This window comes from Drosophila willistoni, assembly GCF_018902025.1.
Source record: "Drosophila willistoni isolate 14030-0811.24 chromosome 2L unlocalized genomic scaffold, UCI_dwil_1.1 Seg168, whole genome shotgun sequence".
NCBI classification, from domain to species: Eukaryota; Metazoa; Arthropoda; class Insecta; order Diptera; family Drosophilidae; genus Drosophila; species Drosophila willistoni.
This window is the reverse complement of record NW_025814047.1, coordinates 18940528-19012616: the sequence shown is the minus strand read 5'-3', so window position 1 is coordinate 19012616 and position 72089 is coordinate 18940528. Positions and strand designations below refer to the sequence as shown.

The 72089-nt window shown below is 39.1% G+C and overlaps 1 protein-coding gene, 1 long non-coding RNA gene and 1 pseudogene across 2 annotated transcripts; 1 reads left to right on the top strand and 2 right to left on the bottom strand.

Annotated features, from left to right (window-relative positions):
- Nucleotides 1-5239: 5239 nt before the first annotated feature.
- LOC124459906 lies at nt 5240-5875 on the bottom strand. The gene has a single exon (XM_047009688.1). The coding sequence runs from the start codon at nt 5873-5875 to the stop codon at nt 5240-5242; it is 636 nt and encodes a 211-aa protein (XP_046865644.1).
- A 44758-nt stretch (nt 5876-50633) lies between these two features.
- On the top strand, nt 50634-51421 carry LOC124459924. Its single transcript, XR_006953877.1, has 3 exons — nt 50634-50908; nt 50969-51155; nt 51260-51421. It is a non-coding gene; the product is annotated as an uncharacterized LOC124459924 (long non-coding RNA).
- A 4722-nt stretch (nt 51422-56143) lies between these two features.
- LOC26529519 lies at nt 56144-56979 on the bottom strand (annotated as a pseudogene).
- Between the last annotated feature and the right edge of the window lie 15110 nt (nt 56980-72089).

The following is a 72089-nucleotide window of genomic DNA, read 5'->3' as shown; positions in this document are numbered from 1 at the left end:
AATGATTTATGAAACTTGCAGCCTCATCACAGAGAAAAGACTTGAGATACTCAAACTTCTGAGCTTTATCCAGATTCACCCTGTTGTGAATGGTACTCTCGTATAAATCCTTAAAGGCTGGCCACTCCAGGTAGTCGCCACCAAAAGGCTTGATGTGTAATTTGGGCAGCTGGACCTGTCCCCCTAACGCCGAACAGGCAGCTCCACTTACTGTCATGCTTTCATAAAACTCCCGTTGAAGTTCCATCTGCTTGTGTAGTATCTGCGACACTACTTCGATGACTCCCTCACTGGAGTCCACGACCTTAGTTGCTTTTACTGGGTTAACCAATTTTCCGCGTTCCTTTAAGTGCAGTTGTGCAGTTAAGTACTTCATCTCATAATCTCCGTAGTCACCCATGGGGTCAACGTACCCTTGCGATTCTTGAAATTCAAACATATCATCAGTGGACCGATCAAACTCCTTCCACACGTTGTCGAGTCTAGTCTTCATAGTATCCACCATATCCGCTGTGCAGTTCTCAAGCGGATTCTCCCTTACGGATTACCTTTGCTGGTTCGTTTTGTATAATAAAAATAGGTTTGCGTTTTATTCCATGTGTTGGTCTCTGTTGACAATAAGCAATTAACCAACTCAACATACATTTCTCGTTTTCACCACACGCTTGCTATTGCATCAGCCAAAACAGTGTGACCATGCAACTTAAAGTTAAAAATAATAAAATAAAAAGATCGTTTACATTCGAATAAAATTAAGGTTAAGAGTTCAGCATCCGTTCCTCAACATACCGCCGGGCCCTGAAACAATGTTTCTGAAACTGGCAGGGGAGCCACCTTGGTTATGGGACGGGTCATCTCTCCTGTAGCTGTCTTTAATTTAAGTGCTCGTACTAGACCGTCTGGGCCAGGAATCGTCTCGATAATGCGGGCCAGGATCCATGAAGCCGGAGGAGTATGAGAATCCTTTACTAGTACGAGATCATCAGGCTTCGGGTTTGCCGATTTCATTAACCATTTTGGCCTTTGCTGCAACGACGTAAGGTACTCAAGATGCCACCTTTTCCAAAAGCCTTGCAACATGGCCTGAGATTGCTGCCAGTAATCCAAACGGTTTGCCGGCACTTAGTCCAAATCTCCATCTGGCACTGTGGTGTAAGGACGACCGATCAGCATGTGAGCGGGCGAAAGATATCCAACGTCTGTATCGGAAGTGGCACAAAGAGGCATTGAGTTGATCACCGCTTCCACCTGTGTTAACAACGTATGCATTTGTTCGAATGTAAGAACGGCGTGGCCGATTACTCGGTGTTAATGAAGCTTCACAGAGCGCACAGTCGATTCCCATTTGCCTCCCCAGTGAGGCGCATGTGGCGGTATGAACTTCCAGTTGATGCCTTCGATCGATAACGCCTCTGCTATCTTGTTATTGTGCAGCTGGGATTGAACTAATTGTTCCATTTCGTTAAGACTTCTTTTGGCTCCCACGAAATTTCGTCCATTGTCGCTGAACATCGTCACACATTTGCCTCGCCGTGAAATGAAACGTCTAAGAGCAGCCAAAAATGTATCAGTGCTAAGGTCTGTTGCCAGCTCCAAGCGTAAAGCTGAGGTTGCCATGCATACGAAGAGACATATGTATCCCTTTTCCTTTCGAGCGGTCCTTCCTTTATGTGTCTTCATCATGATTGGGCAAGCATCACACAGCCTGTATTTTCGAACGGAAATGCTTGCCGAACTCTCACTGCCGGTAGTGCGGCCATCAGTTGGTTGCTGGTATATGCTCGCTGCACTTTATACAGTTGTGAGTAACTTTACGAATCAAATTTCTGGCTCCCATTATCCAGAAACGTTGACGAACTATGACAAAGAGGGCCGAAACTCCTGGGTGTAGATTATGTTGATGCTCGTGTTCCAAAATCAGGTGAGATATGCGATGCTTCCTCGGCAAGATGAGCGGATGCTTGGCTGAATATGATAACTCTGAATTATTGAGGCGACCTCCTACACGTAGAAGCCCACTGTCATCTAGAATCGGCGTCAGGGTACACAGCTTCGAGCCTTTTGGTACGCATCCTTCATTTTGTAGCGCTTTTCGTTCTTTATGCCATTCGTCTTGAGCTTGAACAAACATAGGTTCCTGGCTGCCTTGTACTCGTCACAGGTTACGGCGAAAGTGTCTGACTTTTCTTGGGGGTTTTTCATGTGTCGGATGAAATGTATGCCACAATGCGCACAAGTCTAGGCCAGGAAGAAACACGACCAATGAGTTTTTCGAGGGGAGATGACTCGTTCATGGTTTCCGCGAGAGTAACTAATACTGTAGCCTTCAACTCTTTTCGGTACTCGTCATCTGAAATTAAGTTAGAGATTTGCATATCATCTTCGTTACCTAAGTTAAGATGTGTCTCAGCCAGCCAGTCGGGACCCTTCCACCAGAGGGTAAACTGGAGTAAGTCCTCAGCAAGCATTACTCTAGAAGCGCAGTCTGCAGGGTTCTGCTTGGTATTAACATGGGCCACGAGTCCCTTGGTATTACTTCCAATATTTCGGCAGTACGATTGCCAATGCCAACACAATTGTCGAATCACACCAAGCATACACGGTGCTTTCTAGATCCTTTCAAGCTATAATTCCAAACGAGGGAGCGATTGCTGCTTAAGTGGAGCGACCCGTGTTTTCGCCGCGATCAGTGAAACCTCTATGCTGCCATCCTGGTTCACGATACGAGAGTATACGACTGCTGCGTATGCTTTTATTGAGGCGTCTGAGAAGGCGTGTAACTCTATTCGTTTGCCGACATACCCAATATGACGCCGTATCTTTAACTGCCTTATGTTGTTAATGTCTTCGCGATACTTACGCCATCGGTCTGCCAGCTTAGTTGGAAGCGGTGAATCCCAATCTAGATTAAGAAGCCAGAGCTCTTGGAAAAGGATCTTGAATTGAACAATGACCGGCGCCAGTAGACCAAGCGGGTCAAATATGCGTGATACGTCTGATAATACTTGTCTTTTTGTACCTTCTGTGCATTCGCTCAACCTTATACCATATGTGAAGATGTCAGACTTTGGTTCCCAATGTATTCCTAACACCTTGACGGTGGAGGCATCTCCAGTCACACTTGTCGCTGCTGCTTCTTCTAAAGGGCCGATTCCGTGGGTATTGGACACCCATTTCCCAAGCTCCAGCTGTGCGCGACCTAATAGTTGAATAAGTTCATCCTTGTTACGTATAAGTTGCTCTTCCGTGTTTGCTCCGGTCAGGACATCGTCCACGTAGAAATCTTCCAGTAGAATCTTGGCAGCTGTTGGATATTTATGCTTTAGATCGATAGCAAGTTGTTCTAACACAAGTACAGCTAAAAACGGTGCACAGGCTGTTCCATAAGTTACAGTACAAAGCTGGTAATGTTGCAGTTCTTCAGTTGGGTTTTCTCTCCATACAATTCGTTGATAATTTCGGTGATTTTCAGAAATCCATACTTGCCTAAACGTAAACACACATCCATTAGGTTACGCTGAATACTTGGGCCCACTAGTAACTCATCGTTTAGTGATCTGCCACTCTTATCTTTATAAGATCCATCAAATACAATTCTCAATTTCGTACCAATAACCGGATGGTGAGGCATATAGAACATGTGTTCTTTAGGTGCACTCGTCTTCTCTGACTCATCAAGGATGCGCATGTGTCCCAAAGCGATGTATTCGCGCATGAACTTGGTGTACTCTTCCTTTAACCATTTATCTTTCTGAAGTCGACGTTCTACTGAATAAAATCGTGATGTTGCTCCCTGAGGAGTATCTGCAAACTTAACATCCGAATTCTTAAATGGAAGCTCAACACTATACCTCCCATTTGAGTCACGAAAGTGTGTAGAGCGAAAATGATTCTCGACCTTTAAATCATCAGCAGTGGGCGGCAAACTGCCACTTAATTCTTCCAATTCCGAAAACCTTTGGAGCGATGTATTTATTTCGATCGTTGATAACGGAGATGCTGTAGTTGATCCTTGTTTAGCTGCAATTGAGGTGACCACCCACCCGAATATTGTGGATATTGCAATTATGTTTCCATGCTTATCTAATACCTTCTCTCCTGTGAATGCGGACCACACGTAGTCGCTACCCAATAAAATGTCCACATGCTTAGCGCTGGTTTCCGGTAGATCAGCCAGTTCTAACCCATCGAAAACTTTCAAAATGGCCGGGTCGACTTCATCCTTTGGCAATAGAGTGGTTATCTTACCTAAGACATGAGCTGTAATATCTAGTGTATGTTTCGAGAACCTTGATTTCAAATGTACTGCGCTGACCCCTCTTGTAGTATCGGCCTTGATTGACGAAATTCCTGAGACAAGTATTCGAGATGGTGAGCGTAAGAGGCCCAGTGATCGCATGCAATGCTCCGATATGTATGATAGTTCTGATCCACTATCAAAGAGAACACGACAAGTGGTGTATGATCCCTTTGAATTTAATGCCAACACTAGAGCTGTGGGAAATACACTCCTTGGTTTTCCTCGCGGCTGTTGATTTACCGCAGAACGTGCTAAATAACTCTGTGATTCTATAGATTGGACTTCCTTTACTTGCTTAGTTTCGGCAATCATGGCTGCTGTGGGATTAATGCTCTTTTCTTCGACTTGGCGATGTAACAGCGTGTGGTGTTTGTCCTGACAATGTTTGCATCTATACTTGGATTCACATCTTGAAATACCATGGTCAGGCCTTAGACAACTGAAACACAAACGTTTCTCCTTAGCAAATGAGTAACGCCTCTCCACGGAGATGGCCAAGAACTGGTCACAGTTGTATACGTTATGCTCCTTAGACTCACATTTAAAACACCCTCTTGAGTCTGTGGAAATCAGTATCCGAGTATATTTCTTAACGTTTGATTGTGCGACTTGTTCGCAGCGGCTTAATTCGAACTCATCGCAACGTTCTCCGAGAAATCTAAGAAAATCCTTAATGGTTGGAGATGTCCCCTCACGGCTGTAGGACACCCATTTGCATTTAGACTGTGCATCAATTTTATCCAGAAGAAAATAGATCACCCAGCAGTCGCGATTAGTTTGGCCAAGTGCATCTAGGTTACGTACAACTTCACTCGCCCCATCGGCAATCTTTCGTAGAACGGATACATCTGTCACCCTTGTTGATGGTAGACGTCTAAAATTATCCAAAAGCGAGTTAACGACATGACGAGGTCGATCATAACGTTCCATTAGGCCTGCTCAAGCCGTCTCGTACGCCGCTCCTGTTAACGGCAAATGATTTATGAAACTTGCAGCCTCATCACAGAGAAAAGACTTGAGATACTCAAACTTCTGAGCTTTATCCAGATTCACCCTGTTGTGAATGGTACTCTCGTATAAATCCTTAAAGGCTGGCCACTCCAGGTAGTCGCCACCAAAAGGCTTGATGTGTAATTTGGGCAGCTGGACCTGTCCCCCTAACGCCGAACAGGCAGCTCCACTTACTGTCATGCTTTCATAAAACTCCCGTTGAAGTTCCATCTGCTTGTGTAGTATCTGCGACACTACTTCGATGACTCCCTCACTGGAGTCCACGACCTTAGTTGCTTTTACTGGGTTAACCAATTTTCCGCGTTCCTTTAAGTGCAGTTGTGCAGTTAAGTACTTCATCTCATAATCTCCGTAGTCACCCATGGGGTCAACGTACCCTTGCGATTCTTGAAATTCAAACATATCATCAGTGGACCGATCAAACTCCTTCCACACGTTGTCGAGTCTAGTCTTCATAGTATCCACCATATCCGCTGTGCAGTTCTCAAGCGGATTTTCCGAAAGTGTAAGCAGCCGCGTGAGGCTGGACTTTAACTTGGTGCGTGTTGCCTTTAGTTTTTCCATCTTAAACTTGAGTAGAATTGCTTATCCCAACAGAATCCAAATCCGGTTCGAAGGACCAAATTTATGATGATTCATAAATTACCTTTGCTGGTTCGTTTTGTATAATAAAAATAGGTTTGCGTTTTATTCCATGTGTTGGTCTCTGTTGACAATAAGCAATTAACCAACTCAACATACATTTCTCGTTTTCACCACACGCTTGCTATTGCATTAGCCAATACAGTGTGACCATGCAACTTAAAGTTAAAAATAATAAAATAAAAAGATCGTTTACATTCAAATAAAATTAAGGTTAAGAGTTCAGCATCCGTTCCTCAACAGTCATATTTTTGTGTAAATAAAAGTCCATTGAAAATACATGGCAAGATTTTCTGTTTCATAATTAAGAATAAAGAAAAAATTAATTTTGATTTAATTGTGGTTGCTGAAGAGTGTATGAGTCAAGATGCAATATTGGGGCGAAATTTTTTGAAAGTTTGTGGCTTGCGTATAGATCTAAGTGCCTTGGACGGGATAGTGAAATTGAGCCTGGTAAACGAAGAAATGTCAAACGATAATTGTAAAGTAGATAGAAGTCGATCATTATGTCCTGTTGAAAATAGTGCTAAAAAGCAAAAGTTATTTAATTAAATTGTTATGAATCGATCGTTAAGTACTGATAAAGAGATTGTTATAGACCAGAAATTTTATGAAGAAAGAAATCAATTGTTATGTACTTATCCAGACGAAGAGTAAGAGTTAGTTGATGATCAAGTGTTGATAGCTGAGAGTCGTGACTTAGGTGAGGAGATTATTATGTTAGCTGATAGTAAAGAAAATGTAAAAAAGTCAATTATGTAAGAAATTCACGATGATAACTTTGAGAGTGCCATGATGAATATACACGTAGGAGGCGAAGAAGAATTAGAATGTACGTGTGGAAAGGAAATATTTAGAGAGAATTATGTTGATGCTAAGAGTCCACAAGTCCCAATGGTTAGGAGCGAATTGAAGATTTGTCTAGAGAAGTCCAAACCTTTCAGTTGTTCACCTCGGAGACTATACTCGGAATACCTTCAAAAAATGCTAGACGAGTACTTGAAAGAAGAAATAATTCGTGAAGGAATAAAGGGTACTTTCATGTCTTTATGAACGAGGATTCAGTGAAATATACGTCATTTGTTCCGCCTTTAGGTCAGTTCCAATTTTTACGAATGCCGATGGGGTTTTAAACTGCACCAGCTGTTTTCCAACGGCTTGTAAATAAAATTTTTGCTGATTTGATAAAAGAAAATAAGGTTATTGTCTATATGGACGATATTATGATAGCAAGTGTAGATATGGAGGAGCATCTAAAAGTTTTAGAAGAAGTTTTTGCATGATTGGTACAAAATAAGTTACAGTTATGGTTAGACAAGTGTGAATTTTTCCAACCGAAAGTCCAATATTTTGGATTCAACATTTCAAGTGAAGGTATTAAAGCTGACGATAGTGGAATAGAAGCAGTTAAGAATTTCCCAACGCCAGAAAAGGTGCAGACAGTGCAAAGTTTTCTAGGGTTATGTTCATACTTCCGAAGATTTATTAAGGATTTTTCGAGTATTGTACGACCTTCTTAGGAAGGATACTCCTTTTAAGTTTGGAAAGTCAGAGCTAAAGTGTTTTTTAACTCTTAAAGAGAAGTTAGTGCAAGCGCCAGTACTAGCACTTTTTGATTATAAGCATGAGACAGAGTTGCATTGTGATGCAAGTGCACTTGGTTTCGGGGCTGCTCTAAAGCAAAAGAAAGTTGACGGTAAATTGCACCCGGTGTTTTTTTCTAAGCGATCAACGGAACCAGAATCAAAATACCACAGTTTCGAATTAGCAATTATTTATGCACTTCGCAGGTTTAGAATTTATTTGCAAGGCAAACGGTTTAAGATATTAACAGACTATAATTCGCTGACTCTCACATTAAATAGAGTTGAGCTAAATCCTAGAATTGCAAGATGGGCGCTAGAGTTGCAAAATTACGACTATGAATTAAGTCATAGCGCAGGAAAGAAAATGCAGCATGTGGATGCATTAAGTAGGTGTATGGGAGTTATGGTTGTGGAATCTAATAGTTTCGAGGAAAACCTAATTATATGTCAAGCCAAAGATTCGGAAATTAAGAAAATTAGAAATCATTTAGAGAAAACAGAAGATAGAATGTTCGAAATGCGAAACGGAGTGGTGTGTAGAAAATGAAGAGATGGCAAGTTATTGATTTATGTTCCTGAAGATATGGAGAATCAGGTTTTGCACAAATATCATAATGAACTTGGGCATATCGGCAGGGATAAGATGATAGATATGATTTCAAAAAGTTATTGGTTCAAAAACATTAAGGATAAATGCAGTAGTCATATCGAAAATTGTTTAAAATGTGTAGCTTTTTCCCCCAAATCAGGAAAAATAGAAGTACTATTGCAAAGCATACCAAAAAGAGATAAGCCATTTGAGCTAGTACATATAGATCATTACGGAGCAGTAGCAGCAGGGAGACCAAACAAGCACATATTCGTTGTAGGGGATGGATTCACTAAGTTCGTTAGATTGTATACAACAAAGTCCACAAGCACGAAAGAAGTAGTGAAAGCGTTAAGAGATTATTTTAAGGCGTATAGCCGACTTAAGTGTATTGTATCAGATAGAGGGTGTTTTGTTACGTCTAGTGAGTTTGAACAATTTATGACTGAATGTAACATAAAACACTTGAAGATAGCTACAGGCTCTCCTCAAGGAAACGGTCAAGTTGAACGATTGAATAGAAGCATAGGTCCAATGATATCGAAACTTGTAGAACCAGAGAGAGGTTTGCAGGTGGGACTCTGTAATTGAAGCAACAGCCAAGTAAGATGCTGTTTGGAATAGAACAGAAAGGTGAGGTTATTGATTAGTTAAGAGAAAAATTAGAAGAAATCCAATGTCCTGAGAAACCGAAAAGTTTAAAAAAGATTCGTAAAGAAGCAATAGAAAACCAAAAAAAAAGCGCAGTCGTACAATGAAACGTACTATAATAAGTCTAAGAGACATAGTATAAGAACATAGTATAAGAAAGGATATTTCGTGATGGTAACGAATTTTGATAGTACAGCTGGAGTGGCGATGAAATCGTTACCTAAACATAGAGGACCTTACGTAGTTGAAAAGGTATTAAGAAATTATAGATTTTTGCTTAAAGACGTCGACGGTTTCCAGGTTTCACGCAATCCCTATCAAGGTGTTTGGAGTGCGCAGAACATAAGACACTGGGTGGGGAAAAAGAGGCCAAATAGTAGAAAATAAGAACTATTGTATTACACAAAATCTTCTTTAATGTATAAAATTCAAATGTATTATATCAATTGTATATATATTCTAAGTTTTACAAATATTATAATGTAAGTAGCAAAATAGGATCAGGAGATCCAACTGTCAGGATGGCCGAGTTGTAGTAGGTTAACTAGTTTAAACTATAACGAACACCGATAAGTATGCTGGAATTACCAACACTGTTGTGGCAGAGCACTATGCACGGTAATTAACACTGAACATTGAGAAGAGAGACAGACAGACTAACGGAGAGAGAGGTTCATTCGATAGGCTACGATCAAAGAGGACAGACGTTAAAGTAAAAGCTGTAAAACAAAAAAAAAAAAATAATAAGCCTGTGATATAAAATATAATAAATAAAGAATAAACCTTGCTGCTCCAGCTGTACGAACGCCAGAGGCAAAACAATTGAAGAAGCCCTATCGCTAGCTGATATGACACTATTAAATGACGGCTCTCCAACTCACCTTTCAACAAATAAATCATCCACTTATCTCCAGACGTAGAGGGGACCGAGCATTGATGATCCAATGTAGGCTACTCGCTTTCAGTTTAAGCTGTAATTTTTTTGTTTCGATGTGTTTGCGCCAAGTTAGTCTTCTGTCCAGGTGGATCCCAAGGTAAGTGACATCCACGGCTTGAGGAACTGGTACATTGTTTAGCATTAGAGCTGGACAGTTTCTTCTGATAAGCGTAAAAGTAACATGTTTGAATTTCTACTCGTTGACCCGGATACGCCAGGTTGCTAGCCATTCGTCTACCACCTTGAGGTGTGAATCTGATTTTGCGGAGGCTTGTATTGGGCATTTGGATCTGCTGAGGATTGCCGTGTCATCGGCAAAGGTGGACACTGTAAGTCCTAAACTCGTTGGTAAGTCTGCAGTGTAGAGCAGAAAGAGCAATGAGTACTGAATAGGGATTCCCGGAGAGGAGCAAAATAACCCAATCTTCATTCGTTGAATTCAAAATATGAACTGATTTTATTTACAAAAGTGTTGTGTATATAAATGAACTCTTAGACTCTAGGCGACAATTGTTCTTAAAAATACTTATTCTAATGACCCACGCTTTCGGGGTTTGAAAATTGTTTATATTTCATGCTCAGCGTTGGCTACTTGATACCGCGCCGCTGTTATAATCTTAAGTGTTTTCCACAGAGTGTGGATGCATGTTTTGTTTGGTTTTAGGCAATAATTGTCATACGAGTCTTTATGACTTATTTTTGTGTTATGATTTTATTTCGTTTTGTATATTTCTTGGTGCATCTGATTTGGTGAAGCCATTTCAGATAAACACGATGTTTAATCTTAAACATTCTGCAAAGGGCCGCCAAATGCGACGATTTGGATTCTTTTATTTTTATTAAGTTGTCTTAAACAAATTATTATTATTTATATTATCATTAGTAAGATGATTGTTGTTAGAAAAGCATAACCAGCTACATGTTGGACTGACTTTCCTATTCTGCCGTATGGTTTACTAAATAGGCTTCTACTGAATTTTATATTATATTTCGCAAATTACTAATATCGCCCAATGCTTTATAATTTCTGTTTCGGAATATCTACCCACTCCTGATGTGTATTACTGTGTTGACTTCTAGCCTTTTTATATGGTGAAAACTTTAAAGACCAACTACTTTTACCTTTCGGTTTAAGCCAATGTGGCTTTTGATCCACTGTTATAATATTTCGGTAATACCTGAAATTTGAGCCGTTATTCTGTTCAAATGTTGTCCCTTTAGTTTGCAATACCTGCCCTCTTTCTAATACAGACTCGGACAATTTTTTAACTGACTCTATTTTGACATTATTTTTTAAATTATCATTATTTAATTCAACCATTGCCATCTGAAAATTCTTATTTTGTACTGGCTCTGGGATGTATAATTTTTCTTCCCCAGTTTTTACTTTACCTCCAATGTGAGGTCCTACTGAGTTTGTTGTTGAGTTTGTTTGGCATTGTAATTTTTTAATTTTGATATTTACCTTTCTTGTTCTCCCAATTTTGCTTAAAACCTGTGACATCTATTGTTGTTGCCACTACAGATTTATTCTGATTTGATTCGGTGCATCCCGAGACGATCCAACCAAATTGAGTATTTTGACCTAGCAGGCCATCAATCTTTGTAATTACTCCTTTTTAGATTTGGGTAAATATTTTGACCTAGCAGGCCATCAATCTTTGTAATTACTCCTTTTTAGATTTGGGTAATATACGCTTACCGCCATTATTAAATCAACCTTACCCGGTTTATTAAAGGTAGGATCAGCTAGCACGTAAGTTTGCCATTTTGACATATCCACGTTTGCTATTTTTAATGGAAGAGCTTCCATTAACTTTGGCAACACAATTGCCTCTACCTTAAGATGTCTTTTCCAGGGATTTCGCGTCTTTACATCTATTTTTACCTTATATTTTGATTTTTTGGCTTTTATTGAGGACACGCCACTTATTTCTGTATTTTGTTTAATTTTAGGTAATTTTAATACTTGAGCGGCCTCTTCGGACAAAATGGTGCTCTGTGAACCACAATCAATAAGGGCTCTTAGAGTCTTATATCCCCCATTTACATTTTTTACTTGTATTACAGCTGTGGCCAACAGTGTTGGTTGTGCCGTTACACAAGTATTAATACTCTCCTGTTTTTCTTCAAAATAGAGTAAGGTATGGTGTCCCTTACTGCACAATGAACAGACCATTTCATTAGTGCACACTTTATTGCTTGAATGGTTCAAGCATCTTGTGCACAGGTATACTTTTTTGGCTGTTTCATACCTTTCCATAGGTGTCAATCCTTTAAAATTATAGCACTTATACGCTTCATGCCCGGCAATTTTGCAAATCGGACATTTATCTTCGAATTCCGCATAATTTAAAACAGTTTGTAGCGGTTTCTTCTCTTCTTTGCTCATGGCACTTAACGAGCAATATCTTTGCTCCAAGTATTCCATGACATCAGATAGCTTTTGAATTTCCCTTGTTTTTCTAATTTGGCTCTCATACAATTGCAGAGCCTCTCTGTCAAATTTCCTTAGCAGCAGTTGAGCGAATATTACGTTAACTTCATCGGACAAATTTGCTTTAATTTTAATTAAGTGTATTGACTCATTAATTATGTCAATCACTCCCTTTACACTTTTACACTTTTTGCGGATTCATTGTTGATCATCGGTAAATCAACGATCCGACTTAGTTGCTCGGAAAATACCCTCCGATTATTCTCGTACCGCTTGGTTAACAGTTCCCAAGCGGCACTATAATTGTCAGATGAACCTGACAATAGATGAGCTACCATGCTCCTTGCTTCGCCCTTTAACGCGGTTTTTAAATAATTGAACTTAAGAGCCAGACTTAAATCCTCTCTTTTTTCAATTAATTCCGTAAATAATTCCACAAAGAGATCCCATTCTCTAGGTTCACCAGAAAACGTGGGTACGTGTATTTTTGGCAACAGCGGTAGTTCCCCTCTCACGGTAACATTCTCAACTTTTACATTTTTCTGATCGTGCATTTTTATTTCTAACACTGATACTGAATTCTAGACATCGAATTCTAAATCATCCGTAGCATTTTTAAATTTTGCATCTTTTGTCAACCCCCGGTAGGCCTGTACTTTCTCCCATAAATAATTGATCTTATTAACATGTATTATGCATGTCTCTGTTGAATTATCTGAAGTGCGTAATTCTTTGGTTACTCTATCCAAATATTCCTGGAGCTGCCGGGCTCTATCCATAAATATCTCCTGGTTAACATCGGCGTTTTCAATACCGCGCGCCTCTACTTTGCTATCATCCAACTTTTCGAACATCGATACATCTGCCTCACTGTTTTCCGAATCACCAGTGCCCTGCCTGCTTGATTCTCCTTTGGCTATTAATCTGGCTGCCATATTTAAACCTTCCTCATACTTTCCATCTGTGAAATAGTAGTGTTGGGTTGCTCCACTCTCTAGCATTTGGCTATGGTTACTAATCCATAGCTTCTTTATCTCACTTAGTTCGTTAAGAATCTTGCTAGTAAACTTACTAGCATCTAACTCTTTTAGCTTCTTCAATTTTTTATGCAACTCGTGTTGCTTCGCTAACAATTTTTCAGTTTTTGTGGGGAACATTTTTGTCTTATTCAAATATTAGGATATTGGTATAACAGTATAAGTATATATAATAACATAATATAATATAAACTATTTTAATTTATATCTTATCTGATGATCCTGTTGTAGACACCGTTCGCCACTGTTGTCCGCTAAGTAGAGTTGTCTGCCGCTGCTTGTCTGCAGCTGCGTAGCGATAGTTTGCTCGCCTTTTTGTTTTATATTACGTCTCGATCAGCTGCTGTTGTCCAGGGCCTGTGGGCTCAGGCGGTACCGATGCCGGTCATCGCACCAGGCTTTCTTCTATTGGAAATTTAAGTTCTCCAGCGGCCTCTCCTTTGCAACTATCTTGTTGCTCTGCTGCTGTTGGTAGTTGTCAACTACATATAGTGTATATATACACTAGTTAACTTTTTTTTTGATATTAGGGCTTCAAATACGCCACACACCAACTTTATATTTTTATATTGCTTTTTTTTTTTCTTTCACTTTCGATCTCTGGGCTTTGAATTAGCCACATACCATCTTTATATCGTTCGTTTTTTTTACCGCCGCCGAAACTATTGCAGTTGCTCGACTAGCCAAACTGCCCTTATATACTCGGTCGCACGCACTTTTTATTTATTAAGCAATATTTTGCTTTTATATTATACTCTGTCTCTTACCACTGGTGGGTGAAAACAAGAGTTTTTTATTTTGCTACCTTTAGCTGATCTTATCATAAGAATTCAGACTTTAAGGAGCTGATTCATTCTCTGAGTCTCTTACCACTGGTGGGAGAAAACTACAGAGTTCTTTTTCTCGAAGGACCAAAATGAATGGGCATTCCCGGAGAGGAGGAAAATAACCCAATCTTCATTCGTTGAATTCAAAATATGAACTGATTTTATTTACAAAAGTGTTGTGTATATAAATGAACTCTTAGACTCTAGGCGACAATTGTTCTTAAAAATACTTCTCTCTTCGTCACTGCGGGCCCATCCACCGGTTGGACTCCTTATCGGTGAAATTGTCTCTGTAGGAGCGCTTAAAGTTGGGTGGGCTTTCCACAGAGCATGTTTAGTGCTGGTTGGACTGAGATTTTCTATGTATTTCCTTTGAGCCCATCTTTCCTCTTGTCTTAACGCCTTGGAGAGGTTGCGATTAGCATGCCTTAGACGAAGTTTTGCTGCTGGTGAGGGAGTAATTTGCCATTCTCTTCTTAGACGTGGTTTTTCCGTTACTAATTGTTCTATCCGCCGGTTAGTAGGCCTGTCAACAGGTTTAGGGTAAGAAGAGGCATGTGGAGTAGATACTCTTGCTGCAGCTCCCATCATCGACTCAAGTGCAGAGACGCACATATCAATGTCCTCTGCAGCATCCAGTTTCGGCGAGCAGTCAATGTGGGCACTCATGTACATTTTAAATTTAAGCCAATTTGTTTTGTTGTTTGTAAGCCTATATGGGCGATCAAGTACTTGAGGTCTTGTTAATAGTGTAAGTAGCACTGGAGAGTGATCGGAAGTTAAATCTAGCAGTGTATCCGCAGTGATCACATTACGTGGAATCCTCTTGGTTACTGCGAAATCAATCAAGTCAGGCACTTTCTGTGGGTCTGTGGGCTAATAAGTAGGCCTACCCGGTGAGACGCAATCCATCTTATTGAGAGGGTTGACTATTGTGTTGTACAACTGCTTGCCTTTAGGATTTACCAGGCGAGATCCCCAGTGCGCATGTTTGGCGTTATAGTCTCCTGCTGCAATGAAGCGATCTCCGAGTGTGTTAAAGAAATCGGTAAATTCCTTTTCAGAGATTGAGAAGCGTGGTGGGCAGTACAGGGCAACCAATGTAGTTTTGCCGCAGCTGGTTTGGACGGTTATAGCAGTTGCTTGTAGGTGCTGTGTTTCAAATCTGTTGAGCAACGAGTGTTTTATACGGTTTTTGATTAGGATACCAGTCCCGCCATGAGCTTTTCCATCTGGATGGTTTGTTGCATAGAACGTATAGTTTGGTATTTGAAAATTATTTTTTGATGTTAAATGTGTTTCCAAAATCAGCAAAACGTCGATTTTACTTGAGTCTAGGAATAGTTGCAGTTCATTTTTGTGCTTGGAGATGCCGTTAGCATTCCAAAGACATTGACGTAGGGAAGCCATTATTTATTCTCGATAAGCTTCTGGATAAGCAGGTTTTGATTCCGCATAACGTCATAAAAGTGGTCATGTTTTGATTGAGTGAGATCAATATGGCCTCTAAACCACATGGAGTTTGCTGGCCAAGCTCTGGTGCGCTAGGTTGCGGATTCTGTAGATGGTGGAGAGACGGGGTCTCTTTCGCGGGCTCCGTCTGTCCAGTTCGGAGCACACTAGCGAAGGATACACTAGGACTGGTTGTAGCAGTCATGTTGAATGATCTAACAGCCTTGGCGAAGAATATCTCCGGTGTAGTTTTGGAGGCGTTGAAGGTGATTTTAGGTCCAGCTGGGGGTTTTTCTTTTGCGGGCTTAGCTTCCGCTTAGTTATTTTAATATATCTATCCATTTCAGTTTGGACAGAAGTCGTTGGGTTTACTATTGTGGCTGACTCTGGGCGACTTGTCGTTGACGGCTTGAGGCAGGTCAATACTTCGGCAGACGTTGCAGTAGTTGCTGTCAACGAGCTGACGGTGCTGGTCGGTGCAATCGGTGACCCAGTTATGGATATTGATGGAGAAGCACACTGCTCTCTCTTAATAAGTTGCTGTTGATTGCTGAGTGGCTGGCACTTTCGGTGTTATTGCTTACATTAACATTCAGTGGGGTCGGCGACAGCACCGAAAAGTACGCGTTGTTGCGTTGGACCGAGAGTCGACGCTCACGTTGTTGTTGTACAATTAGTTCTTGTAGCTGTTGCTGGTGGGGTTCGAGAGAGCTTGGGCCCGAATTGGTGAACATGGCTTTTGTAAAAGTTACGCACTTTGTTATTGCAACTTAGTATTTATTGCTATTAGAGCAATCTAATAGCAATATGATTGTAAATAGGAGTCTCTGAGGCGACTGAGAGCCCTACACAAATTTTTGCAAACGCGGTCTTTTTTTTTTTACACTCAATTTTTGCGGAGTGCATTAAAAAACACGTCTGTACACGGTGGCATAATATCTAAAGACAATATTTTTTATTTATTTAGATGTATGTTTTGCCGGCTTGAGGTCATATTTTTTGTGTGAATAAAACAAAACAATAATAGTTTGTTATTTCTTTCCGATATATTTCGACCACTCATCGGTGGTCGTCTTCAGGGCAACTATAAAAACATTTAATTGTGATTAACATAACATAATTTTACAACAAGAAACACCTACTTATTTTTACACGTCCGAACACTGTGACGTGGAGCTACACACTGACTTGTCCCTAATAAATGCGCGCAGTTGTCTGTATCTACTTTATAATTAAGTCTTTTATTTGTCGGTGTATTAATTATGTGCAGCATCTCCAGAGTGTAACGTTTGTTGTAATGGTGTTCTTGGTCTATAATGTTTACTTCGTCAAAATTTGGGGAATGTCTACTGGCGGCACAGTGGGCCATAAGTGCCGTTTTTTGTATATTGGAGTGTTGACAAAGTTTATAGTCAGATCTATGTTGTGATATTCTAGTTTTTAGCCTCGACTTGGTTGTCCCTATATACATTTTATCACAGTTTTTTTCATTGGTCCCGTTGCACGGTATTTTATATACTACATTACTCTCTCATTACTCTTGTCCATTGTATCAATCTTGCTTTTTGTCCTGTTGAAAATACTCCGTAACGTGTTGTTGGGTTTATGTGCTATCTGTATTTGTTCTGTGTCATAGCAATCCGAGTTTGCCAATCTTTCCGACAGTTGTGGGACATATGTGACGGACATAAAGCGTTTTGTAGAAACCTCTTTATTGGTTTTCTTATTGTAAGTTAGTAAAGTCCTTATGGTGTGGTTTGGAAAGTTATTATCCTTTAAATTCGTCGTATTTCTTCCTTCGTTTCTTCGTGAAAAATTGGGTTCGATATGTTGAGCATCCGTTGTATACAACCTCTTGCTGTATTCATTATCATCGACTTCGAATGTTTGGAGTTGAAGTTGATGATTCGTCCTGATGCTGTTGGTTTTTTGTACCATTTTAATTTTAGCTCGTTTCCTCGTCTGTGTATTGATGCATCTAGATATGTCAATTTGTTGTCATTTTCTAACTCTATTGTAAACTTTATGTTTCTGTCAAATGATTTTCGGTGTGATTAGGTCATGGCCAGGGGCTTTTTTCGGCTTTATGTGGTTTTTAATAACTGCAGTGATCTCGTCCGATTGGAGTTCCGAGTACTCATTATCCGTTAATGTGTTCGAAGGGGGAAGTACAGATGAGTTTGATGTTGGATTTGGCTGGAAAACCATTTTAAGATGTGTGGCAAATACGGATGCCCTCTCTTCGTCACTGCGGGCCCATCCACTGGTTGGACTCCTTATCGGTGAAATTGTCTCTGTAGGAGCGCTTAAAGTTGGGTGGGCTTTCCACTGAGGATGTTTAGTGCTGGTTGGACTGAGATTATCTATGTATTTCCTTTGAGCCCATCTTTCCTCTTGTATTAACGCCTTGGAAAGGTTGCGATTAGCATGCCTTAGACGAAGTTTTGCTGCTGGTGAGCGAGTAATTTGCCATTCTCTTCTTAGACGTCGTTTTTCCGTTACTAATTGTTCTATCCGCCGGTTGGTAGGCCTGTCAACAGGTTTAGTGTAAGAAGAGGCATGTGGAGGAGATACTCTTGCTGCAGCTCCCATCATCGACTCAAGTGCAGAGACGCACATATCAATGTCCTCTGCAGCATCCAGTTTCGGCGAGCAGTCAATGTGGGCACTCATGTACATTTTAAATTTAAGCCAATTTGTTTTGTTGTTTGTAAGCCTATATGGGCGATCAAGTACTTGAGGTCTTGTTAATAGTGTAAGTAGCACTGGAGAGTGATCGGAAGTTAAATCTAGCAGTGTATCCGCAGTGATCACATTACGTGGAATCCTCTTGGTTACTGCGAAATCAATCAAGTCAGGCACTTTCTGTGGGTCTGTGGGCTAATAAGTAGGCCTACCCGGTGAGACGCAATCCATCTTATTGAGAGGGTTGACTATTGTGTTGTACAACTGCTTGCCTTTAGGATTTACCAGGCGAGATCCCCAGTGCGCATGTTTGGCGTTATAGTCTCCTGCTGCAATGAAGCGATCTCCGAGTGTGTTAAAGAAATCGGTAAATTCCTTTTCAGAGATTGAGAAGCGTGGTGGGCAGTACAGGGCAACCAATGTAGTTTTGCCGCAGCTGGTTTGGACGGTTATAGCAGTTGCTTGTAGGTGCTGTGTTTCAAATCTGTTGAGCAACGAGTGTTTTATACGGTTTTTGATTAGGATACCAGTCCCGCCATGAGCTTTTCCATCTGGATGGTTTGTTGCGTAGAAGGTATATTTTGGTATTTGAAAATTATTTTTTGATGTTAAATGTGTTTCCAAAATCAGCAAAACGTCGATTTCACTTGAGTCTAGGAATAGTTGCAGTTCATTTTTGTGCTTGGAGATGCCGTTAGCACTCCAAAGACATTGACGTAGGGAAGCCATTATTTATTCTCGATAAGCTTCTGGATAAGCAGGTTTTGATTCCGCATAACGTCATAAAAGTGGTCATGTTTTGATTGAGTGAGATCAATATGGCCTCTAAACCACATGGAGTTTGCTGGCCAAGCTCTGGTGCGCTAGGTTGCGGATTCTGTAGATGGTGGAGAGACGGGGTCTCTTTCGCGGGCTCCGTCTGTCCAGTTCGGAGCACACTAGCGAAGGATACACTAGGACTGGTTGTAGCAGTCATGTTGAATGATCTAACAGCCTTGGCGAAGAATATCTCCGGTGTAGTTTTGGAGGCGTTGAAGGTGATTTTAGGTCCAGCTGGGGGTTTTTCTTTTGCGGGCTTAGCTTCCGCTTAGTTATTTTAATATATCTATCCATTTCAGTTTGGACAGAAGTCGTTGGGTTTACTATTGTGGCTGACTCTGGGCGACTTGTCGTTGACGGCTTGAGGCAGGTCAATACTTCGGCAGACGTTGCAGTAGTTGCTGTCAACGAGCTGACGGTGCTGGTCGGTGCAATCGGTGACCCAGTTATGGATATTAATGGAGAAGCACACTGCTCTCTCTTAATAAGTTGCTGTTGATTGCTGAGTGGCTGGCACTTTCGGTGTTATTGCTTACATTAACATTCAGTGGGGTCGGCGACAGCACCGAAAAGTACGCGTTGTTGCGTTGGACCGAGAGTCGACGCTCACGTTGTTGTTGTACAATTAGTTCTTGTAGCTGTTGCTGGTGGGGTTCGAGAGAGCTTGGGCCCGAATTGGTGGACATGGCTTTTGTAAAAGTTACGCACTTTGTTATTGCAACTTAGTATTTATTGCTATTAGAGCAATCTAATAGCAATATGATTGTAAATAGGAGTCTCTGAGGCGACTGAGAGCCCTACACAAATTTTTGCAAACGCGGTCTTTTTTTTTTACACTCAATTTTTGCGGAGTGCATTAAAAAACACGTCTGTACACGGTGGCATAATATCTAAAGACAATATTTTTTATTTATTTAGATGTATGTTTTGCCGGCTTGAGGTCATATTATTTGTGTGAATAAAACAAAACAATAATAGTTTGTTATTTCTTTCCGATATATTTCGACCACTCATCGGTGGCCGTCTTCAGGGCAACTATAAAAACATTTAATTGTGATTAACATAACATAATTTTACAACAAGAAACACCTACTTATTTTTACACGTCCGAACACTGTGACGTGGAGCTACACACTGACTTGTCCCTAATAAATGCGCGCAGTTGTCTGTATCTACTTTATAATTAAGTCTTTTATTTGTCGGTGTATTTATTATGTGCAGCATCTCCAGAGTGTAACGTTTGTTGTAATGGTGTTCTTGGTCTATAATGTTTACTTCGTCAAAATTTGGGGAATGTCTACTGGCGGCACAGTGGGCCATAAGTGCCGTTTTTTGTATATTGGAGTGTTGACAAAGTTTATAGTCAGATCTATGTTGTGATATTCTAGTTTTTAGCCTCGACTTGGTTGTCCCTATATACATTTTATCACAGTTTTTTTCATTGGTCCCGTTGCACGGTATTTTATATACTACATTACTCTCTCATTACTCTTGTCCATTGTATCAATCTTGCTTTTTGTCCTGTTGAAAATACTCCGTAACGTGTTGTTGGGTTTATGTGCTATCTGTATTTGTTCTGTGTCATAGCAATCCGAGTTTGCCAATCTTTCCGACAGTTGTGGGACATATGTGACGGACATAAAGCGTTTTGTAGAAACCTCTTTATTGGTTTTCTTATTGTAAGTTAGTAAAGTCCTTATGGTGTGGTTTGGAAAGTTATTATCCTTTAAATTCGTCGTATTTCTTCCTTCGTTTCTTCGTGAAAAATTGGGTTCGATATGTTGAGCATCCGTTGTATACAACCTCTTGCTGTATTCATTATCATCGACTTCGAATGTTTGGAGTTGAAGTTGATGATTCGTCCTGATGCTGTTGGTTTTTTGTACCATTTTAATTTTAGCTCGTTTCCTCGTCTGTGTATTGATGCATCTAGATATGTCAATTTGTTGTCATTTTCTAACTCTATTGTAAACTTTATGTTTCTGTCAAATGATTTTCGGTGTGATTAGGTCATGGCCAGGGGCTTTTTTCGGCTTTATGTGGTTTTTAATAACTGCAGTGATCTCGTCCGATTGGAGTTCCGAGTACTCATTATCCGTTAATGTGTTCGAAGGGGGAAGTACAGATGAGTTTGATGTTGGATTTGGCTGGAAAACCATTTTAAGATGTGTGGCAAATACGGATGCCCTCTCTTCGTCACTGCGGGCCCATCCACTGGTTGGACTCCTTATCGGTGAAATTGTCTCTGTAGGAGCGCTTAAAGTTGGGTGGGCTTTCCACTGAGGATGTTTAGTGCTGGTTGGACTGAGATTATCTATGTATTTCCTTTGAGCCCATCTTTCCTCTTGTATTAACGCCTTGGAAAGGTTGCGATTAGCATGCCTTAGACGAAGTTTTGCTGCTGGTGAGCGAGTAATTTGCCATTCTCTTCTTAGACGTCGTTTTTCCGTTACTAATTGTTCTATCCGCCGGTTGGTAGGCCTGTCAACAGGTTTAGTGTAAGAAGAGGCATGTGGAGGAGATACTCTTGCTGCAGCTCCCATCATCGACTCAAGTGCAGAGACGCACATATCAATGTCCTCTGCAGCATCCAGTTTCGGCGAGCAGTCAATGTGGGCACTCATGTACATTTTAAATTTAAGCCAATTTGTTTTGTTGTTTGTAAGCCTATATGGGCGATCAAGTACTTGAGGTCTTGTTAATAGTGTAAGTAGCACTGGAGAGTGATCGGAAGTTAAATCTAGCAGTGTATCCGCAGTGATCACATTACGTGGAATCCTCTTGGTTACTGCGAAATCAATCAAGTCAGGCACTTTCTGTGGGTCTGTGGGCTAATAAGTAGGCCTACCCGGTGAGACGCAATCCATCTTATTGAGAGGGTTGACTATTGTGTTGTACAACTGCTTGCCTTTAGGATTTACCAGGCGAGATCCCCAGTGCGCATGTTTGGCGTTATAGTCTCTTGCTGCAATGAAGCGATCTCCGAGTGTGTTAAAGAAATCGGTAAATTCCTTTTCAGAGATTGAGAAGCGTGGTGGGCAGTACAGGGCAACCAATGTAGTTTTGCCGCAGCTGGTTTGGACGGTTATAGCAGTTGATTGTAGGTGCTGTGTTTCAAATCTGTTGAGCAACGAGTGTTTTATACGGTTTTTGATTAGGATACCAGTCCCGCCATGAGCTTTTCCATCTGGATGGTTTGTTGCGTAGAAGGTATATTTTGGTATTTGAAAATTATTTTTTGATGTTAAATGTGTTTCCAAAATCAGCAAAACGTCGATTTCACTTGAGTCTAGGAATAGTTGCAGTTCATTTTTGTGCTTGGAGATGCCGTTAGCACTCCAAAGACATTGACGTAGGGAAGCCATTATTTATTCTCGATAAGCTTCTGGATAAGCAGGTTTTGATTCCGCATAACGTCATAAAAGTGGTCATGTTTTGATTGAGTGAGATCAATATGGCCTCTAAACCACTTGGAGTTTGCTGGCCAAGCTCTGGTGCGCTAGGTTGCGGATTCTGTAGATGGTGGAGAGACGGGGTCTCTTTCGCGGGCTCCGTCTGTCCAGTTCGGAGCATACTAGCGAAGGATACACTAGGACTGGTTGTAGCAGTCATGTTGAATGATCTAACAGCCTTGGCGAAGAATATCTCCGGTGTAGTTTTGGAGGCGTTGAAGGTGATTTTAGGTCCAGCTGGGGGTTTTTCTTTTGCGGGCTTAGCTTCCGCTTAGTTATTTTAATATATCTATCCATTTCAGTTTGGACAGAAGTCGTTGGGTTTACTATTGTGGCTGACTCTGGGCGACTTGTCGTTGACGGCTTGAGGCAGGTCAATACTTCGGCAGACGTTGCAGTAGTTGCTGTCAACGAGCTGACGGTGCTGGTCGGTGCAATCGGTGACCCAGTTATGGATATTAATGGAGAAGCACACTGCTCTCTCTTAATAAGTTGCTGTTGATTGCTGAGTGGCTGGCACTTTCGGTGTTATTGCTTACATTAACATTCAGTGGGGTCGGCAACAGCACCGAAAAGTACGCGTTGTTGCGTTGGACCGAGAGTCGACGCTCACGTTGTTGTTGTACAATTAGTTCTTGTAGCTGTTGCTGGTGGGGTTCGAGAGAGCTTGGGCCCGAATTGGTGGACATGGCTTTTGTAAAAGTTACGCACTTTGTTATTGCAACTTAGTATTTATTGCTATTAGAGCAATCTAATAGCAATATGATTGTAAATAGGAGTCTCTGAGGCGACTGAGAGCCCTACACAAATTTTTGCAAACGCGGTCTTTTTTTTTTTACACTCAATTTTTGCGGAGTGTATTAAAAAACACGTCTGTACACGGCGGCATAATATCTAAAGACAATATTAACAGAATTTATAACTTCCTCAAACATTGTAATTTACTGGAACATATTCAAGTCAGCACTATATATCTTAGAGCCGAAGGCCAATGATAGACATTGATACAGAAATTGATAGCGAAATCGAAACATTACAAGAAAATACAATGCCTGACCAGGTTACCCTAGATAGGGAATATGTGAAGCAGGTTTCCTCTTCCATCCCTGAATTTGATGGCAACAAGTTGTCATTAAATAGGTTCTTGACAGCATTAAGAATTGTCGAACGAACCAAAGGTAACCAGGAAGATTCGACAGTTGAAGTAATCAAATCGAAAATAGTTGGAACAATCTATTACAGAATACAAAATCAAAACACAATTATAGGCATAATCAATAAACTAAAGGGTAACGTCAAAGGTGACGTCAACCGACGTATTAAAAGCCAAACTGTTAAACATAAAACAGAAAGGCAAAACGGTATCGCAATATGCAACCGATATAGACAGCTTGCGAAAACAACTTGAGGCTGCCTATATTGACGATGGCCTAGACCCTGATAATGCCGAAAAATTCTCAACAAAAGAATCCATAGCTGCCATGGTTAAAAACTGTGAGCATGAAAAGCTAAAAATCGTGATAGAAGCTGGTAACTTCGTCACTTTTAATGATGCAATGGGTAAATATATCCATTGCAGCTCTAAAATGGCTGGAAGTGCTAGCACAGTACTATTTCAGCGCGGACGAATAGAGACGTAATAGAGGAGGTAGTTACTACACTCAAAGAGGTAGAGTCAATGACCGAGGTAACTACAACTCCTAGGTAGTTATAACTCAAACCGCAACAACAACCAGAACAGGAACGGCTATAATAGTAACAATGGCAATAATGTCCGAATTGCCAAAAGCGACCAGGGAAACGGACAAGCTCCTCCAAATGCTCAAAATTAGAAAATAAAGTCTATTCTATTAACCTAAGTCTTAATAATTTCGTATCATTTAAGAATGTTAAAACAGATAAGAAAATAACATTCTTAATTGATACCGGTGCAGACATTTCTATAATAAAAGAAAATTCTGATGTATTCCATGACATACAAGTAAATAAAACTATAGACATTCGAGGCATAGGAGAAGTAGTAATAAACTCCAAAGGCCTAGTCTCAATTCATACGAATTTAATCTGCTTCATTCAGATTTCACAATCCCATGCGATGGAATAACAGGATTAGATTTCATAAAAACTTTTAATTGAAAATAAGATTACAATAATTCAGAAATCTGGTTATACTTAGACCACGAAATTTAACGTACCCAATTTATGTTCCAATAACATTCAGTTTTGGTAATAACTCAACACTTCTACCAGCAAGATCCCAAGTGGTACGCAAAATACAGCTATCTTCAGCAGAAGATAACATTTTAATTCCCAATCAGGAAATTAAACCGGGTGTTTATGTTGCAAACACTATTGCAACAGCCCAAAATGCTTTTGTCCGATTCGTAAATACAACAAATACATTCCAAATGCCTCGAATCACTTTCGAGCTACGAGGTGGTTCAAAACTCAAAAGAAAATAGAAAAGAGATAATTAATAAATTAAAGAGAAACTTTTCAGCATTGTTTAAAAAACAACTTCGGACTTGAAGCCGAACCAATCCCTACAAATAACTTTTTTAAGCAACAATTGAGACTTAAAGATGATGAACCGGTATACGTCAAAAATTATCGATGTCCGCAAAGCCAAATCGAAGAAATCAAGCATCAAGTTGGAAAGTTAATTGAACAAAATATTGTTGAACCGTCTGTTTCACCTTACAATAGCCCACTCTTGAACAAAATATTGTTGAACCGTCTGTTTCACCTTACAATAGCCCACTCTTATTAGTCCTAAAGAAATCACTTCCGGGCTCTAACGAGAAAAAATGGAGATTAGTAATTGACTATCGCCAAATAAATAAAAAATTGCTGTCAGATAAATTTCCACTCCCCAGAATTGACGATATTCTTGATCAATTGGGTCGAGATAAATATTTTGTCATGCCTTGATTTAATGTCAGGTTTTCTCCAAATTGAACTTGAGGAAAACTCAAGAAATATTACGTCTTTTTCAACAAGCAATTGTTTATATCGCTTCACGCGATTACCATTTGGTTTAAAAATAGCGTCTAATTCATTTCAGAGAATGATGACAATAGCATTCTCAGGCCTTGAGCCTTCGCAAGCTTTCCTTTATATGGATGATTTAATCGTTATTGGTTGTTCTGAACAACATATGATTAAAATTTTAACAGATGTTTTCAAACTCTGTAGAAAGCACAATCTCAAATTACACCCAGAAAAATGTTCATTTTTTATTCACGAAGTGGCATTTTTAGGTCACAGGTGCACAGATAAAGGAATCTTACCATATCACAAAAAATTTGACGTCATCAATAATTATCCAGTCCCTAGCTAGAAGATTTGTTGCATTTTGCAATGCAAAATAAAGGTTTATTAAAAAACTTCGCCGAATATTCACGTCACATAACGGGATTATGTAAAAAGAATGTCCCATTGAATGGACAACATGGACAAAAGCATTCCAAGCAAAGTATCTAAAAAAGAACCAAATTTATTACAGTACCCAGATTTTATTTTTATATTGTCTGGTCGTTGACGCGTACAATGCGAAGTACGTTCAAGTGGCCCATACGACACCAGGACATAGCCTGTTTCGCGCGAGCCCAAGCAGAGCGCTTTCCACTTCCTGCCCGACCGACCGTGGGGCGCAGCCACATATCGTGCCGTCCGATCGCGTGGGCAAATACAAATAAAACGGACAAACAGTTAAAAATATGATTAACTACAGCTAATTACGAGCTAAATGTGCTAAAATATAAGTTTTCACAAGGGAAAGAGAGACTTCTGATCTGATTACGGGATACAGAAAATTGTAATCAGAACATAGGACTCGAAAAGGTTCATGCAAAGAATAGTTAGAACTACAGTGTTTTAAGGATAGAGAAATAAAATTTCTAGTAGGTCTACGGGGTACAGATAGATTTAACTGGTTCAATAGCTCAGGATAGTCTATTTCACCTATTAAAAGCTTGTGAATAAAGATAGCACCAAGCATTACTCTACGATTAATTAAAGAAGGAAGATTAATGATGGCAAATTGACATTGCGATCCCAATTTAGACCGCAAAGAGCAAAAAGCAGACATTGCTTATAAACAGATTCAATTTTAATTTGGTGCGTCTCATGTTGAGGTGACCATATGCAAGATCCGTACTCTAAGATAGGACGGATTAATTAAGTATACAGAATTTTGGTTGTGTACGGATCGTCAAACTCTTTTGACCATCGTTTCACAAACCCAAGAACATTCATAGCTTTACTAACTGTAGCAGAAATATGATGATCAAAAGTTAATTTATGGTCCATAAGAACACCTAAGTCATTGATAATATCTAACCGCTCTAAGGCACTGTCGTTAAGATAATAAGTTTCTAAGTATGGAGTGCATCTATAAAAAGACATAGTTTTACATTTAGAGCCGTTAAGGTTTAATAGGTTGGTTTCACACCAACTCTGAAGATCATTAAGATCGGATTGAAGTAGGCAAGAAGACGATATGTCTTTAAAACTGAGGTAAAGCTTGACATCATCCGCGTACATAAGCACCCGAGAATGTGACACTACCAATGGAAGATCATTTATAAAAAGAGTGAATAGCAATGGACCCAAATGACTACCCTGAGGTACTCCAGAGGTCACTTGGATGGTCTTAGAAAATGAAGACTTAAAGAGGACCTTTTGTGTACGCTTAGAAAGATATTGAAGAATCCAATCTAGCAAAAGGCTGGTGATGCCAAGTGCGTTTAATTTATGTAAAATCAGAGATTAACAGAGTCAAAGGCCTTGCTGAAGTCAGTATAAATGACGTCAGTTTGCACGGCAGTCTTGAATCCTTTGATTGAGTGAGATGTAAATTCTAATAGGTTGTAGTATGTTGTATGCCAAATGAGCATATGGCCACTGTATTGTAGAGTATACAATATAAGAAGTGGTCATATGCCCAACTATAAAGTAAGAGTAACACCTCACACCATAACGACACTTTATTGCTATGTTTATACAATAACAAATATACATGAGTGCAGTAATAGGATCCGTCACTTCTGCGGACTGGCCGCAGCGTGAGAACGCTACCGTAAGCACTTCTTGAGTAAGTACCATCCGTACATGTATATGCATATATACAAATACATATGACATGCTATATACTACCGTTCTGTCGCCACTGGGCGACAGAAATGATTGAGCTATAACAATGCTGCAATTGAGATGTTATTATTTTCTCAAATGCTTTGGGTATGGCAGACAATTTAGAAATACCGCTAAATTGGAGGCTTCGGACTTCTTCCCCTTTTTATAAAGAGGAATAATATATGATTCCAGATAGGCGGGAAGGCGGAAAATGTGACGGACAGTGTAAACAACTTAAGTATTGGCTTACATAGAGCCTCTACGCGCAAAACCTTAATACGCAGCCTGGTATTCCATCAGGGTCAGGTGTATATATTTGTTTGACGGGACTGAGCACGCTATGAACCGAACTTTCATCAAACACAGGGTCTAAAATGCAATTAGACGATTGCAAGTGATGAGGATAAGGTGGATTTGCTTGATAAATCGAAGAGGAATAAGTTGTTTTGAAAAAATCAGCAAACATGTCGGCAATTGCCTGATCATTGTCAGCTTTATTGTTTTCGAAAGACAAGTAAGACGGGTGCACCGATGTCTTTCGTTTAACATTGACAAATTTAAAAAATTGGTTAGGATCGCGAGAAAACCTAAGTTTACATCGCTGAAGATAATCCTTATAGCACTGTGAATTCAGCACCATAAAATTTGATCGAGCAACTACATATAGGAAAACATCCGATGCTTTACCGGATTTTTTAAATCTCTTATAACATCCTGATTTTACGTTCTTCAAGTTACATAACTCACGTGAGAACCAAGGAGGTCTATCAGACCATCCTTGAGTCACACGTGGGACACAAACATCAAAGAACGACTAAAGAGTTTTATAGAAGACAGAAATAGAGAGTCCATATCCGTGCAAGTATACAGATATGTCCAATCATTAGTTAACATGAGTTTTTTAAGTTTGATAAAGTTTGTCTTGCGAAAACATCGGATTAGAAGCATCGAGTTATTATGTCGAGACATAACCCCAAAAGGAAGGTAAATGGTTACATCCAGAGTTGGATGAAAGTTGTTGTTTAAGAATAAACATCGTGTTCATCTGAAGCGGCTTCACAAAATCAGATACACTAAAGAAAATATAATACAACTGTACTTTGGCACAAACAACTGGTTAGCATATGACTAGAATTACAATCAGCCACACGCGTTGTGGGAAAAACACTTGTAATTATAAACTAACCCAAACGATCACAACGGCAGGGTGTCAAGTGGACGACGCCGTGCCCAAAATAATAATAATTTTTCAACCCCCGAATGCGTGGGTGTGAGTCGTACTAGAATAAGATCTTAAGAACAATTGTTACCTCCTAGAGCCTAAGAGTTTATATATAAACTCCGTACTTTTGTAAATAAAATCAGTTCATATTTTGAATTCAACAAATGAAGATTGGGTTATTTTCCTTCTCTCCGGGAATCCCTATTCAGTTGTCTTCGGGGATAACTAAGGGATCAGTCCTGGAAACATCGCAGTTGGAAGAATCCAACACAAATACCAGATCTAGTGATCTGTTACGACTATTCCGGACAGGATTTATTTGAGTTAGGGACAACTCAAACAGACCATCTATGAAACAATGTGATAAGGGAGCAACAGTAAGAAATAATCATATGAGAGGGTCCAGGCAATCTCAAGTAAATTAAAATCTCCCAGAACAACGAGCAAGTCTTTGTCAGAGAGATATGAGGAAATAAGTTGAATAGCTTCCAAATGGTGAGTGTATACCGCCAAGTCGGACTGTGGTGGAATATACGAACAATTAATATAGGTAGAAAAAGAATTAAACGAAATTTTAGCACAAACAAATTCAATCTCCTGATTGGAAGACTGGACAATTTTAGACGAGAGCTCCGAGTCAACAGCGATCAAAACACCACCACCATTACGGATACAGTCCGATCATGTCTATATATTAAATATTTTGAGGTGAAAATTGAAGCATCGGCAATATCAGGCTTCAGCCAAGTCTCAATAAAGGCAAGAATATGAAAGTCAAAGGCTAGACTATCTACATAGAGTCTAGTGAGTTTAGACTTTAGTCCCCGTACGTTCTGATAGGCCAGAGTTAGGGACGAAATTAGTTTTTTGACTCGCCGGAAGGAACGTTATTCACAGAGGCAGGTAGCAAGCTAATCGGAGGCCGATTCTCCTGTTTATTGTATACTCTTTTACAACAAGGTGTTCCGGCCAAAAGTCTTTATGACATATTTGGCCAAAAAGATCTGGGGAGACACTTATTTTGAAGGACGAAATGTCCCGAGTATATGATAAACAGAACTTTTCCACAGCAATGTTTGGTGCTTGAACTTTGCCCTGGATGTAGGCTATGAATACTAGGCACAGCAGTAGCGGCTACAGCAGACGCAGCAGCAGCTGAAGCAGCCAGCACTTTACTAGCTCCTCTTGTAACTACTTTATTGGCCATATTCCTGGAAACGGATGTTTGTCCGGACGGTTCGTGTTAGTAGGTGGGATACTGTCTTCAGGGGAAATGGGAAGAGACTCCACACCTGCCAAAGCCGGACTCCTAAATGATATCAGCTGCTGTACATTTGGTGATATAGGATCATTGTCGAATGCCGGAACTGGTAGAGACGAATGTGCCGACAGACTGAGGGACGCGCCCTGAAACCTGGCCCTCTTTTGCGTCGGAGGTTCAATCAAAAGTTTAGAACTTCTGAATTGAACCTCCAACGCCAAAAGCTCCTCTTGGAGCTTATGAACGCCAGCTGACAGGGTTTAAGATGCATCCCCAGTCCGTTTCATAAAACACCGCATCTCAAACTCCGACACGAATCACAGCCCCATTTAAGGCCGCCACCCTGTGCAATACTATCCCCCACCTTGACTGTGTAACCAGCACATTTAAAGTGCATTACATTGTCACACAGCCAACACTAAAGAAAGTCTTCACTGGTCTTGCTGGAATTATTGCAATTATATTTGCAACAGACAGACATTATTAAATAATTGATTTATACAAAAACAAATTATAAATCAATATGTAAATAAAAAAGGAAAAATGTATATATATGTTAAGAGAGACGTATACAAACCAAGGCAAAAGCTAACTGCAATATGCAAATTAGAAAAAAAAAAACAAAAAAAGAGAATTTTTTTTTTTCTGTATTAAAACACACAACAACAAAAACTTGTCACCAGCGCAAATTAACGGCCACGAGCGCGATCAAAAGAGAAAACAAAAGAATAGAGAGCACCAACACCACACAAACAAAAACAAACTATGATCTGTATTGAGAGCGCGGGTGGGAGCAAAAAATAGAACGAAATCAAAAACTAAGCAGCGCAACAACAAAATTACATTTGCGTTTGTTAAAGTTTTGATATTAATATATATAAATGCTAGTAAATTTAACCCAAACTTCGCGACTAGTATATCGAATTATTAAAAATTGGTAAGGCAATGAATTTAAATTGAATATTATAAATTAGCTTCACGAAAGAATGAAAGACAGTAATTAAGCGAGAGCGCAAAAAAAACACGACCGACTTCGATGAGTGACAATATGTTATATTATGCTAAGATTGTAGGCCGTTCCTGCGCAAACATTACCCTTTTTAGATAAAACGTTTTTCCACTTTGATGGCTATAGGTAAGGAACGAGTTACCAAAAAAAGTTGCAAGGGTATACAAACTTTGACGCGGTCGAAGTTAACCCCGGCCCTCTGGTTTTATTTATTTTTTAACGAATGCAACAGAGTTTATAAGTTGAACAAACTTTATTTTACATAAAAATATTAAAGAAGCTAACATCGGCTATGCCGAAGTTTATATACCCTTGCAGTCCTTAATAATAATAATTTTACATGTTCAAGATTTGTGTTCTGCAACTCAATTCATCAATATACAAACAAAACAATTTTACTCTCTATTTTACAATTTGTTCTTCTTCTTCCCTCATTCCCAAAGCAAAGCAACACACGCATACACATACAGTTCATGTAGCGTTGCGTCTGTGTGTGTTATATTTATCCGATCACATTCATATTTTGGGATCTGGGGTTTTATATCCAATATTATCACATATGTAAATTTCATAGCACACTCCGATTTTTATGAAAATGTTTCTTCTAGTTCTTCTAGAGCTATATGATATAGTGGTCCGATCCTTATGAATTTCATACTTTATTTTTCCCGGGTAATAAAAAACCCCGAAACAAAATTTCAGACCGATAGCTCTTAAGACGGCTGAGTAAAACGCATACGCACAGACGGACGGACAGACGGACAGACGGACATGGCTATATCAACTCAGCTTCTCATGCTGATCAAGAATATATATACTTTATGGGGTCGGAAACGTCTCCTTCTGTGCGTTACAAACATCTGACCAATTTTATAATACCCTCTGCAAGGGTATAAAAAACAACTTTTTAAGATGTATATGCTACGCAATGATTGCCAAGTTAATCAATTGCGATGTTTTAGTCGGGACCCCAGATAGATGTTGAATCTTCATCAATTTGTGCCCTCGCTTAGGATTGTGTGTCCAAGACGTGCAAAGAAAGTAGTCGCCTAGTTGACCAATTTCCTTGTTGAGAGATTGGTCGCTTGATTCTCACTTGATGACGGTTTCACCAAGTCTGTTAATTTTTCAACTTGAAGCCGCCAATGTCGGGGTCACCAATATGTTCAATGAAAGACGTTAGTATTTCTTTAATTTATTTAATGTTTATTTATTTATATACATAGCAAAATTGTATTATTGATAATAGCTAACCATAGCAGCTTAATTAACTAGGCCTTTATTGTTAACTGCTGACCATATCAGATCTAGTTATGACTAATGACCCATCGATATCTAAAATCGGGTTACATAATAACATACATACATAACATGCTAACTTGACATACATTTCCATTTGTTCTATATTATGATTGTCTTGTTGTTGAACACCTGTTCAACGTTATCCAACGTTGACCGTGAAATTGCTGGGGGATGGGTTTGCTGCAGCTGGAGTCGGAATAGGATTGACGATCCTCAAGATTGTCTGCTCTGGACCATTGTGTCTTGGAGGTTGTGAGCATCTTCTTATTCCATATACCATTCCAAGAACCAATGGTATTGTTAGCGCTACGTAGGAGACGATAACATGGTGTGCCGGCTGGCTGGGGTCTTCAGGTAACTTCCAGTTTTGCTTAATTTGCAGTTTTCCTTTAATGTTGCTTAGTTCGTCTTAGCTTAGCTGCATTCTCGTGAATTGTGTCGCCAATTGGCACATATGACAATTTCATTGTATCTGTCGTAGTTATACGGTGACCTGTTATTCGGATAGCAGAACTCCTCGCTGTACACGTCAAGTTTAAAGTTAACAATCCAGTCTTCTTGATAGTGACACCTTGTATATTATCGTCACAGGTCACTGCGAGTTCAATTGGTTTGGTGGTGGCAAAAATCCACTGATTTTTCTGATACATGTCGTCCACACGAATCACTTGTTTGTGTTTTGTATTTCACCAGTTGTTGATTTTGTGTTTTTGAATAGTTGGAACTCACAGTTGCTATTAGCGGTAAATGTATATATCAAAACAAATATATTGCTCATTGTTGAGCTGATGGCATTGATCTAAATCTGCTCTTTAGAGCCCATTGTATTGATTCTGTTCTATGTTGACAGCAATTAATGTTCATAATTACAATCCCATGAGTTCCAATTGCTGGAATGGGTACCAGGTTAAACAGTTGCATTGCCTGCGTTGCCACTAATGCAAACGTGACTTTAAATATCACATGATTGTTCGCGATTGTGCCTTGTGTCTTCATTAAGGTATTTAATTCCAAGACGTCGTTATCTGTAACTGGCAACTCCAAACCAAACGGAAGATGTCTCTTAAGTTGGTTCAGATGTCCCGAAGCTGGCCTGGTGATGGTAGTAACGGGCTCATTTTGATATCATTAGCACGCATATTTCTCCAACCTTTACTGCTCCGTCTGAAAATGTCGTACAATGACACGATAGTCCAGTCAGACATTGCCATTCTTCCTGTGCCAATACTTTCGTAGTATATGCCTGGTTTGGGGTTAAATCGAGTTATATTGGTCCTTTGAGCAAATGCTGGATTTTCTGCTAGCCGATGAATCTCATAATGGATTTCTTCAATTTGCATCCATAATTTGTCGACTACAGATTTGTAATTCATTTTCCCTTCAGGCACTATTTGTCTTAATGTTCTGGACAAGGAATCCAGCCGCGCACTTTGCCTGCGCCCCAATGGTTTGCTCATGACTCGCTCTTCCTCTCTTTGGCGAGCTTGTCTCTCTAGTTCTCTCTTTGCCAAAATTGCTAAAATTGGTCAAGTGTAGCACTAATAAGAATAAGAAATAAATAGAAGTCGCCTTTTTGTTAAGTGTTGAACAATAGTTAATTTTATTTCCAATATTCCTATTCTTTTTACACTGATAAACGCCACGACAATGACGACTGGTGAAACCAATTTTTTGAGTTTCTTTTATTTGTTATATCTTTTCAAAAATTGCTGACTGATGCCAAACTATAGTACTCGTGCGTCTTACCTGGGTTACTGACCGACTAGGTCAGAGATTGCATTTTAAGGCATAGACTTGAAAAGTGATCGCCTAGTTTTTTTTTTTAACGTTTAATATATTTGTTGAATCTACTCTGTAATTAGAGCTTAACAACAAGTTTGAGATATTTTTCTTAGTCTAGTACTTAAGCTTAATGCTGGGGATACTGCAGACGGTTTGGGGTGAAGGTTTTATTACTTGATTCATTGCTTATGTCTATATTCTTCATTTTATTGTAGCCCTCAAAGATAGTTTCAAGGTGCTTGAGACCATTAGTCTCAGGATTTATATAAATTGTCTTATTTATGCACTTGTACGCTTTCTGAAACTTTTCTTTTAATTCTTCTATGTTCTGGTCCATTTAAAATTCTGTTTCTTTTGGTTTTATATTTATACCATACTTAATATTACTAAATAATTCCTTAAAATTAATTCGTTCTTGTAGTATTTCATATTTTTTTCCTTTATACTATAGTATATAGTATAAAAAAATTTTTTTTTTGGCTTTTCAATTTGTTTCAGATTTAATTTGTTAATATTTAATTGTTTTCAAAAAAATGTTGTTAGTTTTGGTAATAGAGTAATTAAACTTTAAATTTTATTTTGTTATATACACATGTACATTATATGTACATTAGTTTATAGTAGTAGCGAAAATCGCCTCTTGCCACAAAGGTGCTTATATTAGCACTCTTTTTTATAAAATTGAAAAAATTTTTTTTGTTTTTGACTTTAAGGCTGCATTTGCTGTTGTTGCTGCCTTGCCTGCTTACTTCTCTTGTGCGTTTTTTCCAAGTCGTCTATTTTGTTCCACAGTTTGCATGCTTCCGCCCAGGGTGGTGGCGGATCGCTGTTGATTTGTGCCAGTAGAGCCGCACGCTGCTTCCTGAAGGGCCTCGGCGCTTTGGTCTTAGGACAGGGGTAATGGCCGTCAGCGCGTCCTCCTCTCGCCTCCTCCTAGCGAGCTCTGTTCTTGCCGCCTGTTGCCTGGCTCGGTACTGCTGTATGGTCAAAGGCCGTGGTCCATCCAGCGAACAATCCTCCAATGCCTTCTGGAGTGCTTCTTTATTGTCCCTTGGCATTTGTTTTCGTGGATTTCCTTTTTTTATAACTTTGCCTTTTTTTATTTATGGCAATGGATTGTCTGCTTTGCCTGTTAAGTTTTTGCCGATAGAAGGCAGGATTGCCATGAAATAGGCGAAGGCAAGGTTTGACTTGAATTTATTGGGGCCGCAAGCCCGGCATTTATAGGGGAGCAGTTACATGGAGTCTTATGGCTGATGTGCTTAACGGTACTTAAAGCTAAACATTATGCTTAAGTTCTAATTACCTATAATCTATCCCTAAAAGTATGTGGCCTAATGCTATCCCTAAAAGTATACTACATTCAACAAACAAATAGATGTCAACGCAAAACAAGTCAAAGTGAAATAAGTCAATTTAAAAAAAAAAAAAGAGGGCGTCTAACGGTTAGACACGATAGAAGTGAAACCTTCCGTAAAACAAACTGAGAGAGAATGAGACGAAAGCACCATTAGGAGCGGGATAATTATAGGATCATTATAATATTGCTATAAAGGTCATGTTTTATTTTCTTCATTTTATTATTATTCATCCTCAATGTTTTCAATTTCAACAAATGATACGAGTGGCTTATGATAGCTAAAATATGATACAAATGCTTTGGTTTCGATGTTGTGAACATATCTTTGAAATACCGCGTCAATTGTTGTTTTTGATCGTGTTGTTGATTCAGTGCGATTGTTACACATTTTTAAACTGAATGTTGTATTGAGAAAGTCAATTAAAGGAACCGCTGTGTCCAATGCAAAATTTACGTTAAAATCGCCACCTAAAATCATTGGAACTTTATCGTAATCTTTTTTAAGTATCCGCGATACTTGTGGTGTATACTTTATTAAATTTTCATGAATGAATTCCGTGATGCTATTTATTGATTGATTGGGTGAAATATAAATTGCCGCAATTAAAACTGTTTTTCCATTGCTCAATCTGGTTTCGCATGCACATATTTCTCCCACTTTAGAGAGCTGAACAGACAGTGATTCTAGTTGCTGTGCATTCATTCATTATATATTTTGTGATACATTTTTATTTACTTTTTATACCCTTGCAGAGGGTATTGTAAAATTGGTCAGATGTTCGTAACGCACAGAAGGAGGCGTTTACGACCTGAGAAGCTGAGTTGATATAGCAATGTCCATCTGTCCGTCCGTCTGTGCGTATGCGTTTTACTCAGCCGTCTTAAGAGTTATCGGGATGAAATCTTTTTTTGGGGTTTTTTATTACCCGGGTAAGATAAAGTATGAAAATCCTTAGGATCGGACCACTATATCATATAGGTCTAGAAGAAAACATTTTGCGGACATGGCTATATCAACTCAGCTTCTCATGCTGATCAAGAATTTATATACTTTATGGGGTCGTAAACGCCTCCTTCTGTGCGTTACGAACATCTGACCAATTTTACAATACCCTCTGCAAGGGTATAAAAAGTAAATAAAAATGTATCACAAAAAAATATATAAATATATAAAAAGCATTATGAATAAAAAGCATTATGAAAAACTTCGACCAAGCTGGGAGTCGAACCCCGGCCGCCCGATCGCCAAGCGAGCACACTAACTACAGAACTCGACGGCAATTTACAAAGTGTCGACGTGGCTCTGTTGTTAGTGTGCTCGCTTGGCGATCGGGCGGCCGGGGTTCGACTCCCAGCTTGGTCGAAGTTTTTCATAATGCTTTTTATTCATAATGCTTTTTATATATTTGCATCTCATTCTCTCGCAGGCTAAATACTATAAGATCTATATGTGTCTCTTTTTAGTGTCGCTTTTTCGTTTCATCGAGTCTTAAATCATTCCCAACGATTCTAAAGAAGTTTTCACTTCAAAAAAAAAAAAAATAAAATTTAATTTTGTGGGAAGTTAAAAAAAAAAAATGGGTAAAATTACCCGTAAAATCACGGGCTCTAAGGCCAGGGGTGGTAGCCCCTTCTCAGAGCTAAACGGATCCAAAAAGCCAAGAATATCGCGGACATCAAAGGAAAGAAAAATTACCACTAATGAAAGCCAATCAGAATCTGAATATAACGAAGTAGAAATGACAGAAATGCCAAAATCCAAAGACTCGGCACCAAAGGAGAATAAAGATCCAACAGAAATGTCAAATGGCAAATCGCAAAATAACGTTCTATATTATAACAATACACACAAGGGACCATTTGGGGTGTATGTAGACAGAGTAGATGGAAATAACAAAGAGAGCAATAAAAGCAGATTACCAATTAATCCATTAGAGCTAAATGCAGTTTTGTTTAAACTAAAAGTCAAAGACATAATAACTGTCAATAAAATAGGATATGGACGTTGCAAGGTAGAATTTAAATCGGTAGCTGCAGCCAACATATTTATCGCATCGGACCTTAAAAAATATGACTATGAACCCAAGTTAGTAAAGCATTTCCTATACAAAACTGGAATCATATTCCAGATCCCCCCACAAGATTCTCAGACGAAGAACTTAAGGAGTATATCTCAACACCAATGGAAATACACGAGATTATTCGTGTGCGTAGAAAGGAGAAGGACAATCTAATTGCAACATCTAGAGTTAAAATAGTTTTCAAAGGATCTCAAATACCAACAGAAATAACTTTTCTATACTCAAAAGTTCCAGTAAGTCCTTTTGTACCTTTTAATCAATGCTACAGATGCTTCAGATTTAATCACTTTGCGCAACACTGCAAACAGTTAGACCAAAAGTGCAACAAATGATCCCTGTCACATAATAAAGAAAAAACCTGACTACTACAAACTATTTGTATCAATTGCAAAAAAAATCACCCAGCTACCTCAATCGACTGCCCCGCTCGCAAGAGAGCCTTTGCCATACAGAAATGTATGACAATGGAGAATCTATCCAGAAATGAGGTAAAAATTAGATATCCAGCTCTTTTCCAAAGACAAAATACGATGGACACTAATGATACAACACAATTTCCCATTCCAACATGGCAAAAGACATCTACAACTCCAACTCTGCAGAACAACACAAAATTATCAACAGAACAACTACACGCTTACATCCCATATAATAAAACATTAAGAAACATGCAAAACAGACGAAATGAAGAGAGAAACTCTTCTGAAACAATGAGTACCTGGAAAGCGACTCTAAATGAACACAAAATTACTTTAAATGAGAAATACGTTAACACACATACAAACAACACATTTAAACCTACATCCCCAACCATTACATCCCAATCTAATCAGTCTACTGACAGCCCCTCTGCTCTTGAAATGGCAAAAGAAGGCTTATCACAGCTGGCTATAGACATATCCTCATTTATAACTAATCCAAACATTCAACTAAATTCAGTCCACTATAAATTTTTAGAGACACTAAGAGATAGAATCGCACAAACTAACACAAAAATAGATATTATAAAAATAAACCAAATTAATTAAATTCAAATCTTAATCCTTACTTAGTACCTTACACTCAACATCTTATTATAATAGACATATGAAGATTCTACAGTACAATATACAGAGCCTAACGCATAACAATAATAAACATCTACTAGAAATATTTTTAATAAACAACGACATTGATATAGCAATTATATCTGAAATCTTTATTTGCAACCCCAGAGCAGATGGATATGGCGGAGTAGGCATATACCTAAAAAAATATATAAAATTCACACAATTAAATTGCATTAGTGAAGTAGAAGTGATTTCAGTGTTCACTATGAACCTGAAACATAACATCAATTTATTTAGCGTCTATGCAGCGCAAAGTTTAAGTGATGATCTTTTTGAGAAAGGATGCAAAGAAATTCTAACAAGGGCAAACCAGACTAATGGTTTAACAATCATAGGAGGAGATCTTAACGCCAAATCACAAATATGGGGAAACACGATTCAAAACAACAGAGGAAACATCCTAGAACAATTACTAATAAACAACAATTTTTATTGTCTTAACAATGGCAGCCCCACATATTCACACAACGCATCGTACTTTTCTACCTTAGACATCACATTAATTAACAACTATAACCTCAACCCAAAGTGGACAGTGACAAACGCAAAAATATCAAACAGCAACCATTTACCAGTTATACTAGAACTAGACGAAACATACGAAGTACAGAATCAAAAACGGATAAATCACAAGAAAATACTTCAAGCCTTCTCAAAAATTCACATTTCTTCACTGGACAACCTGACATCAACTTCACAAAATATAACTAGACAGAATACAATTTCAATAGACCCAAAAAATAGATACAAACCAAAAAAATATTGGGATGAACATTGTGACAGACTTTTTAGACTTAGAAACGCGTGCAGACAGAAATATTATAAAACAAAACTTCACACGGGCGCATTAATTTATTTAAAAAGCAATAGAGCATTGAACAACTACTTACATAAAGTTAGAAAAAACAATATAGACAAGCTAATGGACGAAATTTCAAAAACTAATTCAGCAAAAGAAATGTGGCAAAAAATTACAGCCCTTAAACAATATAAAAAACTCAAACCGACAAAAAACGAAAAAACTGATGAGGATCATGAAAAATTTCTTAAACAAATGGCGACGGTACCTGACACTTCAGACTACATTAGAATGAAACCACCTAACACCTGGCTACTACCCGCTAGCAACTCAAACTTTACTGACAACGATTTACTTGACTTTTTAAATTCCCGCAACCCGGACTCAGCAAAAGGTCCAGACAATATCTCATATAGAATGCTTCTAGCCTTACCACCCTCAGAAATTCAAATTTTGGTATCCCTGCTAAATGAGACTCTAGACAACGGTGACATACCAGCTAGTTGGAGAAAAATAAAAGTAGTACCTGTCTTTAAAAAGAATCTAGACTCAGCTATAATAACAAACAATAGACCTATTTGCCTACTAAGCGTAGTTTTCAAATGCTTAGAAGGTTTGGTAAAAACAAGGATGGAAAACCATGTAAACAACAACAATATATTGCCCCCGAGATCTTACGGCTTCCGTAAACACCACTCCACATCGAACTGCATCAATGACGTTTTAAACAATATAGCAAATCTGAAAGCTAGGGGCATGCACGTTTGTGCATCTGTATTAGATCTAAGCAAAGCCTTCGACTCTGTTAATATTCCCATTCTAGGCAACAAGCTAATAGATTTAGGTTTCGATCACAGACACATACAATTCATTTACAACTACCTTAAAGAAAGAGTTTTGACTATGAGAAGAACAGAAATAAAAATAAGAAAAGGAGTAAGTCAGGGTAGCTGCCTTAGTCCAATACTTTTCAATTTATACACAGCTGAGCTGCACAAGATAAGCAACCAAATTAACAGCATACTATTTCAATATGCTGATGACTTTTTCCTGGTATGTTACCATAAAAACTTTTCAGACGCTAAAAACATATTAGAAAGACAAGTTACAGAATTTAGTAAAATGTGTAATAAAATCAACCTGTCATTCAACCCGAACAAATCTGCTGCTTTACATTTTAATTTAAGACGTAAACCCCTACAAATAATATGCAATAACGTAGCTATAGTGGACGTAGATAAAATTAACTACTTAGCAAGACTGATTAGCACCAATAATTCCATGACCCAACACATAAAGGAAACAATTGCTAAGTCAAACAAAACAAATATGTTTCTTCATATGATTAATGGCTGTCGTTTTGGCACCCATCCCAAAAATGCAATTCTTTTCTATAAGGCCTTTACAAGGAACAGGTATGAATATGCAAGCTCTTCATTTGCAAATACAACTAAAACAGTAATGGGCATCATAAATACTCATGCTAACTTACATTTAAGGAAGGCATTGGGGCTTATTAGATCAACTCCAACTTATATAATATACCACCTAGCGGCCGAACTTCCACCAGAGTATAGAATTAAATTTACCACAGCAAAAGAACTGATCAGGGTCTTCGCTTATGGCCTGCCAGCAGCGTCGCTTCTGTCCAGTGTCTTTCATGCTAATAAAACAAGTTATGCCAAAGTGTATGCTGAATTTAAAGATGTCCTGGACAACATTACACCCATAGAGCCAACTCCTATACGCACACGAAAAATCTTCATAGATGCCAATTTTTCCAAAGGTGCCTTTAAAAACATAAGAGATGCAAATGAAACAATGATACTCTCCCTGTATAAAGAAAAAATTAAGAACTTAAATTCAAAAAGTTTTGACCTGATTTACACAGATGGTTCAGTTTCTGAAGATTTTACTGGAAGTGCTTTTTTTCACTTGGGCTCCAAAATCACAAAAAGCTATTACAGCAATAAAAAACTGTCATCATTGACTGCGGAACTCACAGCTTTGGAAAAAGCAGTGGAGTTTCCTGATTCGAATCACCTCTTCAAAGTAGCGTTCCTAACAGACAGTCTTGGAGCAATCCAAACAATTAGAAACCCAAAGAACAATAATTGCATTGCTCAAAGAATCCTTAAAAATATAGAAAATAGTTATAATACCATCTCAGTCGAAATACACCACATACCTAGTCACTCAAACATAAAAGAAAACGATTTAGCTGATACCGCAGCCAAAAATGCCAGACACGATGGAGTGTTCACGCACATAAGCTGGACAATCAACGATGCTATCATTCATATATACAACAAAATAAAACTAGAATGGGAAAGAGCGTACAATGAATTTTGTATAGATCGAAACAAAGGATACTGCCTTCTATATCCTTATGTGTCATCACAACCATGTTTCCAGGGAAAAAACCAATTCCATAGACTGGAGATAAAACAACTAAACAGAATACTAAGCGGTCACGCATTTGACAAAATGAAATGATAATTCAAGATGGCAATCTTAAAATTCATTAAACAATTTAAAAATAATGAAATTCGGATAACATATATGTACAACGACAGAACAGCTGACTCCTGATCAGTGCTGACACTCAATTCACATCGAAACACAGTCACGACTATCCATTTTTTTGTTCAAAAATCATTTAAAGTATTAATTTAAATTAAAAATAAGAATATTTTTTAATATATCAAATTAATATGTCTCTTGCGTTCATTTTTATTTTTGCTTCTTATATCCATGAAATCGACTTGGTCCGTTTAGTAATTAATTAATTTAGTAATTAATTCCTAGTTTTTACTTCATTAAAAAGTTATCGGCAGTATTTTCTACAGGCCATTCCTAATCCCATTGATCTTTACGTTATTTTTTCCACATATTTTTGAATATTCATATGAATTTTAATATAATTCCACATTGCGAAATTTATATATTTTTATAAATATTGGTATCCGAGTAATTATATATTCTTATAAATATTTACAAAAGCGTGACAAAAATTATTATTTTTTTTTTTTTTTGATTCAGTGTTCTTTATTTAAGATCTATCCGGAGGACAATTATTAAATTTGTTCAAACATTAACATAAGGGAAAAAATACTAAATGTGATGATACATACAATTTACAAAAACAATTAATAAATTTGATTAGACGTTAACATTTGGAAGACAATTAGTACGGACTGATTAGGACAATGTCGGTGTGGGTCTTGGGGCTGCACAGCTCGGTCGGAAAGGTAGGTCCAGTAGATGATGGCGTTTAAGCCTTCTGGTGTGCAAGCTGTTGTCCAGCAGGTTGATCGCTAGGTTATTTTCATGGTTGCTCAGCCTCTCCATGTGGTTCCTCGCTCTGCTCTGAATGGTCTCGAGTACCGTGTTCACCTCCAGTTCACGGTGTAGGATTCTGTTGGTCATATAGAACGGTGCACCAGTTATCACGCGTAGGAGTTTGGATTGGAAGATTTGTACTCTCTGGATGTTGGAGGCGCTAGCTGTGCCATATATTTGAATTCCGTATGCCCATATTGGTTTCAGCATCGTATTGTATAGGAGGATTTTATTTTGGAGTCTCAGCTTGTACCTGCCTCCCAGGAGCCAGTACATTTTTCCGAGCTTAGCATCCAGTTGCTTGCGTTTATTTCTAGTATGGGAGGCCCAGGTTAGACGTCTGTCCATGGTCAGTCCCAGGTACTTGGCTTCAGCCGATCTGGGGATGGTTGGACCATCCAACGTTACTGGTGGGCAGTCGTCTCTTTTCAATGCGAAGGTGGTGTGTTGGGACTTTTCTGCGTTGATTGTTATGCACCACTTTTCCAGCCATGGACTCACCAAGTTAAGCTGTTCTTGGAGGATTAGTGATGCATCCGATGCATCTTTAGCATGTGCCAGGAATGCAGTGTCGTCGGCATATGTGGCAACCAGCAGGTCTTGGTGATAATAGATAGGAAGGTCTGCCGTGTAAAGAGTGTATAGGATAGGGCCAAGTATGCTTCCCTGCGGCACTCCCGCATTCACTGGTAGGATCCTGGACTCTTCACTGCCTACCCTGACGTAGAAGGACCTTCCAAGCAGGTAGCTCTTCAGGAGTAGGAAGTAGGGCATTGGGAGTTGCTTCTTTAACTTCTGTATGAGCCCGGTATGCCAGACACGATCAAAAGCTTGTTTGACGTCTAGGAATACGGCTGAGCAGTATTCCTTCCTCTCGAATGACATAGTGATTGTCTCCACTAAGCGATGACATTGCTCAGGGGTGCCGTGTCTAGTCATGAATCCGAATTGATGGTTAGGTATTAGGCCGTCGTCCTCTAGAATTGGCAGTACTCTTCTTAAAATTACTCTTTCGCGTAATTTAGAGAGCACTGGCAAAAGACTGATTGGGCGGTATGAGGTTACTAGGGTTTCAGGCTTATATGGCTTGGTAATGAGGATAACCTCAGCATATTTACACTGGCGTGGGAAATGTCCAAGCAATAAGCATTTGTTAAAAATACGGCTGATGAGGTTCCAGGCAACAGAAGGTAGTGCTTTAATCGGTGCTGCTCTTATGCCGTCATATCCAGGTGCTTTCGTGAGCATAAGTTTGCTGGCTTCCTCTATGAGTGCTTCTGGATCGACTTTACGAAGGGGCAAGTCCATTTGGCAGGGTATGTCTATGAAATTTGTTATATTATCGTGATCTTCCTGACAGCAGGTCAGCACAGGGGTGAAAGTTGCGCTTAGGTGGTCGGCAAATGCCTCTGCTTTTTCTTCTTCCGATCTGCACCAGATGTTGTTGGGACCTAGTATTGGGGCGATTCTCTTTATTGGCCTTTTGAGGTATCGCTTGGCTCTCTAAAGGTTGTTAGACGCGTCTCCTGGCTCGAGTTCTTTTATATATTCCGCGAAGGCCTGGTTACGGAGGGAGATCAGTAGCTCTAGTTCCTTGGTTGCCCTGTTGAGTGCTCTTTTGTCCAGCGGGTTTCGGGATGTGTGGAAGACTCTTCGGAGCCTGCGTTTCTCACGCACTGCTGCAGCGACTTCGGGACCCCAAAGGTGACGTTCGAGTTGAGCAGTTTTTCTGGGGCCAGGCAGTGGTGGCGGTTTTGCTTGGAAAGCTGCCTCGTGGATTAGCTTAGTTAGCTTTTCAACCTCATTGTCGATTTCCATTTCGTTATCCAGTTGCCCGTTGGTGCTGATGTTTCTCTCGATCCATTTTTGGAAGCGACTTATGTTGCTTTTGCGGAAAATCGTAGCAGGCCCTTTTGTGAGGTGGGCGGGCAAGTTTAACAGCATCATGACTGTGCAATGGTCCGAGCATAGGTCCATGGAGTTTTGGAGCACAATTTTATTCGGGTTAATTCCCTTGCTGATTGCGATGTCAAGAACGTCAGGTGTTGCCCCGTTGTAAAAACTCCTTCGACCGGGTTCCGTTGGGTTGAAAAATAATAATCAGAGACACGTCTGTGTCGGTTGACTGGAGTTTTTGATTGAATTCTTTATTCCAAATTATTCTTTTGCTTAGGCTAATTTTACATATATATTCTTATGCTGCGATTTATGCGACAGCTACAAAAGAGAGGGAGAGTGTCAGTACATACATACATACATACTGTTGGAGCGCATGCATCAAAGTGCTTGGTCAGCGGTCACACGCTGGCCTGGCTCTAGCTCATGTTACGCTTGTGCATACAGTGCTTATGTGAATATATGTATGTGCATATACAAATGTACATACATATATGTTCATGCTTAATTGTATGTTTACTTGAATATGTTTATGTGAATACTTCAATGTATACATATGAACATATTCAAGTGCACAATTATATTTTAATGCGTATATGTTTAATTGTTTATACTTGCAACAAAGTGTTACAAGTTGAGCTCATTGTGTTGAGTTATTAGTTGTATGAACATACTACACCTCCCCTTTTTAGAGAATAACGTAATATTATGTAGTTATTGTAATGATTATTTATATAGAAAGGTAAAATAAAAGGTAAAGTAAAGGTGTATCTTAGGAAAGTTTTTTTTTTTTTTTGTTTGTGTCTCTTTAGGCAAATTTTCTTTCTCTTGTTTTTCGAAATTGCGTGAATTTGTTTTCAATAATAGATGAATCCATAAAGATTTTTGTTTTTTTTTTTTTTTTGTAAAAATTACTTAAGTATCATGATAATTATTATTTTTTTTCGGTTGATCATTCCGAAAATGGTTTTAGTCTGTTTTTATGAACCTTTTGGTATTTATTCTTATTATCTGCTATTAATATATTGTCATTTTCTTCTATACTCACTACCTTATAAGGCCCTATATATTTAGCATCTAGTTTATGACCTATTTCTTTTCTTAATAAAACTTTATCTCCTATGTTTAAATTGAAATCGGCAATATGTTTGTCGTAGTATTTTTTATTACTTAACTTATGGTTTTCTAACATTATCCTAGCTCTTTTATATGCTATTTCTATTCTAAACTTTATTTCCTTAGAGTAGTCGTCTAAATTGTATATTGGATCTATTCTATCGATTTTGTTAAAATCTATGAACTGATTTGGTAGTCTTCCAAATACTAGTTCGTATGGACAATATTCATGCACTGCCGAGGGTGTTGTGTTGTAACAATAAGTGAAATATTGTATCCAAGCATCCCAATCGGACTTATCTGCTGATATGTATGAACGAATATATTCATTGAATGTTCTATGACTTCGTTCTATTGTCCCTAAGGTCTGGTGGTGGTATGCTGTAGATGTCAGATTTTTAATCTTCATGTACTTGCATATATCTGTTATAATTTGGTTTTTATACTCAGTTCCCATGTCCGTAATGAGTGTTTTCATTGGACCGTACTGTAGTATACAATTTTCGAATATAGCTTTAGCTACATTACTTGCACTCTTAGATGCAACTGGAATGGCTATTAGGTATTTTGTCAGATCGCATATCAATGTGACAATATACTCATTTTCATTATCTGATTTTGGTAGTGGACCTATTGTGTCCACTATAACCTTATCAAAAGCCTTCGCTGGTGTTTCTGTTATTATCATGGGAGTCTTCGTATGTGTCGTCGTTTTTGACACCTGGCATTTATGACATCTCCTTATGTACTCTTTGATATGGCGTCCCATATTTTTCCAATAGTAGTGTCTTTTGATTTTTGCCAGCGTTCTGGTAATGCCAGTATGACCTCCTTGAATTGGATCATCATGATATGTAGACAGTATTGCTTCTTTTTCTTTTTCATTTTCTATTAGGGTCACCGGCTGGAGTAGCGCTACTCTTAATGTTTTCAATATAGTATTGCCCATATTTTTAAAAGAATCTATTGAAATAATTTCAAAGATCTTTTCGCTCGGTGCCAGTTTTAGTTGGCTGATTTCAAGTATACCGGCTTGCATTTCAAGCCTTTGGAAGAACTGACCTAAGTCGAGAATTCCATTGGTATACAAATCGCTAACTTCAATTCTTGCCATAACTTTCTTTCCATGTTTCAGTGAACATTTAGATTCTGTTATTCGCAAGGTCACTACTTTTCGTACCTCGTCATTATTGATGACTTCGTATACGTTGGGCCTAGAAGCATTTTGAAGTTTTTGCCTTGGCAAAAGGTCTTCTTTATTAACTGCGCAGTTTTTCTGTCTACTTTGTTGCCTGGTAGTGACTTTCAGGACTTTTATACTCATATCTTTTAATTCGGATATAGTTATCCGCGATAAGGCGTCTGCCACAAAATTGTCTTTACCTCGCAAATACTCTACTGTAAAGTCGTACTCTTCCAATTCTAGCCGCATGCGTGTTAGTTTTGAACTCGGGTTGACCATGGAGAATAAATATGTTAATGGTCTATGGTCTGTTCGCACTGTGAAGTGTTTTCCATATATATATGGTCGAAAATGTGTTATTGCCCAATGTATTGCTGCTAGCTCTTGTTCTGTAGTACTCTTGTTGCTTTCACCTTTAGTGAACGCTCTTGATGCATATGAAACTGGAAGCTGGAGTCCATTATAGTTTTGTGTTAAAACTGCTCCACATGCTTGTTTGCTTGCATCCGTGATTATGCAAAATTCTTTGCTGAAATCTGGGTACTGCAATAGATTAGGTTGAACGAGCTTTTCTTTTAAGTATTGGAATGCATTTTCGCATTCTGCTGTCCATTCGAAGGGAACATTCTTTTTACATAATCTTGTTATGTGCCGGGAGTATTCGGCGAAATTTTTTATGAAACGTCTATAATAATTGCAAAATGCAACGAAACGTCTAGCACTATCTGCATCATGTGGGACTGGATAATTCTTGATGACGTCAAATTTTGTGTCGTCTGGCAAGATTCCTTTGTCTGTGCATTTGTGACCTAGGAATGTCACCTCATGCATAAAAAATGAGCATTTTTCTGGATGCAGTTTTAGATTGTTTTTTCTGCAAAGTTTAAAAACATCTACTAAATTTTTAATCATATGTTGTTCAGAACAACCAATAACGATTAAATCATCCATATAGAGAAAAGCTTGGCTGGGCTCAAGCCCTGAGAATGCTATTGTCATCATTCTTTGAAATGAATTAGGTGCTATTTTTAGACCGAAAGGTAATCGCGTGAAGCGATATGAGCCATTGCTCGTTGAAAAAGACGTTATATCTCTTGATTTTTCTTCTAGTTCTATTTGATGAAAACCTGACATTAAATCAAGGCAAGAAAAATATTTTGCTCTTCCCAATTGATCAAGAATATCATCAATTCTGGGGAGCGGAAACTTGTCTGACAGCAATTTTTTGTTTATTTGACGATAGTCAATTACTAATCGCCAGTTTTTTTCTTTAGATCCCGAAAGTGTTTTCTTTGGGACTAGTAAGAGTGGGCTATTATAAGGCGAAACAGACGGTTCAACAATACCCTGTTCAATTAACTTTCCAACTTGTCGCTGGATCTCGTCTATTTGGCTATGCGGGCTCCGGTAATTTTTCACATATACCGGTTCATCATCCTTAAGTCTTAATTTTTGTTTATAAAAATTATTTGTTGTGATCGGTTCGGTGTCAAGTCCGAACACATCACTATACTCAGTGCATAATTTTTCGAGTTTGTCTTTGAATAGTGTTGGGAAATTTTTCTTCAATTTATGAATTACAGATTCTTTTCTTAAATCTTTGGTATTTTGAACTATATCGTAGTTCGAAAGTGATTCAAATTTTAAATTGTTAAAGCCTACTAGTTGGCAGTTATCTGTGGTATTTAAGAATCGGACATAAGTACTTTGGGCTGTTGCAATAGTGTTTGCAACATAAACGCCCGGTTTAATTTCCTGATTCGGAATTAAAATGTTACCTTCTGCTGAAGATAGTTCTATTTTGCGTACCACTTGGGATCTTGCTGGTAGAAGTGCTGAGTTATTACCAGAATTGAATGTTATTGGAACGTAAATTGGGTACTTTAATGTTTGTGGTCTAAGTATAAACCAATCTTCTGAATTGCTGTAATCTATTTTGCAATTAAAAGTTTTTATGAAATCTAATCCTATTATTCCATCGCATGGGATTGCGAAATCTGCATGAAGCAGATGAAATTCGTATGGAATAATATATTTACTTGTCTGCAATTCTATTGAGACTAGGCCTTTGGAATTTATTACTCCTTCTCCTATGCCTCGAATGTCTACAGTTTTGTTTACTTTGATGTCATGAAATACATCAGAATTTTCTTTTATTATTGAAATATCTGCACCGGTGTCAATTAAGAATGTTATTTTCTTATTGGTTTCAACATTCTTAAATGATACGAAATTATTAAGACTTAGGTTGATAGAGTATACTTTATTTTTTAACTCTGAGCATTTGGAGGAGCTTGTCCGTTTCCCTGGTCGCTTTGGGTAATTCGGACATTTGTATTGTTATAACCATTTTGTTGGTTATTTGTGTTTTGTCTATTATTATTTTGTTGTCCACCTCCACGGCCGCCTCTTCGGTAGCGTGAATTATTTCGGCCTCGTTGGGCTCTGTGGGCATCGTTATTGCTCCAGCTCGAATTGTTGTTGTTCCAATTCGAGTTGTTTCTCCAGTTACCATTATTATTGTAGCGGCGTCTACCGCGGTCATTATGCTGGGCATAAAAAATGGTATTATTTTGGGAACTTCCCGTGGAGCCCGACTCTACTGAAAGAGTGGTAAATCTAGTGATGGCTTCTTTGGCTGAATCAAAGTTTCCCGATTCCATTAGTAGCTGGACTCTTTGACTTTTGGTATGACTTACCATAGCATTTACTGCCACTTTGGTAGTGTATTTTATAGCCTGTTCATTTGGAAGACCATCCGAAATATACGCGCCTTTTAGGGCGTCGGTCAACTCAGTAATCTCTTTTGTGTATGAAACACAGTTATTAGGGTTTCTCTGCAGATTTTTAATCTTTGCTGTTAAAAGATCCACTGATTCACCCTTAAAGATTGTTGACAGTTTTTGTATAACTTCGTCAATCGTTGTTTCCGAGCTTAGCGTATTACCCGCTTGACCTTTCAATTTTGATTTTATTATTTCGATGGCTACTGCTTCATGCGTTTCTTTTATGGTATCAAGTACGCGAAGTGCCCCAATGAAACCTTGTAGGTTTTTAATGTCACCATCGAAGAATGGTAGCAGCCTTGTGGCTGTGTTTATGAATTCTACCACTGTTTGAGTCATTTTGTTGCTTCCTTTTGGAATTGCTGGTTTATTATGACTTATAATTGACTGATCAGAGCTCACTGGTGGTTTTTCTTGACCTCTTTCATCATCGGCCATTAGTTGCGTTTCTTCTTCCAGCACTATTGAAGTTTCCAAATCAGTTGTTTGTTTAAATTCAATATTGTGTCTGTTTAGCACAGCTATTGCTTTTTGTTTGCAATCACTGTAGAACGCATTTGCGGCTGTTTTTTGCCCTTCCTTTAGTTTGCTATAGTGCTCAGTTAATACTGCCCTAATAGCTTGGAGCTTCTCGGTTATTATTTTCGTGTGTTTGGTTACTGTGTCTTGGGATGTTTCTCTGTTTTGCGAGAGGCACTTACAAGATTTAGTTAATTCTTGTGCGTGTATTCTAGCTTTTCCAATTATATCATCCCAAGTAACCATAGTTTGTTAAAAATAACAAAATTTTCGAAAATGTTTATGTTTATTTATTTTTTTTTTTTTATTATTCTGTATCTATTATTTCTACATCTGAGTCTGTACTCGATTCTGATATGTCTATCAGCGCGATCGAGTCCTTAAAAAGTTCGTGGACCCATCCGGGCACGTCTTTATGTAAAGGAGTCTTAGCTAACAATCTACTATAAGCTACTTTTATGGATTTTTCCATAAGATCTACAATTTTTTTTTGTAAATTTGTAGTTGTGGGCTATCCAATACCTTATTTCCTTGTATTTGTGATTTGTTTCGCCTGATTGTATCAGGAAATCGAGGAAAGGTAAGTATTTTTGTAGCCTTTTTGTTTCTATCTTATCCATATTCTACACTAACTTGTTAGGCCTATTAATATGGATGTACGTATATAAAAAAATCATGGAGGCTTACTGCCTCGGTTCCTCCATTCGGTAGAAACGATATGTGCCTGCTGCGTTGGAAAAGCAACATACATATGGTACTGTGAGGATGAAACTCATCTGTACCCTAGTGCTTCCTTGAACTGGGAATTCTTCTCCCGTTATATTTAGGTAAGCTGACTTAATTTGTACCAAGTTTATTGAGTTCTGTGGTGAATTGATATGCTCATTTCTAAAAACCTCAATTAAATCTTGGACAATACTGGGATGCCTAGCGTTTATTTTTCCAAAATAATTATCAAGAGTGGCCATTGTTTTCCAGAATTATTATTATTTTTTTTTTTTTATTGTTATTCGCGTGTGTGCATATGTATTCTTAGACCTTATCTAGGTCATTAGCTTGGCTTATGGCTCTTTTGGTTACACATTTATTGTGTAATAGATAAGCTTTATATAAAATATATGCGCACATTATTACGACGATTATTAATAACAATATGTTCGTTAATCTCAAGTCAGTATTTGATGATTCGATTTTATTTATTACATTAGCAGTGGAGTCCACTGATTTTGTTTCTATTAACCCCATTGTGGGTATAAGTGATATATCATCAAATTTACTTATGGAATTATCGAACATATGGAGTTTATATAAAAAAAATTTTTTTTTTTTTTGTGTATAATTCTAATAATAATCTCACTGACTAACGATCCTATTTGAGACTATTTTAATTTAGCAGGATGAAAATGAATATGACAAATACGGGAAAAAAAAAATAGGGAACAAAAGCCCATAAAAACATCTCAAAACCTTTTGTTTAAAAGTTACTAAAAAAAAATTTTTTTTTTAAGTATTTCAAGCTTCGTTCTTATTTGCTTGAATACGAATTATAATTATAAAAAATTATATTTGAATTATTTGAAAAATTGTTATGGATTCATGAATTTTTATGAAATTTTATTTAAAAAAATTATTAAATTTTTTTTTTATACGACAAAAGAAAAAAAAAATTTTATCTCAACTGTGTCTTGCACAGCGAGCCAGAGACGTGGAAAAAATTATAGAGCATGTGGTTGGCTCACAATTCAGATTTACATTTCATTCGTTATTGTTATTTAGAAATAAAAAAAAATTTATATGAAAAAAAAAAAAAATTCTCCAACCACATTGTTAGTAATAGCCTACAGAAAGTTAGTAAGTTCGCAAGTTGCACTTTCGTGCTTCAACTTGCTATTAGGCTTATAATTATTATTATTAAATTAAAGGCAAGTTAAGGCTTGCGCATTTCTGCGGCCCCCTTGCGTTTCTTCGCTCTTTGGCGAAGTTCAGTTTTTAGGTTCTCGATACGCTCTATGCAGCGTTGTCGGTCTTCTTCGTTGGTGCTGGCCTTTAGTAAATCCTGCTGCAGTCTTTTCTGGGTGAGCAGGCGTCTCACCTCACCGCCCCGTTTCGTCTTTTTGGGGATTCTCGTCTGCTGCCGGGCTCTGTACTCCTCTATTGTTAGTGGCCGCGGTCCATCGTTGGGATACAGCTCTAGCGCTTCTTTTAGCGTCAGTGCATCCCTTTGCTCGACAGGAGCAGATTCCGCAAAGGGAATATCTTCACTGTTGTTCATGTATTTTTTTTTTTTTTTTTTTTTAGTCAAACTTATGTGTTGATGCTGATGTTCATCGTTGGGATAACGAACGAGACTCAAATATATTCACTAGATATCTTCAGTATTATGGTGTTGAAGCTGATGTTGATAGCTGTTCTTTAGCTTTAAATGTTTAATGTCTCTGTTGTTTATGCTGTTGTTGTTGCTACAATCTCTGTCAGTTGTTTCTTTTCTTGCCAATAAGTTGCAGCATCATTTAGTTGTTGTCGCTTTTCCATATATTAGTTGTCGCAGCATCATTTAGATGTCATCGCTTTTCAATATAAAATTATGTTATTATAATTTATATATATGTTGTGTGCAGCTCAGATCCTGTCACGGTCGCCATGTAAAAACTCCTTCGACCGGGTTCCGTTGGGTTGAAAAATAATAATCAGAGACACGTCTGTGTCGGTTGACTGGAGTTTTTGATTGAATTCTTTATTCCAAATTATTCTTTTGCTTAGGCTAATTTTACATATATATTCTTATGCTGCGATTTATGCGACAGCTACAAAAGAGAGGGAGAGTGTCAGTACATACATACATACATACTGTTGGAGCGCATGCATCAAAGTGCTTGGTCAGCGGTCACACGCTGGCCTGGCTCTAGCTCATGTTACGCTTGTGCATACAGTGCTTATGTGAATATATGTATGTGCATATACAAATGTACATACATATATGTTCATGCTTAATTGTATGTTTACTTGAATATGTTTATGTGAATACTTCAATGTATACATATGAACATATTCAAGTGCACAATTATATTTTAATGCGTATATGTTTAATTGTTTATACTTGCAACAAAGTGTTACAAGTTGAGCTCATTGTGTTGAGTTATTAGTTGTATGAACATACTACAGTAGGCCAGTATGTGGGTTCTCCGGATGAGTGGGCGCACAGGTTTCTTAAGCCAAGACAGCGTTGCACTGCTCTGCCCTTGGGGTTTGTTAACCTCGAACCCCACCAAGGATTTTTCGCGTAGTAGTCGCCAGCTGCTATGAATCTTGACCCCATTTCTGAGAAGAACTGCTCGAACATTTGAGTGTCTACCGAGTTGGGTGGAGGTATGTAGACTGCTCCAATTGTCAGGTCTCCTGTTGGGCTTGATAGCTTTATTAGGGCACACTGGATCCAGGTTTGTTCAATTGGTGGAAGTGCTGTGTACTTGATTCCACATTTCACCAAGATAGCTGATCCTCCTCGTGCGCGTCCACTTGGGTGATTTGCGATGACTAGCTCATATCCAGCGATTTTGAAGTATTGCGTGGTGTTAAAGTGGGTCTCTGAAACCAGCAGAATGTCCACGTGTTGAGTTTTTATAAAAAGTTCGATATCTGGCCTTTGTGCACAGAGACCGTTAGCACAACGGTGGTAAGCAGCTGTGTGAGCATGCTGAATTGGTCGAACATTTTCTCCATCATTGCTTCCTTTTTGGCAAGGATGGATATCTCGTTTGCACTGTGGGTATTGGCCTGAGAGCCTTCATTTGGAGTTTTGGTAGCATCTGCATAGCTGAGGCCAGGTTGGGTATAACTGTTGGTATGATTAGCAGTTTCATTTACCTCGTAGATATTAGCACGTTGCGGTCTGGGTGATTTGGAGCCATTCTTCTGCTTTGCAAGCAAGTATATTCTGCAACCTTTATAGGAAGTTGTGTGGGGCTCGCCGCAATGTGTGCATTTAGGTGGGTCTTCCCTAGGTTTTGTGCACTCGAGTGTGTTATGGTTGCCGGCACATTTGACGCACTTGAACGGGAGATTGCAGTACCGCTTGGTGTGTCCAAAATCTTGTCAGCGGTGACATTAGACCAGGTCATCGAATTTTCTTGGTGGCTCGATTGTAACCACAGCACGGCATAGATATCTCATTTTGAAAACATCTTTATTGTTCACTTGTGTTAGTTAGCGAAGAAAATCGGCATTGGCTTTTTATTTGTTTTGCTCTTTGCGTTGATGATGTTGCGCACAGCATGTCTAGCAGCATTTAGTTCCTCGGCTATGTCATCGCAAGGAGTAGAGTGGTGGATTCCCTTGATGACAATGCGATATGGCCTTTCTTCCTTTGGTTGATAAGTACGATAAAACATGTCGCGTTCGTCGAGTAATTTTTGAAACTTTCTGAAAGTCGCTATGTCGTTGGCCATAACACGTACTTTGCCGTCCCGACCCGCCTTGTAAGTGAAGGTGCCCTCGCCTGATACCGCTTTGAGATCATCGGTCATACCTTTTATGTTTGATACCTCAGGAAGAATTATTGGAGGGGGCTTTGGTTTGGGTGGCTCTGCTTTGATGAGCTTGCAGCTTCCTTGGTTTCGCTTGTGATGTTGTCGTTGTCCAGGTTTGCAAGCAATGCAAACCGATTGGCGCCATTTGAAGTACTTGCAAGTTCCCCACTTTCAATCACTGCCTGGCTGACTGTTGCACACTTTCCAACATCAACCACTATTCTCTTAAACTCGCCTTCTTCAGTGCAAGAAGAGTCAGCTATTGACATGTCAGAGTCAGTTGACGATTCTTCGGATGAGTCCGGAGCTCTTGGATTTTTGGTCCTCACCTTTTTCCTATCGTACTTGGGAGAAGAGCCTCCTTTGCGTTTAGCAGTATCTTTCGCACCAATTTTTGCTGCTTGCCAAGTGGGTCTTTTTAAATTCCCAATTTCGGGTGAGCACGTGGCGCTATTGCCACCCATGCCGGCGGCTGGGGGGTAACGGGCTCCGTTATTTAATTGCACCAGTACTTAGTAGAAGTGAGCGAGATGACTATATAAGCTCAACCAATCAGGTTAAGCTAGATACGTGGCGTGATAACACCAGCCAATCATAGCGAAGATAGGAAGAGGATTCCGTTATTCGGTAGTTGACAAAACGCGAGTTTTCCGCTAATTGTTAAGGCACGTCTGCTCTTGACGAGAGTAGGATCGCGACTGACACAAAAATTATAAATCCTTCAAATTTAATTTATGCTATATATCCTGATTCACTGAGTTTAATAAAAATGTTTGCGAGGCCTTAATGGCATTCGCGTAGCTAAGGCTCTATCTGACTATGTGACACTCATCTCTATCAAATTGGACGTAGAGCAGCTCAACTCACTTTGGGCAAACGTCGAGGCGGCCCAAAAAGGCGATCTAAGTGCGATAGACATAGCTACAATCAAACTCAGTACGAATACTATTATATGGTATTTATGCGAGGCGCGATTTTGTTCGGAGAGCGAATGCAGCAGGTGTCCCCGAAAATGGCTTTCCACCAGTCAGGCCCATAGTTGATTCAGCCTATTAAATTTTAATGTTATTTCAAACGAAAGTTTGTAAAGCATAAATTTATTGAATTATCTGAATGGGTTATCGTTCAAAATTTTTTGTTACTGGTGTCGAGTCCTTGACCTATTAATGGAGAAGAGCTGCTAAAAAGAGATACAGAAATAATTTCAAAGAGCATAAAGTAAAATTTTGGTTTTATTCAAAACTGAATAAATTGCTACAAATAGTGTATGATTTTGTTTGTTGTTTTTATCCATGTAGTCATTTAAAACTTCTTGAAGCTCTTCTTGACACCCACGCCCTTGCTGACTTTCAAGACATTGAAACGTACAGTCTTGGACAGAGGACGGCACTCGCCAATGGTGACAATATCGCCATGCTCGACATCTCTGAAAGCGGGCAAACAATGGACACTCATGTTGCGATGACGTTTCTCAAAACGACTGTATTTCCCTACAAAATGCAAATAGTCCCGACGAATGACAATAGTACGCTTTTAGTCTTCTAGAACTATGCCAGTTAGGATGCGACCACGGATACGGAGAGAGACTTATTTACCGCGATTTATATCCATTATCCAAGCCTAACAAAAGTGGAGAAACTTTACCACTTAAGTTAAAAAACTCGAAACTGAAACCAGAGCCATTGCTTAAAAGTCCTTGATTAATGACAATCCTAGCTGTATCCCAAAAGTTTAACAAAGCTTTTAGAGTCCTGCAGACGGCAATTCAAGTTTGCATAGCCTGTCTTGAGCGAGCCGAGGCTCATACAGAGAATCGGGATATCCCTCTCATAGCAATCTTTAATGATCTGAGCAAAATGCCCAAATCCACCCTCTTGGGACGACCTGAATCGATTCCTAACTGATCGCCACAGTGTACTTGAGGCCACAGATGTCCTTCGACCAAATTCTAGTGGGCAGGCTTTTCCATCCGTAATCTCAAAACCTATAGAAAGAACTCAGTCTTCTCCCGCTCAAATACAAGGTGGCTTAGCACCTCGATTCTTTTAGCTGCCCTAATGTAAACGTTACGGAAATTACTTCGCGTCCACGCGCAGTACGGGCTTCCTACTGTTAGGGTAACCATTCATTCATGCGATCTAAAGCGTCCTTTAGATGCTTAACTTAACTAATCCTCCAAACTGCATGGCATCAACTAGCGTTCGCGGCATTCGGCAATGCGATTCTGGCAGCCCTGACAAGCTGTGCCGCTTAAAGATTTTCTCTCCGATCCGCAATTTCACCAAAGTGCCCCAGATTTGGTGCATGGAGTCGAGCTCTTCCCCACCATTCTTGGGGAGCGAATCATCAAATGTTGGTGTCTCTTTCGTGGTGGTCGAGACGTTGTTTGTACGGGTTCTCTGTGGTCGTATTATAGGAAAATTCAATAGTTCTCAATTCACCAGTTCCGATGGCTTCAGATGCCACGCGCTCCGCCAGTGCCCACAGTTTCAAGGACTACGAGATGACGAAAGTTTGCGGGTAGTAGCACGGATGGTTATTGCAGGAGCACAGCCCGAAGTTATCGATATGGCAATCAGCACCATTCGCTCTTGCTCATCGACGAGTCAGTCTGAACGCTTCCGTCTCCTGAGACCTTTCCAGCATGGTTATTGCAACTTGTTGTAAGAGGATCGGTCTGTGCAGGTGTAAGATTTCTCCCATGGAGAACGCGGTAACTCTGAGGGGAGTGACGGGGACTTCTACTATATATCGCAATAGAGAATTAACGCAAATTCCTTTTGCCTTCGTATCTTTGGTTTTTACTTACTGTTCAATGAAAGACGTTACTATTTCTTAAATATATTAAATGTTTATTTATATAAATAAAGTGCCTATTTACATATAAATGTAAATAGGCACTAGCACATAAACCACTTCGGACTTCGGAGTGAGATTACAAAGGTAGAGATGGGGGCCAAAGACACAGCGATGCACACCCGATATAGCTACAATTGATATCTGATCTTACTAAGAATAATGCATTTCTTTTATAGTACAAATAGCGCGCTCACCAGTGCATAGTTCGACATAGTGTTAGGTCAGCAACATACGTCTTTATTGATAATAGCTAACCATAGCAGCTTAATTAACTAGGTCTTTATTGTTTACTGCTGACCATATCAGATCTACTTATGACTGATGAGCCATCGATATCTATAATCGGGTTACATACTTAATTGACATACATTTCCATTTGTTTTATATTATAATTGGCTTAATGTTATCTTTTTTTATATAATCTAAACACCAACATACTCCCGGCCGTTGAACACCTGTTCAACGTTATCCAATGTTGACCGCAAAATTGCTGGGGGCTGGGCTTACTGCAACAGGAGTCGGTGTTATATTGACGATTGGGCCAATGCTGAAGTTGCCAAATCGGACATATGACAATTTCATTGTGTCTGTCGTAGTTATACGGTGACCTGTTATTCGTATAGCAGAACTCCTTGCTGTACACGTCGGGTCTAGAGTTAACAATCCAGTCTTCTTAATAGTGACACCTTGTATATTATCGTCACAGGTTACTGCGAGTTCAATTGGTCTAGTGGTGGCAAAAATCCACTGATTTTTGTGATTCATGTCGTATCACACACGAATGACCTGTTTGTGTGTTGTATTTGACAAGTTGATGATTTTGTGTTTTTGAATAGCTGGAACTCACAGTTGCTATTAGCCTAGCCGTAAACGTCGTTTGTTTATCAAAACAAATATATTGCTCGTTGTTAAGCTGATGGCATTGTTCCAAATCGGCTCTTGAGAGCCCAATGTATTGATTCTGTTCCTTGTTGACAGCAATGATGGGAAATTTAATGTTCATGATTACAAACCCATGAGTTCCAGTTGCTGGAATGGGTACCAGGTTACACAGTTGCACTGCCTGTGTTGCCACTAATGGAAACGTGACCTTAAATATCACATGATTGTTTGCGATTGTGCCTTGTGGCTTCATTAAGCCATATAATTGCAAGACGTGGCTATCTGGAACTGGCAAATCCAAACCAAACGGAAGATGTCTCTTAAGTTGGTTCAGATGTTCCCGAAGCTGGCCTGGTGATAGTAGTAACGGGCTTATTTTGCTATGATGGACATCTGTAAATACTCGGGAAATTTCGGTTTGAATTCGTTGCAAATTCCTTGCAATAACTGTCATCTGAGTAGTTAGCGTGATATACCATTGCAATGCCTTTACCGCATTGTCCTGGACCTTGGTCATGTCGTTCATTTGTTGTTCCATTAGTTTCATCTGATTTTCAATCGTGGCTTCGTCTCGCTTAATGATATTTATCGTTGAGTCAATTACAAATGTCTGATTTTGCAGCAAGTTCAATAAGTAGTCTTCATTTGATTTAACCTTTCGTATGGTGCCTGACATCTCTGTTGCATACTTTGAGTCCAGCACACCAAATAAGCCGTTCGCAATGTTCCCAATTATATCTAAAGGCGATCGTCGTTGGCGTTCTATGTGAAGGAGATCATTTCCTGTCCGTAGCTCTGAGTTGACATGCTCGAAGTGCCATTGCATTGCGGTGCATGCCTCTGGAACCTTCATTAACACGCATATTTCTCCAACCTTTACTACTCCGTCTAAAAATGTCTTCAGGTTGGCCCAATATGGTTCGAGATCGTAAAATGCCACAATAGTCCAGTCAGACGTTGCCATCCTTCCTGTGCTAATACTTTTATTGTATATGCCTGGTTTGGGGTTGAATTTTTTTTTTTTTTTTAAATTAGAGCCTAACAACAAGTTTGAGATATTTTTCTTAGACTAGTACTTAAGATAAATCCTGGGGATATTGCAGGCGGCCCTAATCACTTGTTATTGGGTTGGTCTGTCATTTCTTTTAAGACGAGTTCTATTATTAGTTCGCGTAAGGGAATTGGCAAGAACCTTTGGGTGTGCATCCAGTTTCGCAGAATACTTTAGTTGTTGAGTACCTAATTCAGATTTTACGCTGGGTATATTTAGAACATTTTGAATGTTGTCGTTTCGTATATACCACGGGGCCCCCGTGATTGATCTTAAAATCTTCGACTGCGCTCTTTGTATAATATCGACATTGCTGGTACTTGCATTTCCCCATAGTACGGCTCCGTAAGTCCAGATGGGTTTCAGTACGGAGTTGTATAGGAGGACTTTATACTCCAGACGTAGAGTAGGCAACTCGCTTTCAGTTTAAGCTGTGACTTTTTTGCTTCGATGTGCTTGCGCCAAGTTAGTCTTCTGTCTAGGTGGATGCCAAGGTAAGTGACATCCACGGCTTGAGGAACTGGTACGTTGTTTAGCATTAGAGCTGGGCAGTTTCTTCTGTTAAGCGTAAATGTAACATGTTTGCATTTCTGCTCGTTGACCCGGATACGCCAGGTTGCTAGCCATTCCTCTACCACCTTAAGGTGTTCCTCTAGTTTTGCAGAGGCTTGTATTGGGCATTTGGATCTGCTAAGGATTGCCGTGTCATCGGCAAAAGTGGACGTTGTAAGTCCTAAACTCGTTGGTAGGTCTGCAGTGTACAGCAGGTAGAGCAATGGGCCAAGTACACTGCCTTGCGGTACACCAGCTTTGATTTCAAAATCAGCGGAGACGGAGCCATTACATCTTACAGCGAATTTCCTATTGTAAAGGTAAGATTCCATGAGTTTGTGTGTGTACTGTGGCAGGATTTTGAACATCAGACCCTCCAGCCAAACTCTATCGAAAGCCTGGGCAACGTCGAGAAAGACAGCCGCACAGTATTCTTTTAGTTCGAATGCTGTTCGTATTTCGGATGTTATGCGATTGACTTGTTCAATTGTACCATGTTTTTCGCGGAAGCCAAACTGGTGTGAAGGGATTGTGTTCTCCGATGCCAGAAATGAGTTTAGGCGGATCTGCAGGACCTTTTCAAAAAGCTTCGAAAGACATGGCAGCAAACTAATTGGCCTATAGGATGATGGCTGAGTTTTGTCCTTTCCCACTTTAGGAATCATGATGATAGTGGACTTTTTCCATGCTCTTGGGAAGTAGCCAATTTTTATTATAGCGTTGAACAGTTTGCAGATATATTGTATTGCAATGATAGGGAGTTCTAGGATAATTTTCGGTGTGATTAGGTCATGGCCAGGGGCTTTTTTCGGCTTTATGTGGTTTTTAATAACTGCAGTGATCTCGTCCGATTGGAGTTCCGAGTACTCACTATCCGTTAATGTGTTCGAAGGGGGAAGTACAGATGAGTTTGATGTTGGATTTGGCTGGAAAACCATTTTAAGATGTGTGGCAAATACGGATGCCCTCTCTTCGTCACTGCGGGCCCATCCACCGGTTGGACTCCTTATCGGTGAAATTGTCTCTGTAGGAGCGCTTAAAGTTGGGTGGGCTTTCCACAGAGGATGTTTAGTGCTGGTTGGACTGAGCTTTTCTATGTATTTCCTTTGAGCCCCGCTTTCCTCTTGTCTTAACGCCTTGGAGAGGTTGCGATGAGCTTGCCTTAGGCGAAGTTTTGCTGCTGGTGATCGAGTAATCTGCCATTCTCTTCTTAGACGTCGTTTTTCCGTTACTAATTGTTCTATCCGTCGGTTCGTAGGCCTGTCAACAGGTTTGGTGTAAGAAGAGGCATGTGGAGTAGATACTCTTGCTGCAGCTCCCATCATCGACTCAAGTGCAGAGACGCACATATCAATGTCCTCTGCAGCATCCAGTTTCGGCGAACAGTCAATGTGGGCACTCATGTACATTTTAAATTTAAGCCAATTTGTTTTGTTGTTTGTAAGCCTATATGGGCGATCAAGTACTTGAGGTCTTGTTAATAGTGTGAATAGTTCCTTTGTAGTGTCATCAAAAATATGCCTTGGAATTTTAATGTGGTTTAGTGCCTGTACATCCTCTCGGTAGGCTTGGTATTGCTTCTCCAAATACGGCGGTAGGTCACCATCCATCTCAATTCGTTCGGTAGCAACATGTTGAAGAAACATTTTCGCTCTTACCACTACCACTCTTACCAGATTTGACCGACTTCAGATAGCACCACTCGTCTGGTTATTCTTTTTGTATGTCTTTGAGCCTTTGCACATAATTGGTCTTCTTTGGGTGCCCATATAATTCCCAATGTTTTGACACTTGTTTGTTCCAGTGTGTCACCGAGATTGATGTCAGCAATCGTATCTTCCTTTGGAATTTCCTTTAGCAGTTGACTGCTATTTGAACACCATTTTCGTAAGTTGAAACCCTTAGGTCTCAAGATTTCTAGAAGCTCTTGTCTTATTTGCAGGGCTTCTGGTAAACTGTCTGCTCCTGTGAGACAATCATCAACATAAAAGTCATTTTTTAATGCTGATGCTCCAGACGACAATTTTTCAATGTTTTTCAGTGCCAAATATTCCAGACACTTTGTCGCTAAATATGGGGCTGATGTGGTTCCATAAGTTACCGTTTTTAAACGATAAAACTTTAATTCTTGACTTCGATCCCCTCTCCACATAATTATCTGATTGAATTGATCGGCAGGGTTTATCCAAACTTGACGATACATTTTTTCAATATCCGCAGTGAACACACATTTGTGTGTCCTGAACCGCAGAAGAATTAAGAAGAGCTGACTCTGTACAACTTGTCCAGGATATAAAATTGCGTTAAGTGATTTTCCTGATGACGTTTTGCATGATGCATCAAATACCACTCTTAGCTTGGTGGTGGTACTTTCTGGCTTCAATACACAATGATGCGGTATAAAATAATAGTTCTTGGGAATTTGTTCTACCATAACCTGCTTCATATGTCCAAGCTGTTCATATTCTGACATAAATTTTACATACTCCTTTTTTATGTCAGGGCTCATTCGCCTCTCTAACGACATGAATCTTCTTATGGCTACTTCCCGAGATTCTCCAAGAGATGAAGCCTCTTCAGCAAATGGAAGCTTTACAATTAGTCGATTGTCCGCCGCCGTGTGTAGTTTATCGAGGAAGAATTTTTCACAATACTCTTCCTCCGGACTTCTGTACCTTTTTATTGGCTCTAGTGTGTCTAGCTGCCAGAATCTTTCTAGAGATTTCTCTGAATTCGACATGCCTATCATACAGTTGATTGAAGCTGACGTTGACATATTAATTCGGCCAGCAATAATCCATCCAAACTCTGAATTTTGTAATGTTGGACGGTTTCGATTGCCCCGTCTTCTTTCTGGTAGCAGTATAGCATAGTGATCATCAGCTCCCAACAGCATATCAATTTTTCCTGGTTTATCAAATGTTGGGTCCGCTAATTGAATGTTGTCTGGTAATGTGACGTTCTGCGTTATTTGTTTTCTGGGTTGGTCACCTATTATGTATGGCAATACAAATGCCTCAACTAGCATTGCGAGCTTGTTGTATCTTGACCTTACAACCAGGCTTACTCGCGCCTTGCTTATCTGTGGTTGACCAAACACTCCATTTATGTGCACATGAGTCTCGCTAATTTTTAACGAGTGCTCGAAATTCTCCTTTCCTTTCATTGATCCCTTTTACCACTACCTTGGCCGTTGCCAATAGGGTGTATTTTCTGCCAATTACATATGCAGAAGCTGCAGAAGCAGATGTAGCAATTTGGTTGCCTGTTTCTGCAACATTGTGTTTCTGGTTTTTATCGCATTTAAAGCATCCCCTCCAAGAGCAATTTTATGCCATATGGTCCAGATTGAAGCAATTGACACACAATTTGAGTCTCTGCACCCAGTTAAGCCGCTCTGCTGCGGATTTGATTTTGCACTTTTCACATTGGAAGAGTTTGTGCTTTTCACATTGGAAGAGTTTGTGCTTTGCTCTTTCGCAGAAAGCACACAAGTTACTCTTTGTCCCAGATGCTGTTGCGCATGTCTTCCTTGGATTTGGTTTTTCAATGCTGCGATTTTTGTTTCTTGGTTTCGCAATCGCCTCTAATGTTAGGAAGCGCTAGTCCAAGAAGGATAGGAAGTCCTTTACTTCCTGCAGATCCCATGTGTTGCAAAGAGATTGCTCATATAGTGCGTGGTTAAATCTATCCAATTTTCATGTTATCATGCAAATTCTTTATAGAGCACTGCGTCATTTCCCACATTTGGGTAATCAAACAGCTTTGCCAGTATGGCTGTTACTAGAACTCTTTTGTTATTAAAACGTTCCTGCAACACTGACCAAGCAGTGTTGTATCACGTCGGGGTCACCAAAATATTCAATAAAAGACGTTAGTATTTCTTAAATATTAAGTAACCGTTCGGTGCTTTTACTGGGATTATGTCAATGGATTGGCTACATGTTGATTTTAATGTTACAAATAGCATAATGCAAAAAAAAGTCATCAGACCTGTAATTAATCAATTGTCGTATTTGCTTTTATTAACTTTAGTTTTCTTCTTGAATTTTGATTTGTAGTGTGTGACGTTTTATCCTCTATTTCTTTCTTCAAAATGTATCTCGTCTACCTGATTTATTTCTCCTGTCTTTTTGAATTTGTCATTTTTGACCTTACTAATGGTGCTTGTTTAAATCTAGTATCGATTTCGAAGTCGTGTCTATCTTTATTTAAATTGTTTATTTTATGTATTTTATTCGTTTGGGTATTATAGTCGGGTGATCATGCATAGATAAAAATGTCCGCTGGTATTCGGTTAGTTATTTTATGTCTTCTCTTATGGTTGTATATGTAGAGAATTTTTTCAAATTTGATTAATTTATCTTCGATGTCATTTTCACTATTTATAATTCAGAGTTTTAGATTTACTGTTGTATGGAATCTTTCTACGTCTGAAATACCGTTTTTACTTGTTGTGATTTCTAACTTCACATTTTCTTCCGGTAGCCAATTTTTCAGTGCTATTCACAGAAATGCTGAATCTGTGTCTGATTTTATTTCTATTGGTTTGCCCATTTCAGTGAATATTTTCATAATTGCTCTCTTGGCTTCTAACCAATCTCTAGACTACTTCTACAAGTGTTACAAATTTGGAGTAAATGTCAATGCATGAAAGGAATTGTAAATTGTCTATCATGTAAAAATCCATGACATATTTTTCTCTGATATTAAAAGTTTCTGGTGTTATTTCAAAAGTTAGTTTTGTATTTTCTGTCTTTGCGATATTGCATACTGAGCATTTGTTAATAATGTTTTGAATTAGGTTTTGAAAATCGGCGAAATAATATTTTTCTTTAAACAAATTAATGGTTTTTTCGATTCCTGGATGTAATAATTCTTTGTGTTGTTTTAGGATTATTTCTTTGAATTGTGCAAACGTTTGAAGGTCCTCTAACTTAATGCTAGATTTCCAAGTTTTGTATTTGCGCTCGATCGTATTATTTCAATAAATACTTGTTGGAATATGGGAAAATCTTGTTCATTATGAAAATATAGTACAGTTTTCTTACCGCAAAGATATCTTTTGATTATATCCCTTGCGTAAGCATTGGTCATTTCTTTGTAAGTTATTTTTATGTTTGATTTATAAAAATAATTTCCATTATCCTCATGAGCACTATGTATATGTGGTGCTTTCTGTTGACCCTAAAAAGTTTTCATCTGTTTTAATTCTGGAAACGGCATCTGCTACGTGATTTTCTTTGCCGGGTAAATATTTAATTTTGAAGTTTCATATTTGGTTCTTTTATATTGCTGAGCCATACTAAAGGCTTATGGTCGCTTAGAAATTCGAACTTTCTACCGAAAAGGTATGGAAATACTTTGTTGCCCAAACTATTGCTAGTAATTCTTTTTCTATAGCTGAATAATTGATCTCATGTTCGTTCAACGTTCTGCTTGCGTAAGAAATAGGTCTATGGTCCTGTGAGATGAACGCACCTAAAGCTATATTGCTAGCATCTGTGGTTAGAAAAAATGTTTTTTGTTTTTAAATTTTTCAAAGGATGAAATATAATGTGGGTCGTTTATGTCAATTTGTAGCTCCTTTCTTTAATCCAAGAGTTAGAGAATTGCTTTGATTTTATAGTTGTTTAAATGGTCGAGTCTATACTCATTGGTTGCTATTATTTCATTTTCAATCGCAAAATTTGTGTCTGGGACCCTCTCTGTAGGTGGGTCCAAACATTCTATGTTGTATTCTTCTTCTATTTGTTCAATATCTCTGAAATAAAACGTGTAGTTTCCTAGTTTTGCGTATTTTTCTTCATAATTTATTTCGGCTTTACAGGCTTTTAGGAAAGTTATGCCTATCAACATGTCGTATTTATTTAAAAATTTATGGATATAAAATTTTTTTGGACAAAGTTTGCTGGGTGCAAGAAAAATGATTTCTTTTTATTCTACTGCTGCTTCAATCATGTGAATTTTGGAATCTCCTAAATGGGTTTTGAAATTAAAGAAGTTTTCGAACATTATATTTAATGAAGATTCTGAGTCGTCTACACATCTCAAAGGTTTATTGCACTTTTATTATTATTCATTATTCATTATTTTGATTAAGGACTTGTCCTTATCTCTTCTTCCGATTGGTCCGAGGCATTCTGATGAAAATTTACTGATGTGTCCATTTTGCTAATTTTATTATTACTTTCTCTTTGCCTTTTTGTAGGCTGATTTGCCACACTATTTTTTGGATACTTATTACTTTTACTTACTTTTTAGCCCTGTCAATATTTAATTTTTGTTGAAATTCTTGGAAAAGTTATTGGTTTTGTGTTGTATCGGATTGTTTTGTTTGAGACGGAGTTGTACTATTGGGTACAAAGGATTTACTTTTTTTGGTTTTGATTTTCTGATTTCTGTTACTATTCTCGTATAACCCTTCTCTTTGAGCTACTTGTTTCAGCTTGCTACCTGTGGTTATATCATATCTCGCTAACGTCATAAATAATCTATCGGGTAATTTTTTGTTTATTACATTTTTTATAGTGTTATTTAAAGCATTTGTACAAAGAGTAGAGTTATTTACATCGTTTTCCAGACCTAGTTTTTTTGTGATAATATAGGATTTGTCTTCTAATTCTGTTACAAACTTTCAAAGGTTTCCTGTATAAGAGGTTGTTCACGCCACCGGGTGAACAGCAGAGAGTGAGGGGTAGGGTTTTTTCCAAAACCGAATTCGGTCACACTGAGGAGGGTGACGAAGGGTTCTCCTGTAAATCGCCATATTCAATCGAGTACGAACATCTAACCCGAACACCCGTTCTTTCATTGCTTCGGATAATATACCTGTTTTCAACCCGAAACATTCTCGTGTGTGTCGGGACACCTAATATGTAACATAAATAGAAATAAACCAGAATTAATCTTAAACGAAGTTCTCGCGCGTTTTAATTGCATTACTCACTCACCAGACCCCTGCAGAAATTGGCACCCGCCAATCACTTCAGGCTTATTCGGGTCCTTCCGCCCCTCCACAAACATTGGTCCTTCGAGCCGGATATCCTTCCGCTATTCCAGCTTGCATCGGCGGAATTCCTGATAAGTACAACATTTCTTATTATATCCCATTACAAACTTACAAAAGTGTGAGGTTTCCCGCTCTTCCATAGCGACCTACACACTTCTGTATACTTGTATGTACATACCTGACCTGTTCCAAGGGTTACATGGTATTTCCCGATCATTTTTGTGTTAGGAAGTGCATTTTTTTTTCATTCTTCGAAATTCTGATTGTCCAAAAGTCCAATTGCATAGCAATACATATGTATGTATATACACACATATCCATACATACATACATACATGTAAAAACAGCTGTTTTCTAACCTGCAAGTAAAGGTGTTTAATAATCGAGAATGAATTTATAAAGTACCACTTACCTTTACTTAAAGTGTAAAGTACACTTCACGGGCTGATCATTAGTCCATCGGCATAAATTATTTATGTCAAATAATTTTTACATCCATACATACATACAATTTAATTTTTGCCGCGGCAACCACTCTCATATGTACATATGTACATACATACATATGTCCACATACAATTTGAATTCACCCACACAAAATTAATTGCAGCCACTCCGATTGGCTTTCCGCAATTTAATAATTCGAAACCTACATAATTAAAGCAGGAAATCGTGATTTTCGTTAAACAATTTACAATTAATTAAATTCACAAAACATAAAACACGGCAGAACAGCTGACTCCCGATCAGTGCTGACACTCAAGTCTCATCAGTGCTGACACTTGAGCCAAGCCGTGACTCGGTCACGACATCCATATTTTCCTTCGTGATTTTCGTATTGTGCAAAAATATTTCAATCGACTGATTGAATTTAATTTGCAAACTATTTTATAAAGAAAAATAAAAACCTTTTATTTATATGGAATTAATATTTTTGCTTGTCTTGGTGCATTTTGATCTTTTCCTCACAGATCCATGAAATTGATCTTGTCCGTTTAATGAATTAATTCCAAGTTTTTTTTTTCCTTCGTTGAAAAGTTATCGGCACTCCCAATCCTACTGATCTCAATTTTTCCATATTTTTAAATGCTCTTATAAATTTTAACATTTTTCCACATTGTATAAATTTTAATATCCAAGTGATTATATATCCTTATAATTATTCCCACAACTGCGAGGAAAATTATAAATCCTTCTAATTTCATTTATGCGATCTTTGCTTATTCATTGTGGTCATTAAAAAGAGGAGACATTTCTCCTTCCCACTCCTCCTCTATCCTTAAATTATACAGTCCACTTACAGCTTCGTTTCGATCTCCTCGCTTGAGAGCTCTAAGTCCACGTTTGTTGCCATTCGATTCGTAGTAGCCCAGAGGACACTCTACGATGTCTCTTTCCGACTTTGTTGCCGTGTGCGAGGCATTAACGGCGTTCGAGGCTCGCGAGGCCCAGGCTTTAGCTGACGATGTGCCACTCGTCTCTATTAAAATACACTTAGACCAGCTTAAGTCACTTTGGGCAAAAGTCGAGGCAGAGTTTTCACGATGCTATAAAGCCTTGACGGCTCAAAAGAACGACGATAGTCCGAAGCACATAGCTACAATTAAAGCTAAACATGATTATTGTTATATGGTATATGTGCGAGGCGGGACTTTGTTTGGAGAGCGAATCGAGCAGTTGTCCACAAAAATGGCTCCCCCACCAGTCAGGCTCTCCGTCGATTCCACCCATCAAAGCCACACAGTTCCCCCGTGCGAAGTCGAAATCTTTAACGGAGACAGCCTGACTTGGCCTACATTCCGTGATTTGTTTACCGCGATTTTTATCCATAATCCAAGCCTAACACAAGTGGAGAAACTTTACCACTTAAGTTGCAAAACTCGCGGTGAAGCCAGAGCCATTGTTTCTAGGTCACCCTTGACCAATGAAGGGTTCCAGTCCGCGTGGGATAACCTCACTGCGCGATACGAAAATAATCGATTATTGATTATGAGCCAAGCCAAGCAGCTTCTACAGATCCCAGCTGTAACACAAGAGTCTGGCAAAGCGTTGAGAGAATTGCAGACCTCAATTCAAGGTTGCTTAACCGGTCTTGAGCTTTCCGGAGCTCGTACAGACAATTGGGATATCCTTCTTATAGCAATCTGTACGAGCAAAATGCCCAAATCCACCCTTCTGTTGTGGGAACAGTCCGTTCCAAATAAGACCGCCGTCTCATCCTGGGACGACCTTAATCGATTCCTAACTGAACGCCACCGTGTACTAGAGGCCACAGATGTCCTTCAACCAAGCTCTAGCAGTCAGACCTTTCCATCCGTAAGCCGAAAACCTACGGCACGAGCTCAGGCCTTTTCCGCTCAAGCACAAGAGAGCTCAGCACCTGATGCTTGTATAATTTCGAATCCTGCGTCCTCCGATTCTTCCAGCAGCCCTCATGTAAACGTGGGAAGTTACTTCGCCTCCACTCGCAACACTGGCCTCCTGGGTACTGCAAGGGTAACTATTCATCATCGTGGCCAGCAGTTTCCAATCCGCGCTTTGATTGATATGGGATCCGAAGCGTCCTTTATTTCCCAAAGAATGTTTGAATTGATTAATCCTCCAAGCTGCAAAGTATCAACTAGCATTCGCGGCATTGGGCAATGCGATGCTGGTAGCGGCGACAAAGTGTGCCGCTTACAGATTTCTCCTCCTGACGAACCGCTGCGACGGTTCCAAGCAGTCGCCGTGGTGCTGCCTAGTGTAGCTGAAGCACTTCCGTCCCGCGCCGTCCCCAATAAGGTGAAGCAGGATTCGCTTGACCTTCCGCTCGCTGATCCGCAATTTCACCAAAGAGCTCCTGTGGATTTGGTGCTTGGAGCCGAGCTCCTTCCCACTATCCTTGGGGAACGAATCATCAAGAATGTCGGTGATTCCTTCGTGGGGATCGAGACGATGTTCGGATGGGTTCTCTGTGGATCCGTTACTGGAAAATCCAGAAGGTCTCGGTCCACCTCCTCCAGCAGGCCGAAGATGTCTCTAAGGACAGCAGCACCATCCGATTTAGAACGCAGTTCTAATTGCTTCAGGTGCCGCATTTGTCAAGGGGCACACGCGCTCCGTCAGTGCCGACAGTTTCGAGGACTACGAGCTGACGACAGGCTACGGGTAGTCTTGAGCAACGGATACTGCCCGAACTGTTTGGCTCATGAGCATTCCAATGGTTCCTGCAGGAGCACAGCAGGATGCCATCGATGTGGCAAGCAACACCACACGCTCTTGCACATCGACAGCTCTGTCGCCTACATCCAACCCAAAGAGCAAAGACCCGAAAGGCACCCGCCTTTCATTCGGACTTCTATCCAGAGGTCATCAGCCATCGTGCCGCCTACTCCATCTGCATCCAAAGTTCCCCCTCCATCTCCACCCGTGTCTTGGCGATCCAGAACGCTGCCATCCCCCATCCTTAGACATGTCCAGCGAGACAATTGCAACTTGTTGCAAGGGGGGCGGTATGTTCACGCCACCGGGTGAACAGCAGAGAGTGAGGGGTAGGGTTTTTTCCAAAACCGAATTCGGTCACACTGAGGAGGGTGACGAAGGGTTCTCCTGTAAATCGCCATATTCAATCGAGTACGAACATCTAACCCGAACACCCGTTCTTTCATTGCTTCGGATAATATACCTGTTTTCAACCCGAAACATTCTCGTGTGTGTCGGGACACCTAATATGTAACATAAATAGAAATAAACCAGAATTAATCTTAAACGAAGTTCTCGCGCGTTTTAATTGCATTACTCACTCACCAGACCCCTGCAGAAATTGGCACCCGCCAATCACTTCAGGCTTATTCGGGTCCTTCCGCCCCTCCACAAACAGAGGTGTTGTAGAGGCGTCGAAGAAGTTCCTCACATGGGGTCTGATTCTGATCAATTCATTGATGAGGAATGATCTTAAATTGGCCCGGTGTTGTCTTGTCCAATTTGCGAGAGCCGTTGTGCCTCTCCAGTGAGCTGTATCTCGATTGCTCTGAACAATATGTTATGTTGCCTTATATCATGGGTTGAATATAAGTGCATGATGAAATCTATCCTCCTCTCCACCAGAGAGTCTGGTGCTCCATCATAGTTTACCAACTGTCTTAACGAAGACAGTGCTTGATTGTGGTGGGCTTTGGTGAGTTCTACGGCCATTTTTGTTTTTTAATGGTGTTTTGTTTTGTTCGCACTCAAGTTGGCGTTTTTGTTCCACAATTGGAGTTTATGGTTGTAACACACAGATAATGATATTTCCGCGGACAGTTGGCGTAAATATTTTTCACTGTTGTAGACTTTTGAGCGTTCCCGTAAGTTCTTGATGTCGGATCGGAGTTTTATAGTGATTCTTCACTAATGATTATTCACAGTGATTAACACTAATAGTAATATTTAAAGGTTAAATTTGTTTCAGTGGCGTGATCAATATTGATGCGACTTGATTGTCCGAATTTTAATGTTGAGTTAGCGTTCTCACGCTTTTGATATTTAGGGGGACAATTATTATTGCAAGTGTTCAATTGTTTATGAATAAAACGGATGTTTACTTTAAAGTTATAAATTTAAGGGGGCGAAAAATTTATAAGTTATTGGGTATTGACGTTGGATATATGACTATATATACTTTATATGTTCGGAGATGCTTTTGTCTATGCGTTGCACATTTCTGACCAAAATTAAAATACCCCTTTTGCAAGGATATAATTACAAGTGCAAAAACATAAAATTAAAAAAAAACAGAGTGCCTTGCAACTTTTTTGATAACTCTTTCCTTACCCATAGCCACCAAAGTGGAAAAACGTTTTATCTAAAAAGGCTAATGTTTGCGAAAGAACGGCCTACAGGTTTTCCACCGATCGTTCCT

Coding starts and splice junctions, on each gene's coding strand:
- LOC124459906 (XM_047009688.1), bottom strand. CDS start 5,875: ATGGAAAAACTAAAGGCAACACGCACCAAGTTAAAGTCCAGCCTCACG.